Below are 60391 nucleotides of genomic sequence, written 5' to 3' on the forward strand. Positions count from 1 at the left end.
GATTGCAGAGACTTTTCCTTTGCAGCCCCAGCCCAGCGCTGGCACTGGGGATGAAGAGGCACTGAGGTGACCCTGAGAGGAAGTGCAAGGCACAGGGCGCAGCTGAGGAAGGACAGCGCTGTGCTGGGCTCAGAGGTGAAGCTGGCACTGCCCAGCGTGGAGAAGGTCCTTTGTGCAGCCCCTGTTACAGGGGAGCTTGGGCCTTGCTGCAGAGATACGGACGCCGATTTGAGCAGTTGTCACTCCGGAATATCCTGTCAGCCAGGTACACACACTCGGAAGTGCCAAGGACAGGAACCCTGCAGGGAGGAGCAGAGGCAGCGCTGGCTGCCAGGGGAAGCCCTTGTGCCCCTGTGCCCCCAGGCCCTGCCCGGCTCCCCGGCACTCACCGGGAGCTGTAGCTGCTGCCGTCCCCCCAGTGCAGGCGCTCGCCCCGTCTGCGCAGCCCGAGCCAGAAATCGACGTTCCCACAGAGGCGGAAGAGCAAATCCTGCCCAGGAGAGAGGAGTGGGAGCTGCCCCGGCCCCTCGGGGGGACACGGGCCCGGGGCTGCCCCCGCACGCCGGGGCTCCTTCCCTGCAAGGCCCCGGCCCAGGGCTGCAGCCCCGGCCCTGCGAGCACCGAGCCCGGCCCAGGAGCGCCCCCAGGCTGCCCTCAGCCACCCCACAGCGCCCGCAGCCCCTCACTCACCATGGCCTCCTCATCCTTGGCAATGGCCAGGGAGGCATTGAGCTCGGAGCACCGTTCCTGACCCTGCTCCCACGTGCTGTAATCCCGTGAGAAGTAGTAGCAGACCCCATTGTACCCAACCCAGCCATGGGGACAGCCCAGAAGAGACGGCGGAGTGGCAGGTGTGACTGGAACCTGTGGTTCTGCAGGGGGAAGAGGAGAAGGTTTTGAGGATTCCCCTGTGCAGGGAGCAGGGAGCCCGCTCTGCCCCGAGGGGCTGGGCCCACGCTGCTGCCCCTCCCTTACCTGCCAGCACAGCCAAGGCCGCCCCCAAAGCCAGCACCACCACCAGCACCAGCAGAATCAGCATCGCCGTGCTCACAGGATGGCACCTGAACCATTCACCTGGAGCAGGAAAGAGCTGCTGGCTGCCAGAAGCACAGCCGGCCCCACAATCTGCTCAGCCCATGGCCAGGGAGCAGAGCAGGGAGCCCTGAGGCAGTGTGGGCCTCCCTCAGCTGGCAGCCAGAGAGCCAAGAGCCTGGCCACAGGCAGGGACACAGCTGTGGGCACAGGCAGGGACACAGCTGTGGGCACAGGCTGCAGCAGGAGAACTGCACAGCCTTGGGGGCAGCTGGGGCTCTTGCTTCCAGCCACGGATGGGGCCCAGCAGAGCACGAGGCCTCTTCCAGACATCGGGAAACAGCCACACACCTGCCAGCCCTGGCCTTGGGAGGGGACACGGGCCCCTGTCTAGAGGCCACAGGCGTGGCCCTGTACTCACCCAGGAATATTCTGAGGTTCCTTTTGTGTTCATTGCCCGTTGCTGCTGTGCCCTGGGGAGTCAGGAGCTTCCTCACACTCCCATCACTGGTGCAGAATCCACAGTCCACATCTGTGCTCACTGCACGCTTACAAGTGGCATCCCCCTGCTTATGCCAAGAGGCTTCTTGGGCCCCAGGCAAGTGTGGAAGCGCGGCTGCTGGTCCCTTCTGGAGATGCTGGGGCTCCTTTTCGACTCCAGGGATGGAGCAGGATTCCCTGTCCTCCTGCTCACAGGCAGCATCACTCTGCCCAGAACAAACAGCACCTTGTTCTCGAGACATCAGGAGTGCTGCGGGCAGATCCTTTGGGAGCTTGGCCTCGGGAACAGCTTTGCAGCCGCGCTGATGGCACCCTGAAAGGGACACGGTGAGAGGTCGCTGCTGGTGCCGGCCGTGCGGGGGCTCAGGAGGGCGGTGGCAGCTGTGGCTGCGCTGTCGCCGCTGCCCAGAGGTGCGGCAGCAGGTGCGGAGACAAGCGCAGCCTCCGGGAGCTCTGCGGTGGCCGCAGCCGCGGCCCCTGTGGCTCTGCAGCCGCTGCAGCCCAGCTCCGTGCCGGGCCGGGCGCTGAGAGCGCCTGCGAGCTGCCGGCTGCTGCTGGCCCGGGGCAGCTGCGGCTCGGAGTCCGCCTGCCGAGGGGCGAGAAGCAGCAGCCCCGGGCTGCTCACCGTTGTGCCCCGCATGATTCTCTGCCCCGGCGCCTCGGAGCCCGGGCACATGCCCGCCCATTCCGCCATAACTCAGAGCCCAGGGCGTTATGCGAGGGATCGTGGCTGATTTCATCGTCAGCGTATGGGGAAGCAGCGACGGAAGGCGCGGGAGGGGGGGGGGGTATGATGGGGGATGAGGGCCGTGTGCAGCGGTGGGGGGGGGGGAGGGAGGGCCGTGTGCAGCGGTGGGGGGGGGGGAGGGAGGGCCGTGTGCAGCAGGAGCGGGAGGGGGCCGCCTTCACGCACGGCTCTCCTGGACTCTGAGGGTGTCCTCCAGGCCCTCCGGTCTCGGTCCCTTTTCTTTAGCGCGGGTTTTTAGGGACGGCAGCCCCCGCCGCCCCCCCCCCCACTCGCGGAGCCTTTCGGGATAAAGCAGACCAAAAGAATGCCAGCTGTCAGCGATTTTCACCACCTGCTATTTCTCCGCTCTTTTCGTAAACGGATTTCACAATTCGCTTGTTTCCTCCCACAGAGTTGCAAAGCAAAATGCCAACCCGCCCCATGGGCATCTCCCGCCGCCTTCCACCGCTCCAGCCTTTTCCATCTTTCTCTCCGCTTTCCTTTGCTAGATTTTCGCCTTCCTCCTCTCCCTGCTAGCTCTAGCAAAGCCATTTCACCCACTGGCACCAACTGCCTCGTGTCCCTCGCCCCCATTTTGCCCATTCGGAACTCCTGGAGCCGCCTGCCCGCGGAGCCGCAGCCGCCGGGGGGCCGGGAAATGGCGCAGTGGGATTCTTGGGCTGGGCGGGGCCAGCAAAAGCGCTCTGAGTCTCTGCTCTTTCCCCGGCCCGGCCACGTCATGACGGCCCCTCACCCGGCCTGCGAGCTGCCGGCTGCTGCTGGCCCGGGGCAGCTGCGGCTCGGAGTCCGCCTGCCGAGGGGCAAGAAGCAGCAGCCCCGGGCTGCTCACCGTTGTGCCCCGCATGATTCCCTGCCTCGGCGCCTCGGAGCCCGGGCACACCGAGCGCCGGCACGGCCGCTGCGGCTCCTGCCTGGGCACACGGAGCGGCTCCCGGCACAGAGCGCAGCGCCGAGAAGCCTCGGCCCCGGAGCGGGCAGGATGCGCCGCTTTGTGCCCGCACTCGGCGCCTGCAGCGCTTTGGGCTCTGAGGCACTGGGTTCAAGTTCATGCCGTGCCAGCCCCGAGCCGGGCACGGACACCTCCCGCCCGAGCAGCGGCCCCCAGCCCGGTGCCGCACGGGCGGGAACGGTGCCGGGCACGGAGCAGCCGCCTCCGTCCTAGCGAGAGCAGCCGCGATGAGCCATCGCTGCCGCGGCACTGGCTCCATGCCGGCCATCCGGGCAAGGAGGAGAGCGCGGGCAGCCGCTCCCTCGGCTGCGATCCCAGCGCAGGGGCCACACGGGGGAAGCCGGCACCAGGAACTCGCCAGAACCCCCCGGCCCTCACCGCCCGCAGCGAGCCTCGAGCTGGGGCAGCACCGACCGCGGTCCCACCTGGGCTGGAGCCGCCTCCGAGCTCCGCCGCCGCCTCGCCGGGCTCCAGGCACCGGAGCTCCCGAAAGACGAAACGAACGTTCTCGCGGCGCAGCACTCCCACGTAATTACAATCTTTCTGTTTGGGGGTGGTATTTCGGGTTTTGGCCAGTCAGCGCAGTGATACGAGGTCACGGAGAGCAGCTATTCGCGGCTCGGAGCGGAGGTGATTGCAGAGGGCCCGGCCTGTCGGCGTTTGAGCATTTCCTCTGGAAAGCTACAGGCCGCTGGGAGTTCTGTGTTTTTTTCGGAATCCTGTGGTTGGGCCAGGGATTTCGCGGAACTGAGTTGATTTGTCGGCTGAAGATTGCACGGCGCGTGTTGTTAGCATTCAGGATAGGCTGGGAGGCAGCCCTGCCGAGCTCCCGAGCGTGTTGCCAGAGCTCACGAGTCACAGCAGGTCTGTGAGCCTGCCAAGAGACGAACTGTGTTGGAATTGTTGTCAATGGAGATGGACTGGGGGAAGATGTGCTGCTGGAGTCCTCCTGGGGCACGGTGATGATGAAATGGTAACATTCTTGATATTTGGTGATATCAGGAGGAGCATCAATAAAATCTTTACATTAGACGTCCAGATGGCAAACTTTGGCCTATTGAGGAGAATTAGCCAGAGAGTTCCTTGGGAAGCAGCCCTTGAAAACAAAGGAGTTGAGGAAAGGTGGGCATGCTGCAAAGCAGAGATGTTGAGGGCACAGGAACCGACTGTCCCTGTGTGCACACAGAGGAGTCGACAAGGCAAACACGCAGCCTGGATGGGCAGCAATGTTTTGAAGGAACTCAGGAATAAAAGGAGGACGTATCATCTTTGGAAGGAGGGTCAGGTCTCTCAGGAAGTATTTAAGGGGATTGCCAGGGTATGTAGGGAAAAAAAATAGGGAGGCCAAAGCTCAGTTTGAACTTCATTTGGCAACTTCTGTAAAGGAAAATTAAAAATGTTTTTACAAATATATTATTGGTAAAAGGAAGGATAAGACCAGGTTTTGTTCTCTTTTGGATGCAGGAGGGAACTCAGTAACTGCAGATGAGGAGAAGGCAGAGGTGCTTAATGCCTTCTGTGTCTCAGCCTTTAGTGGGAACACAGCTTGTCCTCAGGACAAGTGTCCTCCTGGGCTGGTGGATGGTGCCAGGGAGCAGAATGGGCCCCCTGTTATCCAGGAGGAGGCAGTCAGAGAACTGCTGAGCTGCTTGGATGTTCATAAATCTTTGGGCCCAGATTGGATCCACCCCAGGGGGATGAGGGAGCTGGCAGATGAGCTTGGGAAGCTGCTCTCCATCATTTACCACCAGCCCTGGCTCACTGGGGAGGTTCCAGATGGCTGGAAGCTGGCCAGTGTGACACCCATCCACGGCAAGGGTGGGAAGGAGGATCCTGGCAGTTCCAGGCCAGTCAGCCTGGCCTCAGTGCCCAGTAAGGTCATGGAGCAGTTCATATTGATTCCAGCAGGCAGCACTTCCAGGATGGCCAGGGTGTCAGAGCAGCCAGCAGGGGTTTAGGAGGGCTGGGGCGTGTGTGACCAAGCTGGTCTCCTTCCATGAGCAGGTGACCCTGCTGGTGGGTGCAGGAGAGGCTGTGGATGTGTCTGTCTGGGCTCCAGCAAGGCCTTTGGCAGTGTCTGCCACAGCTCCCTCCTGGAAAAGCTGCAGCCCAGGGCGGGCACAGGAGCACTCTGTGCTGGGCTCAGCCCTGGCTGGATGGGCCAGAGAGTGGTGCTGAGGGTGCTGCATCCAGCTGGGGCCAGGCACCAGGGGTGTCCCTCAGAGCTCTGGGCTGGGGCCAGCTCTGTTCCCCTCTGGGCCCACAGGTTTATGAACATCCAAGCAGCTCAGCAGTTCTCTGACTGCCTCCTCCTGGATAACAGGGGGCCCATTCTGCTCCCTGGCACCATCCACCAGTCCAGGAGGACACTTGTCCTGAGGACAAGCTGTGTTCCCACTAAAGGCTGAGGCAAAGAAGGCGTTGAGCACCTCTGCCTTCTCCTCATCTACAGAGGAGGCTAAGTTCCCTCTTGCATCGAGAAGAGAACAAAAGCTAGTCTTAACCTTCATTTTACCATTAATATATTTGTCAAAAGTAGTTTTTATTATCCTTTACAGAAGTTGCCAAATGAAGTTCAAACTGAGCTTTGGCCTCCCTGTTTTATTTTCTACAAACCCTGGCAATCCCCTTAAATACTTCCTGAGAAACCTGACCTCCTACCAAAGATGATACATCCTCCTTTTATTCCTAAACTCCTTCAAACCCTCATTGCCCATCCAGGCTGGATGTTTGCCTTGTTGAGTTCTTTTTTGGGACACAGGGAGAGTTGGTTCCTGTGCCTTCCAGATCTCTGTTTGGAAGCATGCCCACCTTCTGGACTCCTTTGTTTTGAAGGGCTGCTTTCGAATGAACTTCCTACACAGGAAGTTTCTACTTTCCACACAGGAAATTTTTACTTTGCATGTTTCTACTATGTCGCCTAAGTTTGCGCAACTCTCCTTTTTGCCTGCATCCCCTGAGGTTCTTTTAGTCAGACTGCTACTCACTGACAGAGGAAGTACTACCCTGGTCCTGCATGACTCACAGACCCTTTTTACAGCTATTTTTTTGTCACACTTCGGCAGTGTTTGCTACTGATGCTGTCTTTTTGGAATATTTTATAACATTAGCTGAATTTTATTCCCTTCACATAATCCCAGCCTTTCCCGTGACTTTTTAACCAGCACAGCCAACTTCTCGGTGCATCGGGGCAGTTCTTTTAATGTGACAAGGTGGAGGAGATATGGTGGTGCAACTTTTCATTCTTTCTATTTTATTCTCTGAATCTTATTGCAGAAGCACCTCACCGTGCCTGGGTGCAGCTCCTTTAGAGAACAGGGCCCGTCCCAACAGGCGGCTGCTGCAGCCAGGGCAGGGGCAGGGCAAGGCACATCACAGCGCTGGTGGTGCTAGGGGTCTGACTGCTTTGCAGTTGAGGCAGATCAAATGAATCCCAATTGTCAGCGATTTCCACCACCTGCTATTTCTCCTCTCTTTTCCTGCATGGATTTGACAGCTCTTCCTTTCCTCCCACAGACCTGGAAAACAAAACGCCCATGTCCATGCCCCATGGCCATCCCCACCACCTTGTCCCTCTTTCTCTCCCCTTTACTTTGCAGCAATTTCTCCCTCCTCCTCCTGTCCCTGCCAGCTCCAGCAAAGCCATTTCCCCCACTGGCACCAGCTGCCTCCTGTCCCTCGCTCCCATTTTGCCCACTCTGAACTCCTGGAGCCGCCTGCCCGCGGAGCCGCAGCCGCCGTGGGGCCGGGCAATGGTGCAGGGAATGCTGGCAGGGATTCTGGGGCTGGACTGGGCCAGGCCAGGTGCCCGGGGCCAGCAAAAGCGCTCTGAGCCTCTGCTCCTGCCCCTGGGCAGGCAACAGAACACAGCAGGAAAGGCTCGGGGGTCGGCAAAGGCCAGGCAGAGATCTCTCACCGGTCACTGCTATAAAGGGACGCGACTGGGGGGAATTCTTTGAATTTATTGTGACACAAATCATGGCAAGAGAAGGAGCGGTGAAGCAGCAGGGTTCAGCCTCGGAAGCAGGACTGTGCCCTCGGCCCCCGGCAGCCGCAGCAGGGGGATAAAGGATCCCCGGGCCGGGCAGCGGCTCTGCCCCAGCACGGGGATGTGTCCGGAGCCCCCGCTCCGGGCCGGGCTCGCAGGGCCGAGCGCGGAGCAGGCGCTGAGCTGCTCCTGGAGCTTCCAGCGCTGCTGGATCCGGCGGGCGCGGCACAGGCACTGCCGGGGGCATCGCTCGGTGCCTGGCGGCGTTTGCCGTCCCCAGGGAGAAACTGAGCCCGGCCCGCAGCGCCAGCTCATCCTCACCCTTCTATTGCAATTGCTCCATGGTTAAACCAAGGGGAAACTCCCTCTTGTCGCCACTTCAAAGCCCTGAATCGAGGGGAGAACGGAGGTTCCCTCTCGATTTAGATCCCTAAATGGTGCATAAGGAGGGTATTCCCCCAATTAAATCCCAAATCAAAAGTGAATCGAGGTTTTTTTTTCTTTAATTTAGCCTCCTAATAGAAGGAGAAATGCAGTTTCCCTCTTCAATTTCCCTCAACAAAGACATTCTGGAGGCTTTTGAAAACCTTTCTCATCTGTGAAGCTGCCTTCAAATGGAGGGTCCCCCTCGATGGAACTCTTACAGTGGCACATCCAGAGGTTCCTCTCAAGGGAAGCCCTTTCAGCCCAGGGACAGCCGTGTTTGCTCTCAGTTTGAGCCTGAAGATGATGAAAATGGGGCTCTTTCCCTCAATTCAAACAGCACGATGAAAGTTTTCTCCTTCCATTTAAACATGAAAATAATGGAAAACGGTGATTGACTGCCTAGTGAGACACCCAAAACCATTAAAAACCAAACACCCAAAATCTTGTTTTCCTTCACATCACAGATGCATGGGGTTCCTCCCCAGTTCAAACACAATTACAGAAAAGCTTTCCCCCCTCCATTTCAATCCCATTTTTGGGGCACTGGGGAGGGACTGGGGGCACTTCCCCCTCCTCACTGCTCACCCCTGGGGCTGCTGCCCCTCGCACAGTGCTGAGCAGTTCCCTCCCAGTTCCCTGCCAGTTTCCCTCTGCCTGGCGAGCCCCGGCAGGGATGGGGAGAGCACTGGGCAGGAGCTGGGAGCGCTGTTCCTTCCCAGGGCTCCTGATATCCCTGCCAGTGCTCCTTCCTGCTCACTCCCGCTGCTCCCACTCTCCCTCCCAGTTCCCTCCTGGCATTCCCTGTGCTCACAGTTCCCTCCCAGTGTTCCCAGGATCTCTCCCAGTGCTGCCAGGGGCAAAGCCCTGGGGGCACAGCGTGCTCTGCTCTTGCAGAGGCGAGACTGGAGCTGTCAGGAGAGCAAACCCGGCTGGAAGGAGCCCGGGGCGGTGGCGCCCGGCAGGGCTGGCCCGGGAGCACCCGGGGGCTGCGGAGATTTCCCTGCAGGGCCGGCCTGGAGCCCACGGGCACAGGGGGAGCGCGCAGGGAGCTCGGTGCTGCTCGGGCTGCTGTGACAGGAGTGCAAGTGTTTAATTTGCTTCTGTTTTACGAGAAGAAGGCAAAGCTTCTTCTTTCTTTCTTCCCCCCATCCCCTTTGTGTTTCTTCTTCCTTTCTTTTTCTTTCTTTTTCCTTTCTTTTCCTTTCTTTTTCCCTTCCCTTCCCTTCTTCTGTATTTTTCTGCCTTTCTCTGTCTTTCCTGACCTGTATTTACTCAGCACACAGCAGCTACAGGATACAGAGTCTGTGGTTGGGGCAATAACACATAGAAAGAAGCAAGTCCGCAACTCTGCAAAGAGAACAGCAACAGTTACAAAAATATCAAACACTCGCTGAGTGTGTGCTTTGTTTTCCCCTCCCTTTTACCATTTCCTGCCTGCATGTCTCTTTCTCTGTGGTTGCTGATGTTGTGCTGGAGCAATGTGGGAGCTGCCCCTCAGCATTCAGAGGCAGCTATTCCGTGGCTGTTCAGCTGTACAGCGCTGTTACTCCAGTGTGAGCCCACGCTGCCCTTTCCCTGCCCCTGCAGCAGCCCCAGCAGTCGGGGCACTGCGGGAAGGGCAGGCTGGGCACGGAGAGGCGCGGCTGGCACCGCCTGCCCTCCCGGCAAGGTGCACGAAAGCATCTTCACCGAGGGACAGCGAGCACGGCTGTCAGCACTGACAGACCTTGGGAGGGCCAGGGCTGCCTGTGCAGCACCGAGGGCACGAAAGGGACAGCAGCCACTTCTGTCACCGAGCTGCCAGGCTGCAAACCACGGGGGATGCAGGGCTGGGCTCCCAGCGCTGCGGTTTTTCCTTATTCGGTCCTTTGCTGTAATTTTTGTCTAGGTTTAATAAACCTTTTTAAATTTTTAAAAGAAAGGGTCGTTTCTCACACTGATTTCCAATCTGGAGCTCATTACTGGGAGAGGACAGAGAGTTGGCAAAGCCTTGCGAAGCTTCTGCTCCTCCTTCCTCTCCTTGAAAAAGCCGAGTCTCACAGTGCCATATAACCTCTGTTACTGCCTCAGGCATTTTCATTCGCGTGACTCATCTTGAATGTGACTGAGAAAATATCTGAGATACACTGTTAATTTCTTTAAGACTTTTCCTGAAATCGTTACTTTCCAGTTGATTTTGATGCTGAAACCATTCATTGTAGCTACTCTGCACACAAAGAAACCATTAGAGATTTTTACTCTCACTGCCAGTAGAAGAGAATTTTCAGTAATTTCTGCACTTTGTAGTAGTAGCCCTAGGATTTGTGTTCATCAGTAGTTGTTGTGGTTTGCAATAGGAGGAAAATTTCTGTTGAACAGTAGAGAAGCTGGACACGGCTCTGTGAAACTCACAAGTTAAAGAGGAAACAACCCCGGAACCTCCTCTTTCTTTCTTTCCCAGTCGGCGAGGAGGTGGCGGGCCCCGGGCCCAGCCCCCGTCTCGGCCGGGCCGGGCCGGGCAGCCCTGCCCCGGGTCGGACCCGTTCCCCCGGGCCGGGCTCCTTCCCCCCATCGGCCCCGTTCTGTTCTGGCCGGGCCCAGCAGATCAGGGCAGGAACGGGAGGAAGCTGCAGAGACCAGAAAGGAGCAGGGCTGGCCGGGGCTGTGAGATCTCTTCAGCAAATCCCCTCCTCAGCGCTGCTGGAACGGAAACCCCAACAGACCACAACTCACAGTGAAACTGCAGTGGGAATTCAACACAGAAAAAACAACGACCAATCATGAAACCAACCTCAACAGTCCCAGCTGCAGCGTCACGTCACATAGAGAACAAAGAAAATGTTAACCCTTTCAATACTTCAATCCTCCCTCAGTCCCAGCTGCAGCGTCCTGTCACATAGAACCCAAACAAAATGTTAACCCTTTGAATACTTAAATCCTCCCACGAGTAAAAGAAAAACAAAACAAGCCAAGATACAAGCATATAAAAACCAACATACAACCATCAAAATAAGTAAAGGAGTTAAATCCCGAATTTTAAAAAAAAGGAACCATACCTTAATTTTAAAACTGAAATCCTCTGTTAAACTTTGAAGAAAAAAACCTCATTTTTTTCTATAACACATGAAACTATAGAAAAACGAAAGTTTTCAAATAATATCAAACCTCCTTCAAATAATAAAACCTCCATACTAAAATAAACAAATATTAAAATAACTGTAATCCCATAAAAAGTTTAAACGAAAAAGAAAGAAAAATAATCCTATACTTCCAAAAAGAGAAAAAAAAAATCCCTGTTAAAGAGATGAAAATAATTTTAAAAATAAATAATAAAAGCTTCTACCTTTAAATAACTTATCTTAAAACTGTAAATCAACATAATCCACCAACAAATTATAAAAAAAATTATAAAAATAAGGAAAATTTCACAATAGCAAACTTCCCCAAACAACTACTATCCATAAGAAAATTTAAAACCACAAAAAATCTCTTTTCTTTCATCTTATAAAGGAGTCTCCATACCCTTAATAAAAAAGAATTCTCTCCCTAAATAAACAAAAAAAGATATTTTAGAAGTAATAAACTGACTAGAAATTTTAGGTTTAGTTTCTTGACATTATCAGTAAAAAAAAAAAAAAAAAAAAAAAAAAAAAAGTAAAGGAAAGAAAAGTGTTCTGAAAAGTTTATTTGAATTCTTACTACTTTTTTTCTTTCAGTTACTTGCAATAAAATCTTATACCCTTTAAAGTTTTAAAACTACTTTAGCTTTTTCCTAATCCTATCTCACAACAAAAAATAAATACCTTAGTAATTAGGCAATACTAACACCCACCACACTCACCAACACATTAATTTAAAAATCTCAAAATTAAAGAAATCTTAAATTTACGAACCAACACCAGTCAGCACTACAGGAGTGATCATCCAGCCATACTTCATGTACAAATAGAATTGCCAAAAACCAAATATTTCAAATTGGAACTCAAGTGTTTATGGATTTTATGTTCTTTTGTGTGTCAGAGAAGATTTGGGCTTAAAAGATGAAAATCTGCCTCTGTTAAAAAGAAAGAGAAATTTTACTTTTATATGTCCCTCAATTTACCTCAGATGTCTGTGACTCCTTATTGGTTTTGCTCCCTCAATGTGAATGCAATTTTGAACACCAGCTGGGCTTTGTTGGAAATGGTATTGGGGACCCACAAGAAAAGTTCCTTATTTCAGTGGCTGTGACCATGGTGAGGCTTTTAGCATTTCCTTCTCTCAGGTGGGATCTGATGCCCTGAGGTGGCCTTGTCTCCTCAGGGATTTCATGCCGTGAGGAAGCAAAGGCTGATGGAATGTGCTTGATCCTCTCCTGTCTAATGGGGAGGAACAGCAACCAGCAGAGCTGGAATCACCTTCTCCATTCCTGATTTCTGCTGCCAACAGATCACTCGGCTCTCTCAGGGTCCAGAAGCCACTTTTCCTTTTGGATGGATGGCCTGAAGGCACCCAGGGGCTGCAGGCTGGGACTGCATCAGAAATCCCTTTGGCTTGGAAGGATCCTCCTACCTAAGAGCTGAATTGAGAAACAGACAGATGTAGTGAGGCCAGGGAGCTCACCCAGAACTGTTAGGAGGATCCCAGAGAAAAAGATCCCTAGGAAAGACTGCAGTTGTTTTTATAACAAAGTTTCCAGCACAAATTCCTGGACTCCAGGGAGGCCGTGGAATACTTTAGCAGTGTCAGAAACAGCAAATCCACTCTTGGCCAGGCGTTATGGTTAGGGTTAGCAGCTAATCCTAAAACTCTTGCTGTGGCACTGTCAGCACCTGTCAGCATGATCACCCAGCAGGAAACGCGGGTGACCACAAAATGTGACATTCTGTAGTTAAACTGCTAACCAGAAACAGCCTCATTTTCTCCACGTGACTACCCTCTGACAGCTGGGTCTCAAAGGCTTGGTTACACTGCAGGGATTCAGATGCTCATAGAATCTCTAGCGCTGCTGTAGAAAGCTAAATATATGCCTTGTAAAAGTGTTCCTGAAGTCAGCACTGACAGCTGTAGATCAGGAAGTGGCTTTCTCTCTGAGTCAAGCAAAACTTCTTTAGAAAACAGGCGACTTTATGTGGATGAGAATTCTTTATCAGAAATTACAGTTGTTTTCCACTCCAGTTTACGTGCATAACACAGACACCTTTCCTCCTTTCAGTCTAAGATGATATCTTGATGAATACCGTTGTTTCAAAGTCCCTGTCCCCCTGCAGAGAGGCCTGGAGCTTTCCTTTCACTGTCCCCAGGGCACTGTGAGCTGCCCTCCCCAGCACCAGAGCCACACGTTCCCCTGCCCAGGTGAGGAGTGAAAGGGGCCCTGGACAGAGCACAAGCTGCTGAGGCAGTGGGCTCAGGCTGTTGTGAGTTCCTGCCCCAACAGCCCATGGGAATGCAAGGGGTGAAAAATGCCCCGAGTGCTGAGCACCAGCAGTGACCCTCAATCAACCTTCCCAATGCTCTCCCTCGAGCTCCTCAGGCTCTGGGGAACACAGGACAGCAAAGCGGGCTCAGTTTGGCCCTTGGAGGGTGAGAAGCAAGCAGCAGAATCCAGCCTGGTTTCTCTCTGACCTTTCCTTTAGCACAGGCCTGTGTGTCTCCAGCCCAAAGGCACTGGAGGGGGCTCTTTAAACGATGCCACAATGTCCCCGTGCCCACCGTGTCACGGTCCCACGAGGAGAGAGCCCGGGGGCATTGGGGCCAGGAGAGCTGTGCCAGAGAGCTGTGCCCGAGTGTGCCCGGCCCTGTGTGCCCGAGTGTGCTGTGCCCAGGTGTGAGGGCACACGTCCTGCTCTGTCATGGGCACTGTGTGTGTGTGCTGTGCCCAGGTGTGAGGGCACACGTCCTGCTCTGCCATGGGCACTGTGTGTGTGTGCTGTGCCCAGGTGTGAGGGCACACGTCCTGCTCTGCCATGGGCACTGTGTGTGCTGCTGTGCCCAGCTCTGTGCCCAGGGATGTGCTGCCATGGGCACGGGCTGTGTGCCCTGCTGTGGGCACGGGGGCTGCGTTGCACTCTCAGCTGTGAGTGGGGCTGTGCACAGCTCTGTGCTTGTGAGTGTGCACAGGTTCTGCAGGTGTGAGCAGGGCTCTGTGTGGGACAGGCGTGTGCTGCTGTGTGTGACACTGCACACGCTGCTGTGCTCAGGCTCCACATGCCAGCAGGTCCCTGCTTGGGGCCCGTGTGCATTGGTAGGGGCTGTGCACAGGTGAGTGTCTGTGCAGCACAGGTGTGCTGCTGTGGCAGGCTGGGTGCACACAGGTGGGTGCTGCTGGCAGTGCCGTGGGGCACAGGAGCTCTGTGCAGGTGAGCAGGGCCCTGTGTGTGTGAGCACTGGCTCTGCTCATGTCCCTGTGTGCTGCAGTGCCAGATTTCTTCAGCCCTGTTAACTCTTGACACCGTGGGTGAGATTGGGAGCCCCAGAAAGCTGCTGGATCTGGGGTGCATCTGTCGGGCACAGCTGCTCTACAGCTCGAGTAAACTGTGTCAGGGATAGGGACAAGGAACAGGGAGAGGTTGTCTCTGTTTTCCAAAGGTGTTTATTCTCAGGACGGTCAGGATCTGAAAGATCCTGAACAAAGGTACACATCAACCTAAATATGGGGGAGGTCTCAGGGGTGGGCACAATACTTTAACCAATGGGGAAAAGCTGGGCGAGGAACACAAGACAGGGGATACAATGTTTAAACCTATAGGGGATTACAGGGGAGGAGAGCAGTTTAAACAAACCAATGGGGCCTCGAAGAATACAAAAAGGACAGGGAGGTTTCTAGAGAAAGGGGCAGGCATGGGAAGGGAGTGGCAGTCAGTGGGAGGAGAAACAGGGAACATTCTAGAACAAAGGCCAGGTCTTTGGGAAGATGGACAAGTCGGATGAAACCAATGACAACGGAGGAAAAAGAGCAATCCATTATTGACAAAAAATGTCATAACAATATAAAATAAGGGGGGTTATAAAACTGACTGCTATGGCTGAATTACAATTAAAACACGCACTGGAACTCCTGTGTGCACACACAAGCTGGGCACACCCAGGGATGTGGCTCTGGGTACACTGCTCCATGCATCCGACAGCTGTCCCACCTAGAAAAACAGATGTGTATATATATATATATATATAAACACATGTGTTTGTTTATGTGTCACCACCTAGCTCTGCTGGCTGGAGTTGCCCCTGGCCCTCTGTGTACACCCTCTTCTTGTAAGGACATGAATTTGCCTCTACGTATAAGTTTGCCAAAAGGCTGATGTAAAGTCGTGTACAGTGATTTCCGTCAAATTTAATGCTGTTTATGTTTCCATTAAATCCCCATAAACAGGGAATCTGCAATGGCTGTGACCCACTGCAGTTCCAACCCATGTTCCCTGGAAGCTGCTGCCATCAGAACGGGGTGCTGGGCCCAGTGCTGAACCTCTCTGGGACTGTGGGGCTTCCTGGGCCACGCAGTTCCCTTGGGCCAGCAGTGCTGGGTAACTACTTGAACACTCAACTACCCTTTCAAATACTGAAACATCTGAGGCTGTGCTATGGGCATTGCCTTCAGTGTTAACCCCCGAGTGGGGAGGTCCCTTTCAGGTGCTGCTCACCCCTGAATGGGCTGTGCCAGCCACAGAGTGAGAGCGGTGTCACAGCAACAGAGTTAAAGGTGAGAGAATCCAAAGAATAGACTGTAACATCCAGAGCAGTTGAGAGAGAGCCAAAGAAGCTCGAAGATGTCCAAAAAGTAGAGCAGAAGCAGAGTACAGCTTCCACCAGCTTGAAGACTTTTTAACTAACACTTTAGGCGGGGAGTTTGAACTGTATCATTTATTGATGTAATTGTCCTGTTCTAATATATGAGAATTACAAGCATCTGTTGAGGAGAAGTACACAGATGTCTTGGTTTGGAAAAACAGTAGTCTGCTAAGGAAGGCAGGAGCCTCCCCTGAAATGGAGAATGTAAACCCTCCCCACCCCTCCGAATTGCTATAAATTTTAAATTAAGGGGTTCTCAGGCAAAAAATATGGGAGCAGGAAATAACAGTTCTTTAATAGGGAAAAGGAAAAAAAAGAATAAAATAAACAATGCAGTACACTAGAACAACAATGACAGAGTCAGAACTCAACCTGACACTCTGTGGGTCAGGGTGTTGGTAGCAGTCCAATTGGAAATGTGGCTGCAGCCCTCTTGCAGCGTCAGGTGTGGTTCTGTTGGAGCGAGGGGGATCTGTAGAGTAGGATGTATTCTCCCTCTGAAGATCCAGTGGAAGGAGACACAGCTGCTGTTCCTCTGGGGAATCCCGTGGAGAAAGCCGTGCTGGTGTCTCAAAAACCTCTGGATTGTATCTGGGTAGCAATGCTTGGCTCCTCCCTCTGGGCAGAGCATCTCCCAATGGGATGTTATAGTTCTTATCAGCCATGCAGGGACATTCAATAGTCTGTTATCAGCAATGTCCCCTCCCAAGGAAGGTGTGAATGTGGTCACTCAGAGAGATAAAGCAAACTGCCCACTTGACAAAGGTAATCTGCCATACAGATGGTAACTGAAAACAGCTTGCATTGCAATCTTCAACATTATCCACCCCCTTTTCTATTTCCATCTGCATCACAAAGAAACCTTACACACAGTTCTCACTTAAGACTTTACCACAGGTTTCTCTGTGGTACACAACAGCTTTCTCCATCTTTCTGCATTACCCACCAAGTGTAACCAGGTCCTTGAGCAAAAACAATTCCACAGATGGGTTTGTCTTTGCCTGAGTTAGGAGTAATCCAAACAGTCTTTCCTAAGATACCTTTCACGTGTACAACAGGGACTTTATCTCCATGCACTGTGTGCAGGGGTTCAGACTGGGCAGGACAAGCTCGATTGATGGACGCTTGGGTGTTGACCATCCAGGTGGCTTTTGCTGGGTTCATTTCCCAATTTCTAAAAATCCCCCCCCACCGAGAGCCTTCAGGGTAGTTTTAAGTAGTCCATTGCACTGTTCAACGTTCCCGGCAGCTGGTGCATGGTAGGGGATATGATCTATCCATTCAATACCATGTTCCCTGGCCCAGGTGTTGATAAGGCCATTCTTAAAATGGGTCCTGTTGTCTGATTCAATCCTCTCAGGGGTACCATGTCTCCACAGGATTTGCTTTTCCAGACCCAGGATGGTGTTCCGGGGAGTGGCATGAAGCACAGGGTAGGTTTCCAACTATCCAGTGGTGGCTTCCACCATGGTCAGCACGTAGTGCTTGCCTTGGTGTGTCTGGGGCAGTGTGATGTGGTCAATCTGCCAGGCCTCCCCATACTTGTACTTGGACCACAACCCACCATACCAGAGGGGCTTCACCCGCTGGGCCTGCTTGATGGCAGCACACGTCTCACAGTCATTGGATAACCTGTGAAATACTGTCCATGGTTAAATCCACCCCTCAGTCTCATGCCCACTCATAGGTGGCATCTCTGCCCTGATGGCCTGAGGCATCATGGGCCCATCGAGCTAGGAACAACTCCCCCTCATGTTGCCAATATAAGTCTATCTTTGACATCTCTATTTTTGCTGCCTGATCTACCTGCTCGTTGTTTTGGTGTTCCTCATTAGCCTGACTCTGGGGGACATGGACATCTACATGGTGGACTTTCACAGGTAGCTTCTCTAACTGAGCGGCAATGTCTTTCCATTCATCAGCAGCCCAGATCGGTTTTCCCCTACGCTGCCAGTTGGCCTTTTTCCACCTTTCCAGCCAGCCCCAAAGAGCACTGGCTACCATCCATGAATCAGTATAAAGGTAGAGCTTTGGCCACTTCTCTCTCTTAACAATGCCCAGGGACAGCTGAACAGCTTTGAGTTCTGCAAGTTGACTTGATCCAGCTTCTCCTTCGGTACCTTGTGCAACCTGTTGTGTGGGGCTCCATACGGCTGCTTTCCACTGCTGGTTCATCCCTACAATGTGACAGGAACCGTCAGTGAAAAGAGCGTAGCGTGTTTCCTCTGGTGGCAATTGGTTATACAGAGGAGCCTCTTCAGCCCATGTCACTGGTTCTTGTTCCCCTTCATCAGTGAGACCAAAGTTCTCACCTTCCGGCCAGTTTCTAATTATCTCCCCAATCTCAGGGCGATTCAGGTTTCCAATACGGGCACATTGTGTGATAAGAGCAATCTATTTACTCCATGTAGCATCAGTGGAATGGTGGGTGGTGGGAACCTTTCCTTTGAACGTCCACCCCAGCACCGGTAGTCGGGGTGCCAGGACGAGTTGTGCTTCCATGCCAATCACCTCTGAGGCAGCCTGGACTCCTTCACAGGCAGCCAAGATTTCCTTCTCTGTGGGAGTGGAGTTGGCTTCGGACCCTCTGTGGCTTCGACTCCAAAATCCCAGTGGTCGACCCCGAGTCTCCCCAGGCACTTTCTGCCAAAGGCTCCAGGACAAGCCATGGTTCCCAGCTGCAGAGTAGAGCACGTTCTTCACTTCTGGTCCTGTCCTGACTGGGCCAAGGGCTACTGCATGAGCAGTCTCCTGCTTGATTTGTGCAAAGGCTTGTTGCTGCTCAGGGCCCCAGTGAAAAGTGTTCTTCTTGTGGGTGACCACATAGAGAGGGCTCACGATCTGACTGTACACAGGAATCTGCATCCTCCAAAAACCTATGGCACCCAGGAAAGCTTGTGTTTCCTTCTTGCTGGTTGGTGGAGACATCAACATGATTTTGTTGATGACCTCAGTGGGAATCTGATGCCATCTGCTTTGCCACTTCACTCCCAGGAACTGGATCTCTCGGGCAGGTCCCTTGACTATACCCTTCTTGATAGCGAAGCCGGCTTCTAGCAGAATCCTGATGATCATCTCTCCTTTCTCAAATACTTCCATTGCTGTGTTCCCCCACACAATGATATCATTGACGTACTGCAAGTGCTCTGGAGCCTCACCCTTTTCCAGTGCAGCCTGGATCAGTCCATGGCAGATGGTAGGACTGTGCTTCCAACCCTGAGGCAGTCGGTTCCAGGTGTACTGCAAGCCTCTCCAGGTGAAAGCAAACTGAGGCCTGCATTCTGCTGCCAGAGGAATGGAGAAAAATACATTGGCAATGTCAATAGTGGCGTACCACCTTGCTGCCTTGGACTCCAGCTCGTACTGGAGTTCCTGCATGTCCGCCACAGCAGTGCTCAGGGGTGGGGTCACCTCATTCAATGCACAATAGTCCACTGTCAATCTCCATTCTCCTTCAGATTTTCGCACAGGCCAAATAGGATTGTTGAAGGGTGAGTGGGTCTTGCTGACCGCCCCTTGGCTCTCCAGCTCACGGATCATTTTGTGGATGGGGATCACAGCATTTCGATTCATTCGGTACTGTCGACGGTGCACTGTTGAGGTGGCAATTGGCACTCGTTGCTCTTCCACCTTCAGGAGTCCTACTACAGATGGGCTTTCTGACAGTCCAGGCAAGCTGTTCAACTGCTTGACACCCTCTGTCCCTACAGCAGCTATTCCAAATGCCCATCTGAGTCCCTTTGGGTCTTTGAAATACCCACTTCGAAGGTAGTCTATGCCCAAAATACATGGGGCCTCTGGGCCAGTCACAATAGAGTGTTTCTTCCACTCATTTCCAGTCAGGCTCACCTCAGCTTCCATCAAAGTAAAATCCTGTGATCCCCCTGTCATACCAGCAATAGAAACAGACTCTGTCCCCACATGTCTCGATGGGATTAATGTGCATTGTGCACCAGTGTCAACCAAAGCTTTATACTCTTGTGGTTCAGATGTGCTAGGCCAATGAATCTACACAGTCCAAAAAACACAGTTTTCCCCAGCCTCTACCTGGCTAGAGGCAGGGCCCCTCTAAGCCTGGTTATCCTTCTTTCCCTGGGCATATGTCTTGGAGGTTCCTTCAAGGGGATCAAAAATATTGTCATTATCATCATATGTGACAGTTCAGTTACTGGCCACTGGAGCTGCTTCCCTTTTGGAACTTCCTCTATGAATCTTCAGTTGTCTCACCCGTTGTGCCAGAGCAGCGGTAGGTTTTCTATGCCATCTCCCCATGTCTTCTCCACAACCACGCAGGTAGAACCACAGCTCAGCTCGTGGGATGTACCTTCTCTCACCATCTGCGGAACATCTGCGTTGGGTACCAGAACCTCTGATCTGCACTGCCGAGATTTAGAGAAAGCTTTCTTTAATCTCCTCCCACAGTTTCTTGTGACCCTCCTCTATCTTGTCCTCCAATTTTTGAAGACGTGTTTCCACCGCTGCGATTCTGGCATGTGTTGGGCCATTCACAGTGTCAAAGAAGCTCGGAGCTTCTTTGCCATATCCAGCACAGTCTCCTCACCATCATCCTTCTTCATCATTGCTAAAGCAGAAGTGTATTCTCGTGGCCCAAGTCGTACAGGTTTTCTCCACATTACAGATGGGCATGGTACCAAGTCTGGATTTACAATGTTTCCATTATCTGAGAAGACAATCTCAGCTACTGACATTTCCCTCAAGCGTTGAATCCCTTGTTCTATAGTTTTCCACTGGGTTTGCTGCATATAGAGATCGTCTGCGCACAGGTATCTTTGTGCTACACTTCTTAGGACCCGTTCCCAGAGGCTGTGAGAGTTAGCCCCGCTCATCATTCCTTGGTCTATGGCAGGATCCTGTGACAGGGATCCCAAATGCCTGGCTTCAGTGCCATCCAGAATTGTAGCCTCGCCTGCAGCATCCCAGAGATGGACCAGCCAACTAATTATGGATTCATCGGGTCGTTGGGTGTAATCCTTCCTTAGGCCACGAAGGTCCTGCAGGGAATAAGACTCAATATTTGCGTCTGATCTTGCACCTGCTGCTTTGACTCCTGATTTTATGTCAGGAGGCATTGAGGTTCCTTCTCCTGTATCACCATCATCATCATCATCCACTGGTCGATCAGTTTTTTCCGTGCATTTCCCACTTCTAGTACTGGTAGCAACAGCCATAGATTTAGATGCTGGCTTAGGCTCACTATCTGGTCAGGCTGCTGGCTTCGAGCCTGGGCTGTTGGCTACAGCTTGAGTGACTGGGATAGCTGATTTATCTCCCTGCCCCCCTGCCTCGGTCTGCTGCCCGACAGTATCTAACAAAATGCGATAAGCATAGGCCAGGGCCCAGCTTATTGCAATTAGCCTTTTCTCCTTAAAATCATCATGGCACTTCTCTTTTAGGTATTTCCCCACCTCTGCTGCTGCTCCGGCTGGCACCTCCTTGCTGCATTCCTCCCCCCTTTTCCTCCTGGGCCGGGCCGCTAGCAAATTCAGACGCCGGCTCTCCTCTCTCTCTCTCCTGGGTGGGGGGGCGGCTGCCCGATGTCTCTTGGGGCTCCTCCACCCTTCCATCCTCCAGGGCCTCCTCAACCCCCATCTCTGTCCAGGCCCAGGCCTACCACATGGCTGCCCCTCCCCCGCCCAGCAGCAGTGGCTGGACGAGGGAGGGCGATCCGTCCTCTTTGCTTCAAAGTCCCAAGAGAGCCTCCAGGGCCGAAGCTCCGCTTTTAACTCCTGCGTGTTCTCAGAGGTGTGTCCAAACCCCACTGGCTACACCAGGTGCCAATATCAAAATCCAAGCACCCGTTGGTTTGACCACAGCATCCCAGAATTCCCACTTCTTCCTGGTCAAACCACCACACACATCTTTTCCCAGAACGATGCCTGGGGAACGATCCGTTGCTCTCTCAGCATCCACAATCCATGACTATAGTAGGAGTCCTAGTAAAATCTATGTATCGTATAAGTGGCCTTGCCCCAATCCTAGTTGTTCTGCAGCTGTGATGTCCTTAATTGCGTGGCAGCTGCGGCTAATGAAGATAACTGGGATAAAAGGGGGTGGGTTGGCTAGCCAGGGAGAGCCTTGGAGGAGCCCTGCTGAAGAAGTGGGAACAACATTGCTGTGAAGTAGCTGCCCCTCAAGAAATATCACCCAGAAGGTATGGGACTTTAGAATTATGGTAACAACAATAAGATAACAACACATGACTGCTTCCCTCCAACACTTCCATCTTTCCCCAGGGAATCGCTGCCTTATTTCCATCCCAGGAGCCTGTATCAGTACCAGTACTCCCTGGCTGTCCAGCTGCAGCACACCTCCACACCATCCCCGTGGGGAGCCTGGCTGCAGGCTGAGGCACTGATCCGTCTGCAGCAGCTCTGGAGGGACCCAGGCGGGGAGGAGCTGCTCCAGCTGCAGGTGGGTACAGGGGGGTACAGCCATTCATGCTAGGAATTCCTGCTGGGAACACCCCAGGAGCTGCAGGTGTGTACAGGGGTGTACAGCCATCCCAGCCAGGGGTTCCTGTACAGGGGTGTACAGCCATCCCAGCCAGGGGTTCCTGTACAGGGGTGTACATCCATCCCAGCCAGGGGCTCCTGTACAGGGGTGCTACAGCCATCCCAGCCAGGGGTTCCTGTACAGGGGTGTACATCCATCCCAGCCAGGGGTTCCTGCTGGGAACACCCCAGGAGCTGAAACCCTGTTGGTTTTTCTGGGTCTGGATTGAAGGCACTTGAGACAGCAGCTCATGTTCAGACACAGGTGTTTATTATTTCTTATCAGTAAAACAGTCTCACTACTGTGAGTTTGGCTGCTGTGGTCACCAATTGCTGTGGTGTTGTGGGTCCCCAGGATGAGGTGAGAGATGAGAAACTGACTGCAAGTTCTTAGAAGGCTCTCAGAGGGACTTTATCTCTTAGACAGACTTTATCTCTTAGGACATCGGGAGGCTTGACAAGAATGAATAATAAAACTCATGGCAGACTCACAGAGTCCAACACAGCTGGCTGGGATTGGTCATTAAGTAAAAACAATTCATATGGAACCAATCCGAGATGCACCTGTTGGTCAGCAACCTCCAGACCACATTCCAAGCAATCTGATAATTATTGTTTACATTTCTTTTCTGAGGCTTCTCAGGAGAAAAATCCTGAAGGGATTTTTCAAAAAATATCACAGTGACAGGCAGCTTTTCATTAGAAGGCACCAAATGGCCAACAATCTCTTGGTACAAGGGCTTTAAGACTGAACTGTCCAGTTAAGAACTGACACCTGGATTATTTTCCCTTTTAACCCAATAACTGATCCCACAGAGCTGCAATGGGGACTTTTCCACCCAATTACAAAATGCCACCCAAACCCATGGAGAAGGAGGAAGAAGCAGCATGAAGAAGAAACCCAGGATGACATCCTGTGCCCTCCATCTTGCTTCCATCCACAACACACTAAAAATCCCAAAACCTCAATTTCTCACCAAGTGATACACCTGCACTGTTCTCTCTAATCTATTGCACACTTTTGTGGGTTCCAGTCTATTCTGGAGTGTAGGAAACTTTCTCCATGAATGAGGGACAAAGTCAGGGCTCCCCTGGGGGTCAGGGCACCCCAGAGCAGACACAAAAATATTCCCACTGCTCTGGGTTTCCACACAACCCCTTCTGTTTCTAGCCCATGACAGCTGCAAAATGACCTCTCTGACCAAATTCACTGCCTGCAGGGGAGATGCACACCAGCCTCAGAGCAGACACTTGGTCACTGCTTTCTGCATCTTCTGCTGTTGTAGATCCATGACCTGAAGGCCCAACACCAGCCAGAGGACCAGAGGAGCCAGGACAGCACCGGAGCCTCCCCTGTAGAGATTGCTCTGAGCCCAGAGGCACAGGCAGAGCTCCAGCAGCCAGTGTTCATCTCCTGGAGCAGTGGCAAGGTCAGCTGGACACCTCCTGGGCTTGTTCATGCCCTCCGCAAAGCATTCCTGTCCTCCCTCATCCAAGATTTTCTGGGCTATGAGGCCCATGGGAGCTCCTGCTCCACCTCTGATTTCAGAGCAGAAGGAACTGGCCAATGTTGGACCCTACAAGGAGTCCCATGCTCCAGAAGGACTCAGCTGGAGCTGCAGAATCCCATGTTAAAGCTCTTTAGCCCTAACCATGGGATAAAAGCTCCTTTCTGGCCTTCTCCTCTGAGGCTGTGGAACCCCAGGGTGGGAAGGAAAGGGAAATTTTGTGTTCCTGCATTCACAGACCTCATGCTATTGAGGGATAAGGGCCTCCTTGAGAAAATTCCTCAGGGGTCTGCAGGGTGTTCTCAGGTTCCCTTTTGTCAGGGAAGGCAGCAGGGAGCCTGCAGGGACCCCAGAGATGTCCCCTCAGCCAGGCACCCCCTCCTGCCCTCCCAGGTCAAAGCTTTCTACGGGAATGAAGCAGAAAACATCCTGATCTCCAACCTGAAACGAGGCATCACCAGTCTGTTCCAGCTTCAGCCCCATGCTGGCACCACAGTGGAGGTAGGTCCAGAGCTGGGACCAAAATCCAGAGATGGACCAGGAGAGCTGGCCCTGGAGCCCAGCCAGCCCACGAGCTTCAGCAGAGGGGGCAAAATTCAGGATAAATAACATTGGGTCTGCTTCTCCAACCGGGCTATGAGCAAGGGTAACTCTTGGAAAGGCAGAAGAGTTAAAATAAAATAACCTAATTTTCAGCAATTGGCACCCCTTACAAAATCATAGCCTTTCCCTGGACAGTAGGAACAGCAGAGGGAAAACTCCACAAGCATTCCTGCCAACAGGATTTGCTTTGCCAGCAGCCAGCTGGAATGACCTATGAGCAACATGAAATAACCTCAGAACCCCAAATGCAGTCACTGAGATGGTTAATTAAATCTTAATTTAGAGCCTGAATTTACTAAGATGGACTTGGAGCTATCCAACCACCCTCTGATTTGCCTCACATTCTGGATTTTAGCTGCTGTTCTCTTTGCTAGGTTGGCCTTTGTGTCTGTCCTCTCCACACAGTGTTTAACACTCATGGTCACTCCTGTTTGTTTTCAGGAAGATGCCTCTGGAAGCTGCCAGGTCACCTACACCGTGTCCAACCATTCCATCACCAAGACCAAAGATCTCCTCAGCTGCTCGAAGCCAAAGTCTGGATTCACCTCCATGAACAAAGCAAGTCCATTGCTCTCACTGTGGGGGGCTCAGCAGGGCCACCCCTAAAATCCTTTGGCAGGTGGGCTTGGATTCCCATTCCCAGCTGGCTTCAGCCTTCTGCAGCAGCTTGGGATGGGACTCTTAGACCCATCCCCAAAGTGGGATGCACCAGCATCCCTCAGCAGGGTCTCGAGGTGGGAAGGAGCAGCAAAGGTGCTCTGGGTCACCCCATCCCCACTCTTGTTATCAGTTCTGAGCTGTCAGCTGATCCTGCTTGGGAAGCTGCAGATGCAGGGATGGTTTCTGGGTCTTGTTGCATGGGGGATTATTTTGACAGGATTCTGTTTTGCTGAAAGCAGTAGCCTGTGCTCAGCCCTGAAATAAACAGATGAAATCCTGTGGGTCTTAATGCAGTCATACCTGCCATAACCAAAATTTAAGGTTTTTTTTGAAAATATACAAATTCTACTGAATTCAGTATAAAAATGGACATTCCCATGGAGACCCCAGGGGCCCTGGCAGGGGTCTCAAGACCTCCTTGTTGTGCAAGTCCCTGTGGTGTCACCACTCTGTCTGCCTGCATCAGCCATGGCTGGGAGCATCCCCTTGCTGCTCCTCACCTGGTGGTGCCTTCTCCCACACCTGGGAAGAAGGTGGGCTCTTATGGATTTTCCTTTCCTACATTTTGCGAGTAAAGTAGGTGACTTGGTGGGCTGAAAAGTTCTTTTCCTGCTAATGTAAAGAGAGAAATCTCCTGGCAAGGTGAATAAAAGGTTGCTTTTTTTCCTCACTGCCTTTCCTTTCCCAAGATTTTTGGAGTGGAGTGGCAGCCCTCCAGCAGAAGCCAGTACGTGGTGAGGGACAGCCTGCTCCAGTCAGTCCTGGCACAGGAAAGCCACGTGGTGGCTCCAGCCCTGAGATCCCGCTCCGGCATCAAAATCAGCTCAAGGTGAGGGATGATCCCAACCCCTGGCCATGGAGGGTGGAAATCACAAAACTTCCCACTGACTGTTTCTCCCTTCGCAGGCAGCAGCTCCAGCTGGTGTCTCCTGCAGTGCCTGGGCTGGCAGAGGTGTCTGGACAGAGCCGTGAGGATGTGCTGGCTGGCACAGGGGCACGGCCCCAGCCCCTGGGCATGGCCAGCCTGCCCTTCAGGAGGGTCTGCACCCACTGCCCGTCGGTCAGTGATGCTGCTGAGCCCCAAAACTCCCCCTCAGGCTGGGCACTCGTGGGGTTTGGGGTTAAACCCCAGTGGTGCTTTTGGAGGGGCTGCTTTGTTGGAAATGTTACCCTGTGATAACATGGGAAAAGAGGCTAAATCCCCCCCAACAAACCTCACCTTTGCAGCTGAGAGCCTTCCTGAAGGCGTTTGACAGGCAGAGAGTCAGAACAGACACCTCGAGGGTGGCGACAGCCTGGCAGTTCCAGAGGTTCATCCAGATGCTGCGGAGTGCCGAGAAGAGGGATGTGCTGCAGCTGCTGAGGAGAGCCCCCGAGGAGGCACGGTGAGAACCCCTGGAGCTGTGGCTCCAAAATTCCGGGCGCTGGGCAAGACAGACAGGGATGGTTGGTGCTGCTCCATGGCAGCTCCTCCATGCTCCTCCATCCTGGCTAGTGGCAGTGCTCTCTGGCTTCTCCCAATGCCTGTCCTGTCCAAGCACTGCAGGGTTTTTGTGGGCTGTGCCTCTGCTGATTTCCCTCCTCCTGCTCCAGCCCCTTCCTGGTGGAGGCAGCAGTGGCCACACAGTCAGTGGCTTCCTTGGCAGCGCTCTCAGAGTTCCTGGATTTCAGCCAGGAGCCCAAGTCCCTCCTGGAGAAGTTTCTCTATGCAGCAGCTTTCTCTCCCCGGCCTTCAGGAGAGCTTCTCCAGCTCGTCCTGGTGAGTATGGACATCTCCCTCTCTTCCCCATCCTGGGATGGATCCACACACACCATGGAACAAGGGAAACCTTTCTGTAGAAATTGATTTTCCTGCTCATGGGATTGTTTCATGGGCATTTAATGGGATGGAAGTAGATGCTTTCCAGAGGAAAAGAATCCAGCAGCAGATGCTTTGTATCAGTGCATTAAAGACAATAAAATCTCAATTCAGAGCCACAACATTTTATCCAATTAAATCATGCATGGCCCCCTCAAGGCAGGTAAGTACTAGTTTTCCCTGACTGTGGAAATCCACAAAATCAGAGGGTTTTGGGGAAGCTGCAAAAGGCAGGCCCCAGAGGTAGCAGAACTGTGATTAGAGCTAAGCAGCAGCCATGAGAATGGTCAGCAGAAAAAGTATTTAAAAAGTAGAAAAGCAAGGACAAATAGAACAATGGTCTATGTATTAACACTTGTCTAGAATAACTCCTTGAGCTACAGAAAAGTTTATCTAGGGAGATATTAGGAAGGTTGAAGCTTACTAATGGAGCTCTGTGCATTGTGTTTTCAGGCTCACAAGCAGGTATTGTATTTGAAATAAGCAAGCATTGTTTTAACCAAAGGTACCTGTGCTTATAGTGGTTGGATAGAACTACTGTCAATGTGCTTTTGCTTTGTGTGATTGGTCAAGAAGCTTGTAAGTAAGTTGTAACATTAGGTTTTTTGGCCTGCTGCCTGGGATGTGAGCTGGTGGCATCTTCCCATTGTCATAACCATGTTATTACCGCGCCTGAGTGGGTCGTAGCTGGTGATAGAGAGACGGTGAATCTTGTTTCTTGAATCAGAAGGCTTGATTTATTAAGATAATATATATAATACATTATGACTATACTAAATAGAATATAGAGAGAGGTTTGCAGAGCAACTAGGCTAGCTAAGAATAGATAGAAAAAATCTACAACAAAGTTGTGTTCAAGGACTCAGTCCCCTAGCTTGCACTGGTGATTGGCTCTTAATTATAAACATAGGAAATGAGCCAATCAAGGGGTCCCTGTTGCATTCCACAGCAGCTGATAATAATTGTTTACCTTCTCTTCGGAGGCCTCTGGCCTCCCGAAGACGCAGAAATCCGAAAGAAAGGATTTCTGTGGAGAAATGTCTGCGACACCATGTAATGAGACTGATGCTGGAAAATAAAACAGCTCAAAGCACGTTCCACAGCAGCCCTGTCCTGTTTGTGATTTGTACACAGCCCCTGGCCAGTGACACCTGACTTGCTTGAGATAAGAGGTAAAGCATACTCCTTCTCTTTTTTTCCCCCAATTTCTTTTTTCCTGCTTCCTGTTGCCCCTTTCCTGATGCCCAGGACAAGCTGGATGGGAAGCAGCTGGCACCTGAGATCTGGGAGACAGGAATAGTTGCTGTGGGCTCTCTGGTGGGCAAGCTGTGCCAGCAGAAGCTCTGTGGGCTGCAGGTGGGTCCTCTGCAGTCCCTCACACTTGGCTTTTTGGGACACCCCCCAATTCCAGGGGTGCCCAGAATATCTCCTGTCCCTCACTCCCCTCTCCTCCTGCAAATCCCGAGCAGGTGGTGGAGCGTGGGGTGGAAACCATCCTCGGGGGGCTCAGAGGTGCCCAGGAGGAGCCCAGGGTGGTCATTTCCCTGCTGGCCCTGGGCAATGCAAGGCTCCCTGAGACCATCCCCACCCTCCTGGAGCACGCTGAGGGCGGTCCCACGGCTGTCACCACCGCTGCCACCTCTGCCCTGCAGCGATTCCCCGCTCCCCACATCTCCAGCAAGGTAGGAGAGCAGCTTGTGTGAGGCTTGGTGCTCACCTCCCCACTCAAAGCCAAGCTGCTGGGGTGCCCTTCACTCTTAATTACCCCTTCCCATCAGGTGAAGCAAGTGATGAGGAGGATTTTCCACCAGAAGAGGAAGAGTTATGACAAAACCTGTCGCCTGGCAGCTGCAGAAATCCTCCTGGATAACCACCCCCTGCCCATGGATGTCATCAACATCCTGCTGGCCACCACCGAGATGGAGACAGAGGTGGCCACGTTCCTGCTGCTGAAGGTGCAGAACAGCCTGCGTGACCACCACCACCTGGCAAGGTGGGGCTTGAGGGCACAGGGACGTTTTCCCTCTGCTCTGCATCACCTTTTTCTCCTCCTCCTCCTCCTCAATTCAGCTCTGGGGTTTGGACCAATATATCTTTAAAATGTGCTAACATTGCTTCATGGGGGCTGCCTGGATATCCCTGGAGTAACCAAAGGGATGCAGATGTCACACAGCCAGGCAGAACCTGATTTTGTCATCCTGCCCCATGGCAGCAGGACCCAGGCTTGTGGGTTCAGCAGAGTCCTTGGAGGCTGAAGCTCTGGCTCCCAGGGCAGTGCATAATTTGTGCCTGCAATAATCTTCCTGTCTGCACAGAACAAACCCAGCACTCACATTTTTCAGAGCTAAGCAAAAGCTGCACAAAAATATCTGCCTGGTTTATCCTAATAATCCAGAGGAAAATGGAATTCCAGGGTAGCCTACATCTAAAGCTTTCATTTTTTTACTCACACTGTTCTGGGCAGTCAGCAACCATGAGAAATACTTTGGCAAATTATATTTCCTTCTGTAGGGACCACTGACCCCTTGCCTTCCCTCCCTCCCAGTGCTGACACATCCTTTGCCTCTCTTTTCCAGGAAGATACTGAAAGACATCATGGGAGACCCACGGATCAACAATTACAACTTCTTCTCCAAAGTTGGCATCTCCTCCTCTTTCTCAGCACCTCTGGCAGGTGACAGCACAAGGGACACCTTGGTCCCCTCAGAGGGTTAAAGGAGGGGATGGTGGGAAAAGGCAGCTCCAGAGGAGGATCCAGGTCTGTAGAATGCCCCAAAATCTCAGGGAGGTTTCTGAGAACATCCCCCAGTACCAGAGATATGAACATTCCCTTCTCTAACACAAACTTTTGCCAAATCCTGCTGGTTTGGAAGAGGAACTTCAGCTGGAAATGAAACCAACAGCAGGTTGCTGGTGGGAGTTTCTGTGCTTTCCCTGACAAGTTCCTTTTGTATTTTTAATGAGATGTTCAGAGAGGAGGATTCTTGCACTGAGATTTAAAAGACAGATTCAAATTTCAGAGACTGCAAAAAGCAGCACTTGCTAAATATCTGCTGAATTCTTCACCCCTCATTTCCGCCCCTCTTCAAATTAGCTCAGTCTGGCCTTGCAGAGGGTCAGTGAAGGTGGAATAGCCAGGGAGAAAAAAAACCAACCTTGCAATGCTGAATCATTTGAGTGCTGCCAGAATGAAAGGGGAGGATGCAGAGTGGTACCACAGGTTTGGGTTGGAGGGGACCTTAAAGATCATCCTGTTAGCACCCCTTCCACCAGACACCCAGGGGTGCTCATGGGCATCTCTCTGCCCTTCAGTCACCCAGGACCTGACCTCCACTTTTGGGCTGGACCTGCTGTTTTTGGAGGGTGGATTCCTGAGGAAGAGCGTCTCCGACTTCTCCCTGCTCAGCCACGGCCAGCGGCTCCGTGCAGCTCAGGTGCCACTGAGAGAGGGGCTGGGGGCTGCAGGGGGGTGACAGCACAACCCAGGGGTGCCACTGCTGTCCCTGTGTCCCCTCTTCACCTCCTCATGGTGCTTCACCTCTGCACTCAGCACGTCCTGTGTCAGAAAAAGGCAAATTCCCAAATCACTGGTGTGAAACCAGACTCCTGCTCTGGAGAGGGGAGCCCCCTGCTCCCCAAAAACCAGAGGATGGAACACTGGCACCTCAGGGTGCTCAGGGATGGCTTGGATGCCACACTGGCACCTCAGGGTGCTCAGGGATGGTTTGGATGCCTCAGTGGCACCTCATGGTGCTCAGGGAAGGTTTGGATGTCACACTGGAACCTCAGGGTGCTCAGGAATGGCTTGGGTGTCACACTGTCACCTCAGGGTGCTCAGGAATGGCTTTAATGTCACACTGGTACCTCAGGGAAGGTTTGGATGTCACACTGGTACCTCAGGGTGCTCAGGGATGGTTTGACTGTCACACTGGTACCTTGGAGTGCTCAGGGAAGGTTTAGATGTACACTGGCACCTCAGGGTGCTCAGGGATGGCTTGGATGCCTCAGTGGCACCTCAGGGATGGCTTGGATGCCTCGCCCAAGTCACTCCATCACTGATGTCCTGCTCCTGTCCACTTCTGTCTTCCAGGTGACCTTTGAAGCACAAGGGATGGAGTCGATGATGGGAGAAAACCTCTCGGAAGGAGAAGAGGAGCCAGAGCTCATGGCTGGGATGGCAGCCACCTTCTTTGACGTCCAGCTGCGGCCAATTGTCTTCTTCCAGGGATACACAGACCTGATGGGCAAGGTCCTGCTGAGCAGTGCAGAGCCCACCAGTGTGGTCAGGGGCAACCTCCTGCTGATGGACCATCACCAGGTACTGGATGGGGAGGAAGCAGTGGCCTGTCTGCACATCCCAGCTGAGCCTGTGGATGTTGCACACCACAGACACAGATCTGAGAGCGAGGTGGCACTGCCAGATGTGTCTTGGGGTTGGTAAAGCAGTGGGATGGCTTGTTCTGCCGTGGGAGACCCGTGGCTGAGGTGCAGGGCTGGGATGGACATTCCCAGCAGCCACAAGGCCCTGCTGGTGCCAGCACTCATCCAGGAGCAGGGCCTGGCCACAGGGAGCTCTGCCTTTTCCATCTTCCAGGTCATTCCTCTGCAGTCTGGCCTCCAAGTGACCGTCAGACTCCAGGGTGGGCTGGGGCTGGACATCTCAGCTGACATGGACGTGAGCATTTGGGAGCAGGAGCTGAAAACCAGCGTCAATGCCAGGTCAGCCTGGCTCTGGGAATGGGAATACCTGGGGGACAAGGGTGGATTTCCACTGCTCCCTGCTCTTCTCCTGGTGGGTCCAGCCTTTCCTGGTGCTTACACAGACATTTTCCATGGCCAGACCTCTAACTGAGTTGTTCATGGAGTTGTTTGGTGCCCAGCTCAGGCCATTGCTCTGTGACCAGACCCTACATGCTTCTCTCTCCCAGGGGAAGCCTTGCCATGGATTTCCAGGCAGAACTGGATTCCCCTTTGCTCCAAGCCACCCTGAGGAGCCAGACAGAGGTGGAGACCTCCATCCACTTTGACACCAAGCTGAGGTTTTCCAGCAGCCCCGTGCTCATGTGCCTGCAGCTGAGAGAGGAGCAGGTCCCATACAGGTAGCACCAGATCCTGCAGAAACATCCTGGTGGGCTTGAGAGAAAGGAGGGAAGAGGAGAGGATTAATGGTTGCACTTATTGGGTGGGAATTGGTAGGGATGAGGGAAGGGCACCACAAGTTCCTGATATGAGTGGAAGTCTCATCTGTGACAGTGTTCACAGGGGTTCTTGGATGAGGGAAGAGATGAGGATCTGACTCCATGTTTCAGAAGGCTTGATTTATTATTTTATGATATATATTACATTAAAACTATACTAAAAGAGTAGAAGCAAAGATTTCATCAGAAGGCTAGCTAAGCTAAGAACAGAAAAGAAGGAATGATAACGAAGGCAGCTGTCTGGGACTCTCTGTCTGAGCCAGCTGGGCTGTGATTGGCCATTAATTACAAACATCCAACATGGGCCAATCACAGATGCACCTGTTGCATTCCACAGCAGCAGATAATCGATGTTTACATTTTGTTCCTGAGGCCTCCCAGCTTCTCAGGAGGAAAAATCCTAAGGAAAGGATTTTTCATGAAAAGATGTCTGCGACAATCATCCATAAGTGTTGCTCTGATTTTTTAAGGTTCTCTAAGCCTTCTGCTGTTTACAGTCTTGTAGCAAACATTCTCACACATTTTCTGTAAATAATTGATTGTTTTGCATTCTTTTATAGAAGAGGAGAAATTTGATAGACTGTTGGTTTGTCCAGTGTCATTGGAGAGGTGGCACTGTCACCCTCCAATCCACTGTCACTTTTAGAAATCTGTAAATGTTGGAGTCAGAAAATAAATTTCCCTTTTTTCTTCACCTTGAGAGCAGCGGTGTGTGCGCTCGTGTTGTTTCCTGTCCTATAGCGACAGATGAGACCATCAGGGGATGGTGACTGGGAGGAGGAGGGTGAGATCCACCACCCCCACCAGAGGCTCCTGCCCGTGCTGCTGTCCCTCTGTCCCACAGGGAAGTGCTCTCAGTGTCCCAGTCTGCCGGGAGCCGGAGCAGCACCGCTCGGAGGGGCCGGCGCGGCGCCGTGCCCGGGAGGGAATTTGCCCTGCACCAAACCAACTCCAGGGTCTGCAACCTCCTGCTGGCTGCAGAAAAGGAATAGGGAGCCAGAGCACCTTGGGATTCTCCTCCACAACCACCTTTGAATGAGGAGAATGCTGCAATAAGGACACCAGACGGATGATGAGGAAGGACAAGAGGAGCTGCTGAAGAAGAGACACACCCCGTGCCCCCAAACCTGCCCTCACACCCCAAAGGCTCAGATTTTCCCCTCCTGGACTCTTCCCTTTCATGGGGCAGGGCCTTGCTGGAAGCCAAGCTTTTCCTCATGAAAAACAGCCTTGTTTTGCAAGTGGATGAGTTCCTGAGAGCCCAAGAAACCCTCCTGGAGGACTGCATCCCAAAATGCTGAGTTTTCTCCCTGTTTACCAAAGCTGTCAGGAGGGGACACATCTGCAGCCAGCTGGAAGTCCCCAGTGGAGGGAATAAATGACCTTCCTTGCCCAAGCTGAAGTGTTGTCATCCACCACCACCCAACACCTCCAGGATCAGAGGGCTGGTGAGGAAAAAGCATCATTTCTCCAATTCCTTCCTGATAATAATGTGCGTTGGAAGTCCTTTTTAGCTCTTTTATTGTGGTGTGTGTGCTACAAAACAAGCTTTTTAGGAAAGAAAAGAGGGATATGGAGTATATATTCTTTTGTTAATTATGAGCCTGAAATGTTAGAACTCAGTCTCCGGGTTCAGGGAGGAGACTTGCCTGGTTTTCCATCTGGAGACGCCAATGACATGCGCTTTGGTTATGTACAGAAATCAATGCTCTGTATTTTCATATTGTCTCTGTTTGACTCATTACTCTCCTGGACACATGGAAGGGCAGAAGGAGGAGGCATTTCCAGCAAGAACCTGCTTTCTAGCTCTGTTTTTAGGGTGCTGCCTTTCCTTTTCCTCCTCCTCTAGAGATTGACAAAGGCAGATTTGCCATCCAGCTGATATTTACCCCAAATCAGCTGAACTCCTAGTCCCAAAGGATACCTGTCCTGCCAGAAGGACCAGGTCCTGTAGCTGGGATTGGTGTTGGGAATGTGCTTCCAGACCCTTTGGAAGGGGGGAGGACATCTGAATACAGATTTCACCAGTTTGCATTGCTGCTGGCAGCTTTGCTGTCCTGCTGAATCCTGATGTTTTCCAAGCCCTCCCAAGGATTTTATTTTTCCCAGTCCTGGTTAGATGCTCAAACAGCAATGAATGACCACGGGCCTTTTGGTAAAATCACCCATTTCCTTGGCAATGGCTCCAACCCCTCCCAGAAGGGACCTCTCAGCCCCAGGTCCCCAGTAAAGGTGACACTGTGCCTGCAGAGCTGGAATGGAGTCCCCTCAGTTTGGAAGGGCAGAAAGGGACCTGGATGTGAATTTATTTTACCCAGCCTGTTCCAGTGCTTGCCAGCCCTCTCCGTGAAGGAATTTTCCCTCATTTCCAGCCTCCCCTGGCCCAGCCTGAGGCCCTTTCCCCTTGTCCTGTCCCTGTTCCCTGGCAGCACAGCCCGACCCCCCCTGGCTGTCCCATCCTGTCAGGAGTTGTGCAGAGCCACAAGGGCCCCCCTGAGCCTCCTTTGCTCCAGGCTGAGCCCCCTGCCAGCTCCCTCAGCCTCCCAAGGAGTCCCTCCATCCAGCAGCGAGGGACAGGGACAATCGGGCGGGGTTGGAGTGCCAGGTGTGACGGCTGGTGAGGATCCCCAGGGCAGCCTCTGTCCATCCATCTCCCAGGGATGTCGCAGCGCTCCTGTGGCCCCTCCAGGAGCCGCGTTCCGTGCGGAGCTGCAGAGCAGCAGTGACCTCCAGCGGCTGCAGCCGCATCCCAAACCCTCGCTCCGGCTCCCAGGGATGTCCCACGAGCGGCACAGGAGCTCCAGGGACCGCTGCGATCGACCAGGGCTGGCCCTGGGCAGCCCTCACCCCCTGAGCCGGGTTTGGGGTGGCAATGCCGTCCCCTCCTGCCTCCAGGTGTCACCTTTAGGTCGGACGTGACAAACGTCATTAAGGTCTAAAAAGAAATAAGATTTTTTATTCTGCCTGTTCTCCAGCTTATACACTCTTAACAAAGCATGATATTAAGTCATTAACTACATCACAATAACTTACTGTATTCATTGGTGCAAAGCAATTAACGTCAATATAATTGGCAAAAGTTTTACAGAAATTTAATAAGGCACATACACAGCTACCTTTGGTCATAGCATAGCTTGCAAAAATTCTCATGCATCTTTTCTAAGATACACGCTGACAGCTTTGTCTTCTTCCTTGCTATGGATACACTCGAAAATCATTAATTGTTATTTTTTCTATTAACTCAGCTTTGCTTGCAGGCCAGCTGTCAAGCCCCTCCATATCCAGGCTTGCCGGCACAAGCAATTTTCTGTGTTTTCTTTCCTGCTGCAAGTCACTCTTATTGCCAGGACATCCCCTCCAGCCCTCAGGAGAGCACATGGACATCGCCCTCCAAATGGGACAATAAAACATTGTCTGCCTGTCTGTCTGCCTGTCTGCTCCAGCTGCTGCAGAGACAAAACTACCACGAGGAAGAGTGAGGGAATGCAGCTGAAAGAATGTGAGGATCAGCTCTCCTTGGGAATTTAATGGAGGGGCGGCTCTGAAGTGCTGGACAGAGCTCTCTCTGATCAGCCACTGCTCTCTCCTTCCTAGGCAGCCTGAAACACAAAGAATTGTATTTCCTGACTGCTGGCCCCCAGAGAGTCCTCAAACTCCATGAAAAATAAAAAAAATTTAAAAATTTTAAAAATCAGTTTATAACTCACCAAAGCAGAGGTGGAAATCCCAGCACTGAACTGTGGCAACAGCAAACTTGACATGACGCTGCACATCCCAAACCTCCACTGCAGGGCTGGCAGCTGCCCTGGGACATGCACATCACAGCAGGGTCCCTGCAGGGCATTCCTGGGACATGCACACCACAGCAGGATCCCTGCAGGCCATTCCTGGGACATGCACATCACACCAGGATCCCTGCAGGGCATTCCTGGGACATGCACATCACAGCAGGGTCCCTGCAGGCCATTCCTGGGACATGCACATCACACCAGGATCCCTGCAGGCCATTCCTGGGGCATGCACATCACACCAGGATCCCTGCAGGGCATGCCTGGGACATGCACAGCTTCTCTGACAGCCACAGGGGAATCAGTCTGGAGCATCCCAGGAGCAGCAGCTGGCAGGGTGCTGTTATACCCTGCCCAGCTGTCAGGAGTGCAGGGACACAGCTGAGAAGCTGCACAGGACACAGCAGCAAAGCACAGCAGCTGTGCAATGAGCAGATCCCTGCAGGAAAAGCTGTGGGGGAAAGCTCAGGGCCAGGGCTGGTGAGTCAGGCAGGGAAGTGGCTGAGCTGAGCCAGCAAGGCTGAGATTAAATCCTTTGGCAAAAGCCATGGGAAAGAAAGCTGAAGCTTTCCTAGAAAACTGTTCCACCCACTCCAGTCCTGGCCAAGAGTGTGAGTATTGAAGGGATGCAGTGATTGCTGTAGGAAAATGAGCAGTGAAGAAGGTGAGACACAGCCATAATTCCAAGCAACTGCTCTGCCCCATCTCACAGAACCCAAATCCCTGACTGTTTTGGGTTGGAAGGGCCTTTAAATCTCATCTCATTCCACCTCCTGCCATGGGCAGGGCATCCTCCACCAGACCAAGTTGCTCCAAGACCCATCCAACCTGGCCTGGTCTGGCCATGCCAGCAAGAAAAGGCACAACCACACCAGCTGCAAGCCTCTCCTGTCCCTTACAAACACCTAAATCCCTCCTTGCCCAAATATTGTGGCTGCTGCAGCCTAAAAAGCTGAAGGTGTGATGAGCTGTAGTGATGCTGTGTGGAAGGGAAGCACCCAACAGAGAGGTGGAAGAGTTTTTCCATGGTAAAATCCAGGCAGGGTTTGCAAAGCACTTGTAAAAGCAGGCACTGCAAAGATCCAGAGGAATGCAGCCTGGGATTTAAGGAATGACCTGGTGGGGTCTGGGTTTCACCTTTTGGGAGGGGCCATGAAAAACACAAGGGGAAGGACAGAGTGACTTCATTACACCAAAAGAGGTAGTGGTTCCACCATCACTCTGAGAACCAGAGGGCTGCAGGAGACATTTCAAAGGGTGTAAAACAGCAAAGAGGAAAATAAAGGCTTTTTTGAGGGATTACAGCAGCACCAATGGCCACCAATGAAGTAAATTGTCAATCACAATGAAGTCAATCACCAACACCTGAAGTTTCCACAGGAAGCCCCAGTTTGTATGAGGTGACTTTAGAGCAGCTCCCACACCCCTGAGGGCAAAGCCATGATGCTCTCACCTCCCTCCCATGCAGGTGCCACCAGCTGGTCATTGCCACCATGGTCCTTGATAAAAAGTGGCCCTGGGGACCACCCAAGTGTCCCTCCCAGCCCTGCCGTGCGTGCAAAGGGCAGGAAGCAAGGCAGGAGTGGTCCTTGAGAGGGAACTGCTGCTCTGAGGATGGAGTGGAGCAACCATGAGCTGGGACAACTGAGGCAGCACCAAACCTTTCAGAGAGTTTCCCTAAAAACCCCAGCAACAGGAACTGGGTTTTGGCATCAAACAGGAAAAGGGGAGCTGCCAAAACACACCCTGACATTTCTCTCTGGCCTCATCCCTACCCTGGTTTCAACCCTCTACATTTTCTACCTGGCCACGGCATCAGGGGCTCTTTTTGGCCTGAACCAGTGACACATCAATATTTATTTTTGCACTGGTTTAACTATTTATGTATGTGTATCTATATATGACAGTGTTCACAAAAGTCTTGGGATGAGGGAAGAGAAGAGGATCTGACTCTATGTTTTAGAAGGCTTGATTTACTATTTTGTGATATATATTACATTAAAACTATACTAAAAGAATAGAAGAGAACGTTTCATCTCAGAAGGCTACCGTAGAATAGAATAGGAAGGAATGATAACAAAGGCTTGTGTCTCAGACTGTCTGTCTGAGCCAACTGACTGTGATTGGCCATTAATTACAAACATCCAACATGGGCCAATCCCAGATGCACCTGTTGCATTCCACAGCAGCAGATTATAAATGTTTACATTTTGTTCCTATGGCCTCTCAGCTTCTCAGGAGGAAAAATCCTAAGGAAAGGATTTTCCATAAAAGAAGTCTGTGACAGTTCCTTAAAATTTGCAGCTACCAAGAGTTTATCTCAATGTTAAATTACATAGGGTCAAAGTATTTGTCACACTTCTCTAATCCCTCCAGTAAATCCATCAGGCCGTTATTTCAACCACCCTTTGTTCACATTTTCAGTGCCTTTTGGCCGCCTTGATAGCAGCAGAACTAAGTTACATTTTCTAGTACCCAGAACTTTTAAGGATACTTATTAATTGTCAGTTTGGTTATGTTTTATTTTATTATTATTTTAGTGCTGCTAAGATTAAGCAGAGTGAGAAGGTTATTATGGATTAATCTCACACTGAAAAGCAGCCTTCACCCCCTACTGCTCTTGGCATGACGCAAAGAGTTTGGAGGCTGATGCCCAGGGAGCTCCTGAGTTGTATCTTCCTTGTCAATCTTATCAGCCCCTTGTTTAATTGTAAAAACATAAATAACATTACTCACAGGTGGGAGTAATGTTCTGTTTTATTGCTCTATTGAGTTAGTTTTGTTGACTCATTTATGTTGAGGTGGATTTCTGCCAGGTTTGAGTGTTGCTGAGTTTGAATGAGGTCAAGTTTCAGTCTCCTTCACTTTAAGCCATTTCATGTTCTTTTCCAGTTTTATAAGAGCAGTTTTTATTCAATATTAAAGATGTAACTTTGGGTTCTCTTAAGTGTACCTCTAATGCCACTGAGGTGACACTGAGTTACACTGCAATGCATCTTAAGTGCTAAGTAAATTTTGCTTAAGTATGTTTGTCTACAGTGCAAGATGTGGTTATTTCCTTCTAGAGATAAGACAGGTCCCACTGAAACAGCTGTGATGAAACACTGATAAACACCTGCTTTTGGATAGAAGAAGATACAGTTTGTTGAGCCCTTGATCCTCTCACAGATTGCACAGGTGTCAGTGCTGCACTGCCTAACAGGATCATTCATTGTGATCTCTTCTGCTTTATCTTCCACAGATAACACAGGAGAGTGGGTGGTTGTTCTACATTATGGCTGTTATCCATTGTAAGCTGTTCAGTGTTTCATTGTATGGATACCGGAATGCTGGAAGAATATTGTCTCCAATTCCTGAGACAGTCACTGCTGATAGATTGGTTCCATCACGTGAATTCACTCATTTTTATAACAGGAATTATTCCTAAGACACCATTACCTTATTTATAACTGGCTTTTCATAAATTTTGACATATCTCTGTGTGACTATCCACAAGACATGGTGTCACTTTGGGATCTCTCTATTTTGCTCTGCAGCTGCAGATGCATCTCTTTGAACAGGCTGTCTGCAGCCATTCCTTGCACTGCCTGCTCAGCCTTTAGTCCCTTCTCTTGTTCCAGCAGGGTTGCTGTGCCTTGACCCAGGGCTGTCTCATGGTTTTCCTGTGTTTTCAGAGTTCCAGAATGAGATCTCTGGGCTCTGTCAAAAGCCTCACCTGAGCTGAGGTCCTGTGGTGTTTCCCTACCCTTTTGTGCCACATCCTCATGGGACAGGGCTGTGACCTGCTGAGGGCAAGGCTGCTCCTGCTCTGTGGCAATCAGACACAGCCCCAGAAGGGGATTTGCCTCAATTTAGTCTCCTATAATGAGGGGAAATGCAGTTTCCCTCTTCAGTTTCCCTCAACAAAGTCCATTCTGGGGGCTTTTGCACATCTTTTTCATCTGTGAAGGTCCCTTCAAATGGAAGGTCCTCCTCGATGGAACTCTTACAGTGGCACATCAAGAGATTCCTCTCAAGGGAAGCCCTTTCAGACCAGGGACAGCTGTGTGTGCTCTCAGTTTGAACCTGGAGATGATGAAAATTGGGGCTCTTTCCCTCAATTCCAACAGCACCATAAAGGGTTTCTCCTTCCATTTAAACATGAAAATCATGGAAAACGGACGTGCCACCAAGGGAGACAATACCAAGGGAAGCACCCAAAATGATGAAAAAGGTGTGTTTTCCTTCAATTGAGACCCTTCAAATCACAGCTGAATGGGGATTCTTCCCTGTGGAGAGCTTTGTTCAGACATGGCTTACAGAAAAAGGCCATGATCATATACAGCTGGTTAAAAAGTAAAAGGCAGCTGTAAGCAGCAAGTTCTCATGCTTTTTCCTTAAAAACAGTAAACACCATGTCCTTGAGTAAGTGTTGAGAAAAACATGGTGGAAAACATGGAGGCCTTGAGAATGGTCAATAACAAGTCAACAACAGGATGAGAAAAACAAGTATTAGCCTCAACAAGAAAACTACAGGTATTAGCAACAAAGGAGGGGTTGGCATGTAACCTGTAACCAATGATGAGCTCAGGTTTTGCAATATGTATGAGCTTAATTAACACTACTATAAAAGTGCATAAGCTGGATCAGTAAATCTGAGATTGATGCTCATCAATCGGATGTGGTCGTCTCCCTTCACTTTCGTCAAATGGTGAACCCCGATCGTGATACTGCGATGCACCACGGAGGAGTGAAGAACCGACTCTGGTCCTGAGAAGCAGCCATGATGGCCAAAAAGCACAGAGAAAAAAAAAGAGCACGGAGAAAAAAGAAGCTGAGCTGCGCCGTACCTGAGGCAATCGTAACGGCAAGCCGGACCGAATCTGTGCTGCCGCAACCTTGCAGAGCTGCAACAGCGCTGACGATTTAGGTATGGAAAGGCAAGCAGCATATGATTTATTTACTGCCTTTTTACAAGAAAGGCAGGTTAAGGGAATAGATTTGCAAAAGGATTTACCAGGGCTTTTGACTTATGGCTATGCTAGGGGAGTTTTTATTAACCCCCATACGGTTCATGAGTTAGCGGAGTGGCGTAAATTTGGTGATTTATTATGGGAGGCTACTTTAGAGGACGATAAAACTGGCAAGAAGTTAGGTAAATTATGGTGGGTGGTTCACAATGAGTTATTGCAGCACCAGGCTGAAAGAAATGCTGCCGAACAGGCAACAGCTGCTCATGGGCGTAATAAAGATTCCGATCAGGAGACGGGAACACATTAGCTCCTGCAATGAGGACGTTTTTCTTACCTGCTTCGCCGCCCTCCTCTACTTCAAAAAGCCAGGCTATACAGCACTCTTCTGAGGCTTCCGCACCCCCGGAAGAACAGGAGCCGTGGCCAAGACCAGCTGATAATCTCCCGCAAATCAATGAGCCGATCCTTGGGGCGGAAAACGACCTAGCGGGGGCTATTGCAAAGGAGCGCAGGGGGGGCTTGGGCTGCACTGGCAAGAGAAGCCATGGAAAAGGGGGATGAGGAAGTTATCAGCGCTGCTACCGAGTTGGCTTGTCCTGTTGTATTCAATCCGCAGGAGGGAGGGGGCATGCAGGCTACCATTATAGCCCTTGATTGGAAATGTCTCAGCTGAGCAATTGGAAATGTCTCAGCTGAGGTCTACTGTTAGTCAATTTGGAGTGAAAAGTGAGCCAGCCAAACAGATGTTAGACTATATTTTTGATACCAGTCTTCTTTTGGTGAATGATTGTCGTGGGATAGCTAAATTGATCTTTACTCAACATCAGCAGTTGTTATTTAATGCTCATTGGCAAGGGCTTGTGAACGAGTGTGTGGCGGTACAGAGGCAGCAGGGAGATCCTCTCCATGGTATAACTGTTAATGAGCTTATGGGCCTGGGACCTTTTCTTCGTACCAAGGCACAAGCTTTGCTGGGGCAAGAGAAGTGCCAGGAGGCTATGAGGTTGGTCAGACTTGCTATAGAGAGGGTAAAAGAACGGGGAGGGGTACCCGTGTATATGGGAATTAAGCAAGGGAGAGAAGAATCATTCAGCTCATTTATTGATAAAGCTACTGCTGCAATTGAAAGGGCCAGGGTGCCAGAATAAATGAGGGGGGCATTACTTAAACAGTGCACCCTTCAAATTTGTAATTCTACTACTAGGAGCGTGCTTAATACCCTGGGTGCCAATTGGACTATAGAGGAGGCGTTAGAGAGAATGGCTTTGATGCCAACAGGACCACAAGCCTTTGTAGTAGATGTGATCAAACAATTAGGAATAGGCTTACAAGAACAGGCAAGGTCCTCTCAAAGTCAGGTATTAGCTGCTCTTGCACCGCTTCAAGCATCAGCTGCATTGGCACTGGCAAATAGAGGGAACTGCATGAAATGTTACCGATGCAGAGGCATGGGTCATATGTGTTGAGATGAAGGGAGAATGACCATCCTTTAATGCATCGAACTCAGGTTTATTGATCAGCCACTTTATATAATAGTGTTAACGAACTTCATGCATATTCCAAAATCCAAGTTCATAATAGGCTAACAGAGAAAACTCTACCCACTCCTTTTTTTTTACAATGCCTATAATTGTTTATTAAAAACAGAACCAGTGTTCCCACTGTGATATGAAAGGTTCCCAAAACTTCCACATCTGTTCCCAGGGTGCCATCTTTTCCCAGAGAGGGTGTTTTGCTTGTTATGGGAAGACTGTCTGAGAACCTTATTGTTTATAAAGTGATGCCTGAGAGAGCCTAATTGTCTATAGAAATCAGGCTGGGAACTGCTTTTGGAACTGCTTTGCAACTACCTTTTACTTTTCTCTCAACTGTATGCCTTCATGCCCTTTTTCTTTAAGCCATGCTTGAACTAAACTCTCCACACTTCCCCCGTCTTTTTCTTTTTGAGAAAGGAGGTTAGTTTGCCAGGTTTTCTCTATCATCCTACTAACCATCTTTTGGATACAACTACAGAAACAAGGTAAAATAAGTAAAAGCAGTAAGAGTACACCTAATATCCCTATAGCATATATTACAAGGTTTCTTAACCATGGTCCCAATCCTAAACTTTTAAGCCACTCATCAATTCCCAATCCTTCTACTTCCTTAAGGCGGTTAAGCCCTAGCCATACCTCTTTTGTCTTAGCATGAATAGATACAGAATGATCAGATAAATTCATGCAACACATCCCTTCAAACTCTTCACACCCATGGCCTTGTGCTAGCAGTAAAAAATCTATGGCAGCTCTATTTTGTAAAACAGCGTGATCAACACTTTGTACATCTGCAGTTAACATATCTAATAGCTGTGATGTCTTATTCAATTCACCCTTAGCCCAGCACCCTATTTGTTTTGGTAAAGTCATTGCTTTGCTTGCAGCACCTCCTGGTAGGAGAGTTGCAACCACCACTTGTTTAAATTTACTCCAGAACCATGGATCTCCTATTTGACTACAGTCTAAGTTATGTAAGCTGCGCCTTTGCCTGCTCGTCTTATGACTTAGTTGCATTAACACAGATATATTAGGGTGGAATAATGATAACTTGCCTAAATAACAAGGTCCACCCTGAGGTTGGGCAGGTATACCATTCCAGGCTCTATCTCCGCAAATTAAAAATATTCCTGTGGGTCATTTCTTAGGTGTCATGATACTAGAGCCTTTACATTGGTTATAAAGTTGTTTGCACACTATGTCTTAGAGATGAATCTAGATTAGCCCATGTCTGTTTATGTTGATTCATCCTTTGAAAATTAGAGTAATCAAAACTGAACCACCCACCGTTGGAAGTACTGGTCATGCTAGCATTTGCACTTCCGAAAAACTAACTCCTCAGGTGGGGAATGCAAAGGAGTATTAAGTGACTGAATTAGCAGGCATTGGCGGTAGCTGTCACTCTGACTGGCAGTATACCCTTTTTGTGCGGGCAATTTAATATTTACCATATTGCGCATACATACGGCGCGGTTATTAATAAGATTGCAGAATTCTTGAGGAGACCATACTGGAAGCCCTACCAAACACGTTTGAAATGGGTTAGTAACTCCTCCAAGACTGAGACAAAGCGATGACTGATTAATCTATCTAGCAAGTGTTATCCATACATTATCTCTAGGTTGACTAAAATGTGTTACCCTTAATTCTTCAGCTACCACTACACCTAGCAATATAACAAAAGTGAACCTCATTTTTCTGTTTTTACTTTGACTTTCTTTTTCTTATCTGTTTTTAACCTTACTGTTCCCGATAACTGAAGACCACACCTTTGTAACCTTCTAATGCAGTTATCCATTGCCTGATTGGGATCTCCTCTTATAGGCCCTACAACAGAATGTTGTGTTAAAGGCACCAGTTTTCTACACCTTACAGAGGCTATATATGATGTACTTTGAGCTTTAACCCTTTTCAAAATACTCTGTACCTCCCACCAATAATAAGCCAAGATTTACTGCTCATGAGATTCATAAAGGTCTAAAGCTGAGGCAGTGTTTAGCCCTGTCTCATTCCGTAGTGCCCACTCCCAATTATGTTCCCAGGTATGTCTATAATTACAGGTATTACACCATAAATGAAAAAGTGACAACTGATCCACCCAAAAGGTCTTATCACAACCCCCACAACACAGTGCAACCCAAGCAGCACAATTTGGGCCATGACATTCAAGGCAGTTCTCCTCTGCCTGTCCTCTTATGTGGAAAGATGATAATGATTCAATAATGTTAATCAGTTCCCTGGCCGTCTGGCAACGGCGTGTTACGGCCCTGTCGATGGCTTTCGAGTGTCCCTTCAGCTGTAGCAGTAGTGGTCGCAGGATCAGGAGCAGTTTCTTCTCCAGACGTTCCTTGTCCCCTTCCGTGAGGTGGTCCACCAATCGCTGCATCAAAAACAGGTTTAGTCCACTTGGCAGGTACCCACAATGCTCCTGTAGGGGTGGAAATACAAAGATATCCCCTTCCCCAGAACAGGACCTTAGCAGGATCCTTCCATAACCCTGTCTTGGGATCTCGGTATTTTACCCATATTTCTTTTTCCTGTTCACCAGTTTCTTGTGGCTTATAATGTAGTTCTGCTGGGGGTTGCCCTACATCTCCAAATACACACAAATGATTAATCACAAATAAACTTTTTAATAATCTGGCCTGGGGGTCAGTTACTTCCTCATGCTTGGCTAAATACTTCTTTAAGGTACCATGTGCCCTTTCGATGATGGCCTGCCCTGTTGGGGAATTTGGAATACCTGTAACATGTTCAATCCCCCAACTTCCTAAGAATTTCCCTATCCTTTGACTGGTATAGGCAGAAACATTATCTGTTTTAATTCTTTTTGGTGTACCCATCACTGCAAAGCAACTGTACAAATGTCTTTCCACATGTATAGCTCTTTCTCCTGTCTGAGCCGTTGCCCAGATATATTTGCTATAAGTATCAATGGACACATGTACATACTTTAGTCTGCCAAAATTAGGGACGTGTGTAACGTCCATTTGCCATAATTCATTTGTTTGCAGGCCTCGTGGGTTTACTCCTAGGCCTAAATCACTACCCCCATTATGGTGACTACAAGTCGGGCAAGCCCTCACAATAGCTTTTGCTTCTGAGAGTGTTATCTTAAATTCTCTGCTTAAGCCTTTTGCATTTTGGTGAAACTTCGAGTGGGCCTCTTGAGCCAATTGGTGACTTGACAGAGGTGTGCTTTGGGTAATGGTGACCAATTTATCTGCCCTATCATTCCCGTCACCTAAACCAACATTCCATTTATGACTTCTAATATGAATTACAGCATAAGCATGTTCCCTGGATCTTGTAGCTCTCTTTAACTGCAATAGTAGTTCATATAGTCTTTGATTTTGCACCTCTTTTATGGAAGCGTCTTCAATTCTTGCTACAACTCCTGCTACATACAGAGAGTCTGTAACAACATTCAAAGGTTCCTTAAATTGTGCCATTGCCCATACCACTGCTAACAGTTCCATGGTTTGTAGGCTGTCCACTGCTTCCACTTGCAGAATATGATGCTTCCATACTCCCTTTTCTTGCCAGGTTATTGCAGCAGTTCTTGATTCCTGCCAACGTCTGTAAATGCACTAATGGCACCTGAGATAGGAGAATTCTCTCGCTTTGGACGAGTTATCCAGTCCCAGTCCCCTATCCATTGAATCAACACTGGTCGAAGCTGATATGTTTCAATAGGGCAACATGCACCTAAGAGAGCTTCCTGCAGTTCCTCTGAATTAGTTAAATACCAGTCCAAGGTATCCTTTTTCATTGGTATCTTGATGGCAGCTGGTTCTGCCCCAGCCACCTGCAACATCCTTTCTCTGCCCTTCTTTATCAGATCTGCTAACATTTCAATATTTTGAAAAAGAGTCTTACTTTGCTGTAGGTGGAGGGAGATACATTCTAATATCCGTGTTTCCCCCGCTTCTTGTTTGCATTGCGCAAGTGCCCCCAAAAGATATTGTGGGCCCTTCCAGATGGTCAGATCTATGGGTAAGTCTGGATCCCTTCGATGAACATGTCCATGCATAACACAGTCCATAATTTGCTGAATGACCCGCTGTTGTTTGTCAGTAATACACACCAGATGAGTTGGATCAGCTCCTTTCAACAGTGGGCTCAACTCATCAAGTAGTTCATTGGGTATTCCCACCATCGGTTTTAACCACTGTAAATCACCCAAGAATTTTTGAGCATCATTTAAGGTGGTTATTTTTGTTTTTAATTGCAGCTTTTGAGGTTTGACAGTTTGTTCTGTCATAGACCATCCCAGGTATTTCCAGGGAGCAGTTGTTTGGATCTTCTCAGGAGCTACTACCAGAGAGTATTGTCTCAGTGTGGTTCTTATTTCCTGGACTTGTTGTTGTGTGAAAGGCATCGGCTGAGCAAACAATACATCATCCATGTAATGATATATCACTGTATTAGGCCATTGCTTCCTAAGAGGTTGCAAAGCTGCACTGACATAAAGCTGACACAAGGTGGGGCTGTTGCACATGCCCTATGGAAGAACGGTCCATTCAAACCTCTGATCAGGCACTTCTTTATTAATCGCAGGTAATGTGAAAGCAAATTGTCGCATATCCTGCGGGTGGAGGGCGATCGTAAAAAAGCGGTCCTTTAGGTCAATAATCAGCAAAGGCCAATCCATCGGGATCATGGCTGGGTTAGGTAATCCAGGTTGTAATGAGCCTATAGGTTCCATCTGCTCGTTAAGAGCACGCAAATCATGTAGCAGCCTGTATTTTCCTGATTTCTTTTTAATTACAAAAATTGGAGTATTCCAGGGGCTGGTAGACAAACGCAAGTGTCCTTGTTGAAACTGTTCTGAGACGAGCTGATGTGCGTGTTGAAGACTTTCCCCTTTCAAAGGCCATTGCTTAACCCATACCGGGGTGTCAACAATCCAGGTGATGGGAATTGGGAAAGCCCAAGCAATGGCTTTTACTCCAAAGGGTGTTCATTTGTCAAGACAACCCCTAGCTGAGCCATAATGTCCCGACCTATAAGGCATTGAACGGTAGGTGGTAACTGCACCACTGAAAAAATTGCTGTAAGCTGTTTCCCGTCGATATAAGCTTGAAGGGGGGGTGAGCGGCTAGCCAGGGTAAATCCTCCTACCCCAGGTACTGCAGTGGCTGCCGGCTGCAAAGGCCAGTGATGAGGCCAGCAGCTAGGACTAATAATGCTGGAATCTGCTCCAGTATCCAGCAGACCTGAAAATGACCGTTTTTGTCCTTTAAATTCTACTTCTACCTTTTTCTTGGGTCTCTCAGCAAGATTTAAAGTTAACAAAGTAAGTCCTCCTGTGGAACCAAAAGCACTGTCTCTCCTCTCTTGACCTTTTATGGGTTGTATTCCTTTAGTCATTTGCTCAAGCGGTACCAGCTGAGCAATCCTTTGTCCCTTATTTATTTGAAGAGGAGGAAAAGGGGTGTAAGCCATTACCATAATCTCTCCCGTGTAATCCGCATCAATAACGCCAGGCAAAACAAACAGTCCCAACATAGATGCAGAAGATCTCCCAAATAGCAGCACACCCACCACTTTGTTCTGTATAATAATAGGTCCTTGGACCCCCGTTGGGATTTTTTGCAGGTGCGGAGTCATCAGCGTCACGTCTACTGCGGCTGCCGAGACTCCCTGCTGTGGCGGGTTGGAGGTTGCCTGCTGCGGCGGGTTGGAGGCTCCCTGCTGCAGAGGGTTGGAGGCTCGGGGGGGTGTTGTTGCTGCAGCGGCGACTTGTGTCTGGGCGCGGCCGCTGCGGGAATACGCGCTCCTGGAGAAGTTTCCCGACCTCCGTTTACAAGCGTTCATATTATGATTGTCCATATGGCATTTCTGGCACCAGATTCCGACAGCCTGGCATTCCTGGCGTACGTGGCCCGTGCCTACGCATCGGTAGCATTTTAAGCGGCCCCCTTTATTTGATGCTGCAAAGGCGGCTGACGCTTGGAGAGGTGCAAGAGCGGCTAACACCTGACTCTGAGAGGACTTTGCCTGTTCTTGCAAGCCTATTCCTAACTGTTTGATCGCGTCTGCCATAAAAGCCTGCTGCCCGGTTGGTACGAGAGCCATCCTTTCTAATGCCTCCTCTATAGTCCAATTTGCACCTAAGGTATTAAGTACGTTCCTAGTAGCAGAATTACAATTTTGAAGCGCACACTGTTTAAGGAGGGCCCCGCGCATATATTCCGGCACGCCAGCTCTCTCAATTGCAGCAGCAGCTTTATCAATAAAAGCACCAAATGATTCCTCTCTGCCTTACTTAATTCCCATATATACTGGTATCCCTCCTGGTTCCTTTACCCTTTCTATTGCGAGTCTGACTAACCTCATTGCCTCCCGGCACTTCTCCTGACCTGTTAAGGCTTGTGCCTCAGTACAAAGGAAAGGTCCCAGACCCATAAGCTCATTAACAGTGACGCCATGGAGGGGGTCACCCTGCTGCCTTTGTACTGCCACGCACTCTCTAACGAGCGCTTGCCAATGAGCATTAAACAGCAATTGTAGATGTTGGGTAAAGATTAATTTAACTATGCCACGACAATCATTAATGAGAAGGATGCTGGTGTCAAAAATATAGTCGAACATTTGCTTGGCTGGTTCACTTTTAAATCCAAACTGACTAACAGCAGCTTGCAATTGAGATAACATTTTCCAGTCAAGAGCAGTGATTGTCACCTGTATGGCCCCCCCGGCCTGAGGAGTGAAGACAACCAGACAAGCCAGTTCGCTAGCCATGCTTATAAGCTCTTGATCTTCCTTTTCCATTGCATCCTTGGCCAGGGCAGCCCACGCATCTCGTCTTTCCCTCGCAATCGTCGCTGCTAGGTTGTTTTCCTCCCCAGGGATCAACTGATTGCTCTTTGGGAACAGAGTATACGTTTGTGGCCCCGGCTGCTGCGATACAGCAGATACGGGAGACTCAGAAGTGCTCCGTGTAGCCTGCGGCAAGGCAGACAATAAAGCACCCTGCAGAGCTTGACTCGTTAGGGGGGGCTGGCTCATTAAAGGGGGCGGTGAAGCGGGTAATACAGCGCTCTGTGGAGCCTGGCTCGTAGCCTGGATTGCAGCCTGGCTCGCAGCTTGGCTCGCAGCCTGGCTCGTAGCCTGGCTTGTAGCCTGGCTCGCAGCCTGGCTTGCAGCCTGGCTCGCCGAGGGAGGTGGTGAGGCTGGTAATAAAACCGTCCTCTTTGCGGGGCCAAGAGGAGTTCCCGACTCCTTATCAAACTCCCTGTCTTGATCATATTCTTTGTTACGATCATGAGCGGCAGTAGCCTGGTGAGCAGCCCTTTTTTCAGCCTGAAACTGCAACAGCTCGGTGTTAATGACCCACCATAATTTACCCCACTTCTTAGCAGTTTTATCATCATCTAACGTAGCCTGCCATAATATATCACCAAATTTACGCCATTCCGACAACTCGTGAACCGTGTGGGGATTTACAAAGATACCCCTTTCCAAACCATAAGCCAAAAGTCCCGGTAATTCTTTCTGTAAATCTATTCCCTTAATCTGCCTTTTTTGCAAGAAAGTAATAAAAAGTTCATATGCGGCTTGCCTTTCCATACCTATATCGTAAGTGCGCACTTTGCAGCTCCTCAAGGTCGCGGCCGCACGTATTGGCCAGGCCCGTCTATACGGTTGCCCAGGGCACGGCACGTCTCGGCTGGTTTTCCTCCGCGTTTTTATTCGCGCTTATTTGCCGTTCCGGCTGCTTCAGAACCTGAACCAGTCCTCACCTCTCGTGGTGTTCGCAATCCCCGAAGTGTTCGTTATCACGTCCGGGTGTCACCATTTGTTGAAGTGAAGGGAGAACGACCATCCTTTAATGCATCGAACTCAGGTTTATTGATTGATCAGCCACTTTATATAATAGTGTTAACGAACTTCATGCATATTCCAAAATCCAAGTTCACAATAGGCTAACAGAGAAAACTCTACCCACTCCTTTTTTTTTACAATACCTATAATTGTTTATTAAAAACAGAACCAGTGTTCCCACTGTGATATGAAAGGTTCCCAAAACTTCCACATCTGTTCCCAGGGTGCCATCTTTTCCCAGAGAGGGTGTTTTGCTTGTTATGGGAAGACTGTCTGAGAACCTTATTGTTTATAAAGTGATGCCTGAGAGAGCCTAATTGTTTATAGAAATCAGGCTGGGAACTGCTTTTGGAACTGCTTTGCAACTACCTTTTACTTTTCTCTCAACTGTATGCCTTCATGCCCTTTTTCTTAAGACCATGCTTGAACTAAACTCTCCACACATATGCACCGGGAATGCCAAGCCACAGGACTCTGGTGCCAAAAATGCCATTCGGATACTCATAAGACGGGCGCTTGCAGACAGAAATCGGGAAACTTCCCCAGGATCGTGCACCGCAGCGACCGCGCCCCGACACAGTCGTTGCTGCAGCAGCAACAGCACCCCCTCCTGCCTCCAACCCACCACAGCAGGGAGCCTCGGCCTGGACATGGCAGCCGCAGTAGATGTTACGTTGATGACCCCACACCGGCAAAAAATCCCAACGGGGATTCAAGGACCTATCGTCATACGGGAGAAAACGGTGGGTGCCTTGCTTTTCAGAAGATCATCTGCATCTGTGTTGGGATTATTTGTTTTGCCTGGCGTCATTGATGCGGATCACACGGGAGAAATTATGGTGATGGTATATACCCTTTTTCCCCCACTCCAAATCAGTAAGGGACAGAGGATTGCTCAGCTAGTACCACTTGAGCAAATGACTAAGGTATTGCAGCCCATAAAAGGAAAAGAGAGGGGGGAAAGTGGTTTTGGTTCTACTGGAGGACTTACCTTGTTGACTTTAAACCTTTCTGAGAGACCCAAGAAAAGGGTGGAAGTAGAGTTCAAAGGACAAAAAAGGTCATTTTCAGGTCTGCTGGACACTGGAGCAGATTCCAGCATCATTAGCCCTAGCTGTTGGCCTCAACACTGGCCTTTGCAGCCAGCAGCCACTACAGTGACCGGGGTCGGAGATTTACTGTGACTAGCCGTTCGCCTCCTCTCCGAGTTCGCATAGATGGAAAACAGCTAACAGCTATTTTTTCAGTAGTCCAGTTACCAACTACCGTGCAATGCCTTATAGGGTGGGACATTATGGCTCAGTTGGGGGTGGTTTTAACTAATGAACACGCTTTGGAGTAAAAGCCATTGCTTGCACTTTCCCAATTCCCATCAGCTGGACTGTTGACATCCCGGTATGGGTTAAGCAATGGCCCTTAAAAGAGGAAAGTCTTCAACATGCACATCGGCTGTGCATGAACAATTTCAACAGGGACACCTGCGGTTATCTACCAGCCCCTCGAATACTCCAATTTTTGCAATAAAGAAAAAATCTGGGAAGTACAGGTTGCTCCACGATTTGTGTGCTGTTAATGATCAAATGGAGCCCATGGGCGCATTACAACCTGGATTACCTAATCCTGCCATGATTCTAATGGATTGGCCTCTGCTAATCATTGACCTAAAAGATTGTTTTTTCACTATTGCCCTTCATCCACAGGATATGCGACGCTTTGCTTTTACATTGCCTGTGATTAACAGGGAAGGGCCTGGTCAAAGGTTCGAGTGGACCGTACTTCCGCAGGGAATGCGGAACAGCCCCACCTTGTGTCAGCTTTATGTTAATGCAGCATTGCAACCATTAGGAAAACAGTGGCCGAGCACAGTCATATATCACCGCATGGATGATGTCTTGTTTGCTCAGCCCGTGCCTTTTACAGAACAAAAAATCCAGAAAATAAGGACCACACTGGCACAGTATTCTTTAGTGCTAGCTCCTGAGAAAATTCAAACAACAGCCCCCTGGAAATATCTGGGATGGCTCATGTCAGAGCAAACCGTAAAACCTCAGAAACTGCAGTTGAAAACAAAGATGGCAACTTTAAATGATGCTCAAGAACTTTTGGGTGATTTGCAGTGGTTAGAACCAATAGTGGGAATACCCAACAAACTACTACCTGAGTTGCGCCCGCTGCTAAAAGGAACTGACCCAACCTGCCCAGTGCGTATCACTGACAAACAACAACAGGTAATTCAGCAAATTTTGGACTGTGTTACACATGGACACGTTTATCAAAGGGATCCAGAACTACCCATAGACCTGACCATTTGGAATGGTCCACAATATCTTCTTGGAGCACTAACGCAATTTAAAAAGAAAACGAGGGAGACACGGATACTAGAATGGATCTCCCCTCCACTACAGCAAACTAAAACTCTTTTTCAAAAAGTTGAAATGTTAGCAGATCTAATAAAGAAAGGCAGAGAAAGGATGTTACAGATGGCTGGGGCGGAACCAGCTATCATCAGGATGCCAATGTAAAAGGACACTTTGGATTGGTATTTGAATAATTCAAAAGAACTGCAGGAAGCTCTTTTAGGTGCATGTTGCCCCATTGAAACGGACAAGCTTTGACCAGCTCTGGTTCAGTGGATAGGGGACTGGGATGGGATAACTCACCCAAAGCGAGAAAACTCCCCTATACCAGATGCCATTACTGCATTTACAGATGCTGGCAGGAAGTCAAGAACCGCTGCAATAACCTGGCAAGAAAAGGGAGTATGGAAACATCACATTCTGCAAGCGGAAGCAGTGGACAGCCTACAAACCATGGAACTGTTAGCAGTGGTATGGGCAATGGCACAGCTTAAGGAACCTTTGAATGTTGTTACAGACTCTTTGTATGTTGCAGGAGTTGTAGCAAGAATTGAAGATGCCTCTATAAAGGAGGTACAAAATCAGAGATTGTATGAACTGTTAATGTACCTGAAGAGGGCTACAAGATCAAGGGAGCATGCTTATGCCGTAATTCATGTTAGAAGCCACAAATGGAATGTTGGTTTAGGAGAAGGGAATGATAGGGCAGATAGATTGGTTACCATAACCCAAGACACACCCCTGTCAAATCACCAATTGGCACGAGACGCTCACTCAATGTTTCACCAAAATGCAAAAGGCTTAAGTAGAGAATTTAAGGTATCACAGAAGCAAAAGCCATCGTGAGGGCCTGCCCAATTTGTAGTCACCATAATGGGGGTAGTGGTTTAGGCTTAGGAATAAACTCACGAGGCCTACAAACAAATGAATTATGGCAAACGGATGTCACACACGTCCCTAGGCTAAAATACATGCATGTGTCTATTGATACCTATAGCAAGTATATCTGGGCAACGGCTCAGACAGGAGAAGGAGCTATACATGTGGAAAGACATTTGTACAGTTGCTTTGCAGTGATGGGTACACCAAAAAGAATTAAAATGCATAATGGTTCTGCCTATATCAGCCAGAGGATAGGGAGATTCTTAAGAAATTGGGGAATTGAACATGTTACAGGTATCCCAAATGCCCCGACAGGGCAAGCCATCATCGAAAGAGCAAATGGTACCTTGAAAAGGTATTTAGCCAAGCATTAGGGAGTAACTGCCCCCCAGGCGAGATTGCTAAAAAGTTTATTTGTGATCAATCACTTGTGTGTATTTGGGGACGCAGGCCAACCCCCGGCAGAACTGCATTATAAGCCGCAAGAGGTTGCTGAGCAGAAGAAAGAAATATGGGTAAGATACAGAGACCCCAAGACAGGGTTATGGAAGGATCCTGCTAAGGTCCTGTTCTGGGGAAGGGGATATCTCTGTATTTCCACCCCTGCAGGAGCACTGTGGGTACCTGCCAAGTGGACTAAACCTGTTTTTGATGCAGCGATTGGTGGACCACCTCACGGAAGGGGACAAGGAACGTCTGGAGAAGAAACTGCTCCTGATCCTACGACCACTACTACTACAACTGAAGGGACACTCAAAAGCGTTCGACAGGGCCGTAACACGCCGCTGCCAGACAGCCAAGGAACTGATTGACACCATCGAATCATTATCATCTTTCCACATAAGGGGACCGGCAGAGGAGAACTGCCTTGACTGCCGCAGCCCAAATTGTGCCGCTTGGGTCACACTATACTGTGGGGGTTGTGGTAGGACCTTTTGGGTGGAACAGTCATTGCTTTGGCGTTTGTGGTGTAACACCTGTGACCATAAAAACACATGGGGCCATGATTGGGAATGGGAACTACGGAGACAGACAGGGGTAAATACAGCTTCAGCCTTAGGTCTTTATGAGTCTCATGAACAGAAAATCTTGGCTTACTGTCAGTGGGAGGTACAGTACATTCTGAAAAGAGTTAATGTTCAAAGTAGGTCATTCATAGCCTCTGCAAGGTGTAGAAAGTTGGTGCCCTTAACACAGCGTTCTGTTGTAGGACCCATTAGAGGAGATCCTGATAAGGCATTAGATCACTGCATTAAGAGATTACAGGGGTGGAGGCTACAAGTGTCAGGAGCAGTAAAGTTAAAGACTGATAAGAAAAAGAAAGCAAGAGAGAGAACAGAGAAATGAGGCTTATTTTTGTTATACTGCTTAGTGCAATGGTGGCTGGAGTAGTAGGGGTAACACAATTTAATCAACCAAGAGATAATATATGGATAACGCTTGCTAATCAAATTAACCAATCATCGCTTTGTCTCAGCCTTGGAGGCATTACTAACCCATTTCGAACATGCTTGGACTCCCAGTGTGATCTCCTCAGGAATTTTGCAGTCTGATCAATAACCAAACTCTATGCATGCGTATTATGACAAACATTAAATTGCCCGCGCAACAAGGGCATACTGCAAGTCAAACTGACGGCTACCGCCAATGTTTACTAATCCAATCACTTAATACTCCTTTGCACTCTCCTCCAGAGGAATTGGATCTTTTCGGAAGTGCAAACGCCAGTATGACAAACACCTCAACTGGCGGATGGTTCAGTTTTGATCCTTTAAATCTTCAGAAGTTGAATCAGCATAGAGTTACATGGGCTACTCTAGATTCATCTCTGAGTCTGGGCACAGTGTCCCAGCAACTTTACAGCCAATGTAAAGGCGCTAATATCGTGACACCAAAGAAATTACCCAAAGGGATATTTTTAATTTGTGGGGACAGAGCCTGGAATGGTATACCAGCCCGGCCACAGGGTGGACCTTGTTATTTGGGCAAATTGTCATTATTTCACCCCAATGTATCTATACTAATGCAACTAAGCCAAAATGCAAGCAGACAGAGACGTAGCCTACATGACTTAGACTGTAGTCAGATAGGAGACCCACGGTTCTGGAGTGAGCTGAAACAAGTAGTGGTTTCAACTATCTTGCCAGGAGGTGCTACAAACAAAGCTATGGACTTAGCAAAACAACTAGGGTGCTGGGCTAAGGGTGAATTGAATAAGACATCACAAATTTTAGATATGTTAACTGCAGATGTACGAAGTGTTAATCATGCTGTTTTGCAAAATAGAGCCGCTATAGAATTTTTGCTTTTAGCACAAGCACGGGTGTGAATAGTTTGAACGGATGTGCTGCATGATTTTGTCTGATCACTCTGTATCTCTTCATGCTAAGATAAAAGAGTTGCAGCAAGGACTTCACAATCTCAAAGAAGAAGAAGGACTGGGAATTGATGAATGGCTTAAAAGTTTGGGACTTGGCCCGTGGCTAAGGAACATTGTGACATATGCTATAGGGATATTAGGTGTGCTTTAAATGCTTTTGCTTATTTTACCTTGTAATTTTAATTGTATTCAAAATATGGTTAGTAGAATGATAGAAAAAACTTGGCAGACTAACCTCCATGCGCAAAAAGAAAAAAACGGGAGAAGTGTGGAGAGATTTGTTCAGACATGGCATATAGAAAAAGGCCATGATCATATACAGTTGGTTAAAAAGTAAAAGCCAGCTGTAAGCAGTAAGTTCTCAGGCTTTTTCCTTAAAAACAGTAAACATCATGTCCTGGAGTAAGTGATGAGAAAAACATGGTGGAAAACATGGAGGTCTTGAGAATGGTCAATAACAAGTCAACAACAGGATGAGAATAAACAAGTATTAGCCTCAACAAGAAACCACAGGTATTAGCAACAAAGGAGGGGTTGGCATGTAATCTGTAACCAATGATGATCTCAGCTTTTGCAATATGTATGAGCTTAATTAACACTACTATAAAAGTGTGTAAACTGGATCAATAAATCTGATGTGGTCGTCTCCCTTCACTTTCGCCACTCCCCAGTTCAAACACAATTTCAGAAAAGCTTTCCCCCCTCCATTTCAATCCCATTTTTGGGGCTCTGGGGAGGGACTGGGGGCACTTCCCCCTCCTCACTGCTCACCCCTGGGGCTGCTGCCCCTCGCACAGTGCTGAGCAGTTCCCTCCCAGTTCCCTGCCAGTTTCCCTCTTCCTGGCGAGCCCCGGCAGGGATGGGGAGAGCACTGGGCAGGAGCTGGGAGCGCTGTTCCTTCCCAGGGCTCCTGATATCCCTGCCAGTGCTCCCTCCTGCTCACTCCCGCTGCTCCCACTCTCCCTCCCAGTTCCCTCCTGGCATTCCCTGTGCTCCCAGTTCCCTCCCAGTGTTCCCAGGATCTCTCCCAGTGCTGCCAACGGCAAAGCCCTGGGGGCACAGCGTGCTCTGCTCTTGAAGAGGCGAGACTGGAGCTGCCAGGAGAGCAAACCCGGCTGGGAAAGCGTTCCCTGCACAGGAAGGTGTCTCCCCTCTCTGACCACAGACGGAGCTCAGCCTCCGCTCTTGACTCCAAACCCTTGAAGCTCCGAGCCCGACTGCCCGAAATTGGCTCGGCCCCACTGCCCAGCGCACTGCTCAGAGCTCACACAGCTGAGGGGGCAGTGCAGATTGAATAATGAACGCTCCTGGGCACGGCTTTAACTCTGAACTACACACTGTCACACAGGAACAAAACCCCTAACGAGGATGGGTTCCTCTTGCTGGCACAAGGAGAGAAGCAGAAATCTGACAGGAATATTCTTCATCATTCTGCCCAGGCTTTGTCAAGCACTCCAGCTCCTGCGCTTTAGCAAATAACAAGTGTTTTCTAAGCAGTGACTTTGATATCAGTGAGCAGGTTATTATGGATTAATCTCAGACTGGAAAGCAGCCTTCACCCCCTACTGCTCTTGGCATGACCCAAAGAGTTTGGAGGCTGCTGCCCAGGGAGCTCCTGAGTTGTATCTTCCTTGTCAATCTTATCAGCCCCTTGTTTAATTGTAAAAACATAAATAAAATGCATTGGCCCAGGGTCTCAGGACTTGCATATCTCTTCCAATGAAAGGGAAAAAATAGTGTTTCTCCCAAACAACAGTGTTTAAAAGTTCATGTTTTGTACATATATTTTAATAGGGAAAAGAGGAAAAGTGAAATATCAATTACTGTCCCAGTGGTGCTCCAGCCTATTTCTGTCCTCTTCTTTCAATTCTAGCATCTCTAGGAATACTTAATAAAAGCCCATAACTAAAAGAATATTTAATCCTAGCCAAAGGAGAAGCAATCTGACTGCAGGTTTGTGGCACTCCAGTGCCTGGGTTCCAGTAAGGGAGCTCATCCACTCTGCAGTTCAAAGCCAGATCCCAAAGTCCTGAGCATCAGCTTTCAGCTTTTTGAACACTGAACTGTAAGAAAAGCTGCTGGGGAGGGCCATGCTCCAGGCACATCTGTGCCATTTCATCTCTCCAGCTCTCTCAGCTCAGCTCGGCTCTTTTCCTCTCCTTGCTGATTTTGGCTCATGCATTTCTTGAGGGGCTGCCCTGCACTGACCAGAGCATGAACTGGCCATCAGACAAACAGCTTCTGGCACTGTGGCTCTATCCTAAATGGGCCATTGCCCAAAGGAATTCCAGCACCTCCATTTCACTTAAAATGGCTTTTAAAGGAACCTGGTTTGATGCCCTCCATTTCTAAACAAGGAGTGCACAACGCTCCTGCACTCCCTGCCAGGGTCATTCTTTGAGCCTTGCAGAAAGGCTTTAAAGCATCACAGAGCTTGTTAAGCACCAACAACTTCATCCAAAATTCAAATCAATAGCATGGGCAGAGCCTGACTTCAAAACCTATTTTAAAACTGAATCAAAGAGCAGTTGCAATTCCAATTGACAAGATGAGAAAGGTTTCCTTAACAGTTTTTGAGATGACAGAGTAAGGGAGAGCATGGAGTGGGGGGAAGAAGGGGAAAACCATCATTTGCACAGTGGGGTTTAAACCATCATGATCACACCTCAAGGAATTGCAGAAATCATTCTAATCTCAAGAAAGGGAAAGCTTCCTGGATATTTTTCATTTCAGCAAGTGCCTAAGGGACGCCTCAGCAGCAGGAGATTGGAGTAATTTCCAGGATTCAGACATTTTATTGTCTATGAAAAACACTGGAGAAGTCTAAGGGCCATTTGCGGGTTTGATATGATTATTTTGTAATTGTTCGTGTATTAATTTTTTGAGGGTGTTTAGTTTTTTCCCTGCTGGAGGCTCCTGACTCCCTTAGACAGAGTTGTTAGTTTTTGATGATAACTTTGGAGTGGTCGGTGCTGCTGTGGCTCTCATTAAAAACTCCCTTCTGTTTCTGTTCTGTACTGGGCCAGCGAGTCTCCCTTCTCTGCTGGGATGGGTTTGTGCCCCACGAGGGCCCGGGTGATCCTTGGCTCACCCTCAGCACTGGTGGCAGTCCCCATGAGCTCACTGTGCACACACTGTGTGACTGTTTTGGCTCTTGGGAGAGCCCCCATGGGCGCTGCCAGATTGCAATGGCTGGGCTGAAGCACAGCAGGAATTGCAGTGCCCTCTGTGCCAGTGCCCAGCACAGCTGTGACATTCACTGTTCCACTGCCCTGGCTCAGGCTGCAAGGGGGCTGTGGCTGCTCACTGGCGACACCTCCCACCCAAAGGCCATCAGCTGTGGGCTACAGCTCTCGGTGCTGTTCCTTGGTGCACAGTTGGCTTAGTTAAAAGCACAGGCTCTCCATGGATGTCTTGCTCAGTTACAGTCCCTGGCAATGCAGCCGTGATAGCTCTGAGTGGTTTGGGTTGAATTACTGCTGGAGTGCTGTAAGCAAGAGCTAAAGCTGTCAGCTCTTGGTTACAGTGTTCTGAAATAATAGTTGGTAACACTGAAAATCTAAGAATTATGTTTTTGTTTCTGCTTAGAATGAAAAAGTCCTGTCTCTGTTGTGAAGTCCTAGTAACCCCTGTGGGCAGAAATTGATGACAAAAGTTTTTTCAGAGGTATGTTAAATTTTTTCAGAGGTAGAAGTTGTTAGTTTGCATCGTGCCCCTGGGGGTAATAAGTCGGGGTTGCTCGGGAGATTTCTGGTGATTTTACAAATTGCATCTGCTCCAAGTTTGTTTGCGACGGAGCCGCCGTTCTTTGTTTTGTGACACGGTGGCGCTGTGAGCTCTTGTTGAAGCTCCCGACAGAGGCTTTTCTGTTATGTTAAATTTGGAGCGTCAGTCATCGGTATAATGTCTCTCTTTTTTTTTACTGAAGATAAGTATCAGGTGATTTTGTATTTTTCTCTGCTTCAGAACTGTCTTTTTTTTCAAGTGACTTTGGTTTTCTTACAGTTAAAACACGGCTCTTTAATGGACTCTAAAGCAGTGAGGGTTTCTTCAATAGTTTTGCCTTGAGCCTCAACAACTCTTTGGAATTTATTTCCCAGCGAATCTCGGGACTTTGTAAGTTGTTCCCCCACTGCAGCAGCTTGTATGGTCACGATGTGCTGTGGAGTGCTGAGCTCACCACAAGCTGAGAGCATTCGTGGCACTGTTGGTGGCTGGGCTGGTAAAAGAACCCTTTCACATTTATTGTTTGTATCAGTAAAGGCAAGGCTTTAATTCCATGAGGATGTGCTGTTTCCTTGGGACACTGCTTTTGAACTGCTTGTGCCAAGCGATCTAAAAAGGCAAGAGAAGGTTTAGTTGTGGCTTGTTGAATCAGAGAATCGGCATTTTCAGGGGTTCTTGCAGTTGTACAATTAAAAGAGTCTTTCTGGCTGCATTTCCAATATCTCTTCTTCCTGCTCTAGAAAGGGATTCGGCTTCGTCTTCAGCTTTATGGTTTGGAGGATCTCTGCCTAATTGACTGATTGTTAGTTGGGCTTTAGGACTTCTAGCAGAGCTCTCCACTGATCTGTGAAGATGCTTCCACTGTTCCAAGTCCCACAGAATGTATTGTGAGTTTGTTAAAATTAGAGATTAAACATTACCGCAGTATGAAGATGTGAGGTGATAAGAATCATATCTACTTCTCACTACATTATTAAAATACTGGGAGTTTAAGCTGTTGTTATTAAAAGGTTTTCTTAAATTCTCAATATCCCAATGTGCTATAGGCTCCCACCGAGGATTAGAATTATTTTCCCTATATCGAACTGGCACAGCAAGGAGTTTTCTTTATGGTGAATTAAAATCTTTCTCTTGCACGAGTTTAGATCTAATCTCAGCCCAATCAGTCAGTTCCCGTTGTGAGTTCACGGGGCTGGGATGGAACGGGTTAAACTC

General features: G+C 49.7%; 2 protein-coding genes across 2 annotated transcripts; one reads left to right on the forward strand and one right to left on the reverse strand.

The window, feature by feature from the left end:
- Positions 1-262: 262 nt before the first annotated feature.
- Positions 263-2209, reverse strand: LOC134422278 (C-type lectin domain family 2 member H-like). Its single transcript, XM_063164269.1, has 4 exons — positions 2159-2209; positions 1760-1934; positions 691-872; positions 263-490 (listed from the first exon to the last, which is right to left on the reverse strand). The coding sequence occupies exons 1-4, from the start codon at positions 2207-2209 to the stop codon at positions 386-388; spliced, it is 513 nt and encodes a 170-aa protein (XP_063020339.1). The 3' UTR covers positions 263-385.
- Positions 2210-2247: 38 nt separating this feature from the next.
- On the forward strand, positions 2248-33395 carry LOC134422279 (microsomal triglyceride transfer protein-like). Its single transcript, XM_063164270.1, has 20 exons — positions 2248-2303; positions 2798-2926; positions 3027-3758; positions 21645-21822; positions 23189-23332; positions 23804-23911; positions 24455-24571; positions 25363-25502; positions 25580-25733; positions 25901-26058; positions 26267-26432; positions 27780-27887; positions 28001-28213; positions 28310-28524; positions 29108-29205; positions 29844-29965; positions 30622-30849; positions 31126-31250; positions 31460-31630; positions 32574-33395. Exons 1-20 carry the CDS (start codon positions 2248-2250, stop codon positions 32719-32721), a joined length of 3510 nt encoding a protein of 1169 aa, XP_063020340.1. The 3' UTR covers positions 32722-33395.
- Positions 33396-60391: the final 26996 nt, after the last annotated feature.

The sequence above is a fragment of the Melospiza melodia genome, chromosome 9 (genome assembly GCF_035770615.1).
Source record: "Melospiza melodia melodia isolate bMelMel2 chromosome 9, bMelMel2.pri, whole genome shotgun sequence".
In the NCBI taxonomy this organism is placed as follows: domain Eukaryota; kingdom Metazoa; phylum Chordata; class Aves; order Passeriformes; family Passerellidae; genus Melospiza; species Melospiza melodia.

What these genes read in the sequence shown, in the direction of transcription:
- LOC134422278 (XM_063164269.1), bottom strand. Translation starts at nt 2,209, where the DNA reads ATGTGCCCGGGCTCCGAGGCGCCGGGGCAGAGAATCATGCGGGGCACA. An exon ending in CCTGATGTCTCGAGAACAAG is followed by an intron (nt 873 to 1,759) that starts GTGCTGTTTGTT and finishes TTCCCCCTGCAG; the next exon opens with AACCACAGGTTCCAGTCACA. An exon ending in CCAAGGATGAGGAGGCCATG is followed by an intron (nt 491 to 690) that starts GTGAGTGAGGGG and finishes TCTCCTGGGCAG; the next exon opens with GATTTGCTCTTCCGCCTCTG.
- LOC134422279 (XM_063164270.1), top strand. Translation starts at nt 2,248, where the DNA reads ATGCGAGGGATCGTGGCTGATTTCATCGTCAGCGTATGGGGAAGCAGC. An exon ending in TCTGCACCCACTGCCCGTCG is followed by an intron (nt 25,734 to 25,900) that starts GTCAGTGATGCT and finishes TCACCTTTGCAG; the next exon opens with CTGAGAGCCTTCCTGAAGGC. An exon ending in AGAAGCTCTGTGGGCTGCAG is followed by an intron (nt 27,888 to 28,000) that starts GTGGGTCCTCTG and finishes AATCCCGAGCAG; the next exon opens with GTGGTGGAGCGTGGGGTGGA.